Source organism: Cuculus canorus, chromosome 18 (assembly GCF_017976375.1).
Source record: "Cuculus canorus isolate bCucCan1 chromosome 18, bCucCan1.pri, whole genome shotgun sequence".
NCBI classification, from domain to species: domain Eukaryota; kingdom Metazoa; phylum Chordata; class Aves; order Cuculiformes; family Cuculidae; genus Cuculus; species Cuculus canorus.
The window spans coordinates 11,284,397-11,356,485 of NC_071418.1; positions in this window are offsets into that span (position 1 = coordinate 11,284,397).

Here is a 72,089-nt window from a genome sequence, read left to right on the forward strand (position 1 = left end):
GACAGGGAATTTGCAAGGATCAGGTCCGTACTACTAGAAAAGTGCTTAAAAACCATTCTATGAAAGCTTTATATAAACACAAAGTATTACTATTACATTACTTTTCCTAAGCTTTCACCCAGGCCAAAAGGCTCTCCGCTTCTCACATGTGCTTGTCAGAGGGAGAAACCTTTTCTCTCTTACTTTTCTTCCTTGCTTTAACTTTCTTGCCTGAACAACCGCTCGTGATCCACTTCCCCGTGGTTGTAGGAACCGCCCAACAAAATACCTGTTGCTGCAGGCACCCTGAAGATCCCAGCTGCCTGGGCCCCCCTCCGTGCTGGGAGAAGAGCAGGTAAGCAGATCCTGCAGCATTTCATCCCATGGCAGAAAACACAAGTGCTGAGCTCCTGCACCAAATTCTTCTCTTGACCCCCTTAAACGAGCAACACATTCCTAGCAAAGGATGGAGGAGCTACTGCAGGACAGGGATCAGCTGGCACTTTTGCCTGCCCCATGTAATGCATTCCCCTTTTATTCTTTCCCTCTCCTTTTACAGTGGTAGGTGGGAGAACTGAAGAGCAATCTCACACTGACATCAAAAGCCATCAATCATCCTCTAAAAACAGCTGAATAAGAGAAAGAGAAAGAGAGAAAGAGAGAAAGAGAGAAAGAGAGAAAGAGAGAAAGAGAGAAAGAGAGAAAGAGAGAAAGAGAGAAAGGGTCAGGGTGGGTCCGTGGGTCTGGAAATGCCTGTCCTGATGAAATATACTGTAAATTAGCCTGAGACAGGGGAATTTAGAGCCAGTAGGGTCCCCAAAGCTTGCCTAATATCAACTCCAGTAACACTATACTAATGTATTTTTAAATATGATTTACAGGACGCGTTATCTGAGAGTATTGAGTAGATGGAGGAAAATGAAGAGCCGGAGTGGCATGGTGCTCTGGGGAGGCAACCACTGCCCCCCTGCTGCAGGATGCAAAGCTGAGTGGGAAAGAAACAAAAGCACGGGTAGGGCAGCCACCCCCTGCACTTTGGAAATGCCCCTCTGAGTACCTAATTCCCATTGTAAACAAAAGCAGCGGGGACTTAGGCACATGTTTCCCACCACCAAAAGCAATTTGAACATTTAGAAACCTGCACATCATGCAATTTCTTGGAGCCCCCACACAGCCTAAACCTGATGGGCAAGGTTTTGGGGCAACCTCTATTGGGGTGCATGAACCACAGCCTGTGTAGGCAGGCAATTGCCCAGGTGCATCTGCACTCCTCTCTCCAAGACAAGTCCTCCTAAATATATGAAATGACTCTTGTATTAGGATGAATCTCAGGTGGTTCAAACGGGGATGACAAAGCTCGTCCACAGGTACCCTTCAGATTCTTTTGAAAATGCTTCCGTGATGGGCTGGACTCCACTCATTGAGATGGAAGGAAAATCCCCTCCTAGCAGCAAAAGGCGTTCCTTCCATCAGCATCAGCAGAGATTTTTGCATGGGCAGCAAACAAGCTGCTCCCTAAGCTAAGAGTGCAGCCAGCTGTGATGCAGGACTTGCCAGCGGAGCAGTGTGGAAAGAGGGCGCTCAGCCCGCTGTCGCCCCATGCTAAGGGCAAACAGATGGCTCTGACCGCGGAGGGACAGAGCACTTAAGCAGGAGCTTAAGTTTCAGCATGTTAGGAACTATCCCCTAGCCAGCCAAGCACTTATGCCTGGGAAGAAAAGGGGACTCGATAAGAGGCTGGAATTAAGCATGGTTTGGTGAACTTGGCCGTGGTACTGTCATTCCAGTCATTCTCACTTGCCTAAACTTCTTTTTTTTAATAGCTCATTTTTAATTAAAATGTCCTTCAAGGAAGAAAATAAATACTTGCTGAGCTTAATGCTTCGTTTCAAATCTTGGTCCATTAGAGGATAACTGCATAAACCAAACACAAATAACTCTACTCCTACAGCATCATCATGTGATTCTGACAATGTATTTCAAATTATTAACACTCATTGCAGCTCTGTTCATCATCATCTTCAGTGTCAAGATACTTCAAGAGGCAAGTGAGCCTTTAATGAGCACTCAGACCAAACCAGGAAAGGAAAATTATATCCAGTGTGCACTACTTTAATGATCACCTAATTCATTTTATAGTGTCTGCTACTATGATTTATGAATTAGGCAGAAAGATTAGAGATGTTAGAAAAACATTCATGTACACAATAGCAAAAATAAGGCAAATATGAATTTACATATATTGAATATATACACCTGGATTTTATGTAACATTGCATCTTCACACTGGCATTTGGTTTTGCTCATAAGCCCACGATGTTCTTACTGCACAAGTCACTGTGTAATTATGGATTTGTCATATTGATTTAAGCTCCTACAGCCCATGGGTCCACCTGCTCGCCTTCACGTTCTATACCAACACAAAGAAAACAGCTCAGGAAGGTGGTTCTTTAGCCCCAGGGTATTAATGAGCTGTTCCTTATGGGTTAAGCCTCTCTCTCTCACTGACCCTAGCTCACACCCCTGAGTTGAAATGATTTCCATCTGTCAGTGGCACAGGGGACAAGAGGTGCTGGATGCTTCACAAAGGCAGGCGACCCCTCTAACCTTCTCGGTGTAAGTACTTAAACTTGCTCTCACTTTTATTTATCCTGCAGTGATATCCCATGAATAAAGGGGAACCATTTCCTTACCATGGAAATGACTACCTTGAGGTAGGTGGATATTCCCCGCAGATGCCCATTGCAGGGTTTAAGAAGTGATTGGTGATTACTCCGTGTCCTTCTGGAGACCCTGCAAAGAGCCTGGAGCCACAGTGTGACACCACATCAGACTCTTTGTACTGCCATGGCTCAGGAATCCCCCATGAGGAGTGAAACGAGGAGCCAGAGTCTCAGCTGAACACACACTTGAAATAAAACCTTCCCTTTTTAATTAAAAAAAAAAAAAAAATAGACAGAAGCTTCATGGAGATGCTGGAATATAGAGAATGGGTGCGTTATGCCAGGCAGGAGCTGGGCGGAAGGGCAGGGGGCAGAGCAGCGGCGTGCATGCACTGGCAGCAGTGGCCCCATGGCGGATCCCCACACTGGGAAATCTGCCCCAATGTCCTCATGATGCACAGAGAGCAAACGAGGGAGGAATGCACACCCCCGAGATACTTTGCTCAACAAACATAGTGCATATGAGTCTTGGCCCAGGTAGCCAAGAAGGCCAATGGCATGCTGGCATGTACCAGAAACAGTGTTGGCCACCAGGAGCAGGGAAGTCATCCTTCTCCTGTACTTAACACTGGAGAGGCCGCACTGTGAATCCTGGGTTCGGTTTAGGCCCCTCACTACGAGGAGGACATTGAGGTCCTGGAGCACATCCAGAGAAGAGGAATGGAGCTGGGGAAGAACAAGCCTTATGAGGAGTGGCTGGGGCCGTTATCACTTATCACTGTCTCCAACTACAGGAAAGGAGGTAGCGAGGTGGGTGTTGGTCTCTTCTCCGAAGTAACAAGGGATAGGATGAGAGTAAACGGCCTCAAATTGCACCAGGGGAGGTTTAGATTGCCTGTCAGGAAAAATTCCTTCAATGAAAGGGTTCTCATGCACCGGCAGAGGCTGCCCAGGGAGGTGGTGGAGTCTTCATCTATGGAGGGGTTTAAAAGATGGGCAGATAAGGTGCTCAGGGATGGTTCAGTAGTGGACGGGCACGGTTGGACCAATGACCTCAAAGGTCTTTTCCAACCAAGCAATTCTATGATTCTATGAAATTACTTACTGTGACTCATGAAAACCTACAGTCAAATCTGTCACATCAAGCAACCACAAAGAATCCTCGCACCCTCAGCCACTCATCCCCAGTGTCACCCAGCCGTCACATGGGGACGGGGCTGTTATTTTTCTCCAGGCACCAGCAGAGGTAATGCAAAACATACGTGGAACATGTGGAAGTGCTGCCTCTCCTGGCTGGCTGCAGTGGTTAGTCCTCATAGGGTGATGGGTGATGAGGACAGGGTCCCCCAGCCCCCTGCCATCCTGTAATGTTTCAGATTTAGCTGAAGGAGAGCACTCCTCCAGAGGGAATCATGTCTGTTTGCACACACAGAGATTTACAGCTCTGTGCTGTCCTCCCCGACTTTGAGGGTTCACTTCTGAATCCTGTCCCCTCCCAGCACTCCTCATTCACTCTTTGCTACTTCAACAACTGTTCCAGTCATCTTGGCACAACCTAAAGCTGACAACATGAACAGGTGAATTTGAGCAACCCTTCCATTTTGGAGCACAATTCCTGCGCACATCCAGCTCTGCGCAGTACCCAGGCAGCCACTGATTCAAGCACAGGCTTTGGGCAGTGGCTCTTACCTTCTGAGCTGTTTGGTTTAGGGTTGGGATGATGACAAACACAACCTGCACTTCGAAAAGCCTTCAGCCATCAAAGAGTCTTCAAAGCACAGTCAGCTTGGTTGGCTCAGCCCTTTGTCATGACATCACATGCTAAAGAGTATTCAGCACAAGCAGGTGAGCACTGTGGACAAGAAAACCTGCAAAGCCTATTTCTATCACTTTATAAAACCGACTATTGTTAGCCATTACCTCTTCAACAGAGCTTATCCTTCCAGTTCTAAGATTAATTCCTGATAAAATAACTGCTGGACTATTTCATTAGCAAACACTTCTTCGTGTCAGTGAAGGACTCGTTGACTACCTGCCACCAGCTGCTACCAGAGAGGCACAAAACCTTTATGATCACCACAGGGACTGGAGTCCCACCTGTGGTGATTCTCCCACAGACCTGGTTCTCCCCAAGCGATCTCAGATGTCAGTTTGTGGATGATGAATTACATTTTCTCTCATCCCGAATACCCAACTCCTGTCACAACAAATTGAATCCAATTCTTCCATTATTGTCTAAGTCACGTACATCTGTCATATGCTTCTACAATGGCATGGACATAACAGCAACCATCCCTTCCTCCTTAGTTTCCAAATATAAGCTCCAATCATTTTCCGAGAAGGCTTCAGATGGGTTGTTCCTTTCACATTAAGCACTGTAGTTCTCCCAAAATTCAGTACAGCACCTTCATGAATGAAATTATACTCATCTTACCAAGAAGAACCTGCCCACCACTACATTTCATTGAACTTTCAGGCCTAAAAGTCCACTGCAAAGTGCTATATGTGGGTTATTTTTAACTGTGCCCCACGGTGGTACTTTGCAGTAGGAGATGGAGAGAGAGGTTTCCCACTGCTATCCACTTGTTCTGGTTTACTAGGCACCTTTTCACAGCTTTCAGATTCCTTGCTGAAAATATTCTGACCCAACTGAAAGCAGTGAAAGATCAATAAAAACAAGAACTTTGCTGAGGGTGCAGGAATCAACCACCACCTGAAATACCCCTGACATACATCCAGCAAACCCAACTCAAAAGGGAGATCTCAGAGACAGATACAACAATTGGATGGAAGAAATTGAGTGTGCCAGTTTGAACATGGTTCCTGAGAAGGCACCAAGGCAAAGCAGCGGAGTGGTTCAAAGTGGTCAGGGATCCTGATCTCACTGGTGGGTGAAAAACCTGTAAAGATGTATTGATGCCTGCAAATAGGTCATCCAATTGAATGAGTGGGATCTGTTCAAGAGAAGGGGCATGTGAAGTATTTTAACTATCAATAGCATCTCTCTGACAGAAAGCAGAATTAATGCCACCATCACCTCATTCTTGAGATGGAAAAAGCACCTATAGGGAAATTAAAAACGTCTTTCATGTCACTGAAAAAAATAGTTTCAGCAACTGTTGGTTGAGTATTTCACAGCCTTCTCAAACTATCCAATACATCTTTCTCTGCCATCAGATAATGGAACTCCAGAGCATATCGTCAAATTTTCCTATTGTAAACAAAAACCTTCACCATGAACAGCAGCAGTGAATGAGTGGGTTTACAGTGGGTAGAAGTGGCACATGTCCTGCCACCAAGCGTCTGCAGCGTGTGTGTCAGTGTAATACTACAGCAATCCTGGGTAACGTGGAATCATCAGGGAATTCACTGACAGACACCTATTAACCTACATCATGATCGACAGCAACAGACACAGTTAATTGCTACAGCCCCCAGAAATGCCAGAGTTAGTGTGAAAACCAAAAAGCTATCATGAGTATGGGCTACCCTCAAGCCTGGTGAAAACAAAGGGTGTGTGCGTGTGGCTGCAAGCCGTCAATATAAGAAAGGAACTTGATGACTTGGATTATATGGGACCACAGACACCAGACTAAAGAGGCAGTTCCCAAAGCACCCAGAGATCACTATGTGCAGCTTCCTTGGCCATCACTTCTGTCCTGAAAGCATGGAAGAACTGTGGAGTCTCAAAATGTTTAAGAGTTTGATGAAAAGCTTAAGTTTTCCCCTAGCAATTGAGGAATATGAGTGATGGGGAAAGAATGATGCTGACAGGGAGAAAACACTGAAGGCTTAGTGATGTGGTACTGACATATCTTTTAGACTGAAAGGAATATGAACGCTGGTGCTGGAAATATGAGCAGAGAACAAGCAGACTCTGCCATCAGAAATCAATAGATACAGACTGTGGTGCTTCAGTCACACGAGGCATCGAGATGAAAATAAACCTCAAGAAAGAAATTATGGAAGGGAAGGTAGAGGACTGTTGCAGAAGAAAATGAACAGTGAGGAGGCAGAGGAGGAGGCTGCTGTGAGGTGGGCTGCTGGCTGCTCAGGGCAGCAGAGACCTCACAGCAGCAGCTAAATGCCGGTGCCATAATGTCACCCACACATGGAGAAAAGGACAGGGCTGGGCTGAGGTACTAGAGTACAACCAGGAAAAAAGACAGTATGGGCTGGGTGAGGAGAAAGGGAAAGCAGGAAGAGCAAGCAAGCAAGGTGAAAAGAGGAAAAGTTGCAGCATGCTCTATATTGACTTAGAGCAAGATTTGGGGTGTATCTCATGCAAATTCGTTCTGTGACCTTTTTCAGAGGTCTGTCACAACCTGCTCCTTTCCATAGCTTTGCAAGAGGGAAGAGGCAAAAGTCAAAAGGTTACATTTGATAAGAGGCACCCTTCCCCATACCCTTTCTGTGTTCCCATCACCACCATGCACTGATGCCACATACACAGGGTGACCACTAGCACAAGCTCTGTGTGCAGGAAGGGCTGACCGGACTATGTAGGATATCTAAACCTGGGCTGGCCTTCAAAGAAGGTCTTCAAGAGTCTTTATCCCGTGCACAGGCAGGCCATCCTCCAGGACCAACAGCACACTCAGCCATCCTCCAAGAGCTTTGCACTCCATAAGCTGAACAGGAAAAACTAGGATAAGTCTTCATCTGAAATGGGATTGCTAGAGGGAGCATGTTTTGTATGGATGTGTGTGTTGTCTATATATGTATGCTTGTGCGTGTGCGTGTGTGTGTGTGTGTGTGTGTGTGTGTGTGTGTGCAATCCCCCCTGAGCTGTATGACTGGTGTGTGCGTGCCCTAGCGCACAAACAATGTGACACGCGGCACCACTGCAAACAAACTCTGTCTGCCTTTCTTCCCTGTCCCTTCCCGTGCCTGCTGGCCTTGCAGCACCACCACAGGTCTTTTCACCTAATTTGAAGAGACCTCATGTTGCTTTTAAGATTTTATGAAAACATGCTAGTCTTAAAACAATCTGTTTTAACTTGAAGTTTTTAAGCCTCTTTTAATTTGGCTTAAGGCCTCAACCTGCTTATGACTGACTACTCTAGTTTGTTGACTGGTCTAACAGCAATAGAAAGTAGGGAAGTGACTGTGTTGACAAATATTCCAAGATACTTGTAACAATTCCTGTAGGTCACTGAATAAAGTGACTAAATATAAGTGAAAATGTTGCTGCTGACTTCAGCTACCCTAAAGCCTGTGCTATGCACACACCTTTGGATACCTGCTCACTTCTTCCAGCGCTGCTCAGATGCCGGTAGTGAAAGAAGAGGCAGCTTAGCGCTTGGTTAATAAATTGCCTATTGACAGGTAAATTCAGATTGTGTTTCTTGTGTTTCTGAACACTGGAAACACACTTCAGGCAGAAGGGAGCTGCACACAATACACTCCAGAAGCTGCTGAGGTCCTGAAGTTTATAGGAAGAGTTTATGTTATGCCATTGTTACCAGACAAAAGGAACTGTTAAAGAAACTTCTTCACAATGTAACTAATGCAGCAATATTACATACCACACAGAGGCTTATTTTAATGTGTGTGTATAGGTATGTTTGCTTTCCAGTAGGTGTATTCCTCACAAGTTATGCACGTTGATACTTTTTGTGACAAATATAAATATTTGTAGAAGGACAATTATGGGTGAGCCAGAAAGCAGAGCAGGAATGCTGAAGAACTACCTGAGTGTAAATAAGCTAACATTGAAAACACAACCTGATAATATTTAAATGCATCTCTGTTAAATGGCAAAAGTAAATAATCTGATATAAATGTAAAAGCACCAGCTAATGTAGGTTGAAATAACAGCATGAGGTTTTGGTATTGTGCACATGTAAACTCATACACATGTGTAAATCACCAGCATTCCCACAAGAGTGACAAGCATTCCCAAGTGACAGCGGACAGGACAAGAGGGAATGGCCTGAAGCTCCGCCAGGGGAGGTTCAGGTTGGATATCAGAAAAAAATTCTTCACAGACAGAGTCATTGGGCACTGGAACAGCTGCCCAGGGAGGGGGTCGAGTCGCCTTCCCTGGAGGTGTTTAAGGAACGGGTGGATGAAGTGCTGAGGGACATGGTTTAAGGGAGTGTTAGGAATGGTTGGACTCGATGATCCAATGGGTCCTTTCCAACCTGGTGATTCTGTGATTCTGTGATTCTGTGTGAAGCTCTCTCCGTCTTTTCCCAATTCAGTGGCTGCTGCCCTCTTCCCGCATCATCTGCAGCCACGGGGACCCGGCAGACCCTGCTGCTGCCCATGGTCATTCTAGGAATGGTGCTGTGCAGTGGGGCTGTCCCAAAATCACTATGTAAAAGCAGTAACTCCTCATAGATTTCTAGAGATGAAGTCTCTGACACAAGCTTTTAAAGCTGTGATTTAAAAGCATGGTCACAAGCAGAAGCGGCAGAGATAGGAACCTAATCCATTTGAGCAACTGCCACTTTCAGGAGTTGCTGCTTGGAAAGGAAAAGGAGCCCATGAAAGCATTTCCAGGTCTCTGCCTGGCTAAGCCCAGGTTTCTGGGAAGCACTAAGTACCCACTTGCCTAAATTCCAACCTCTTTGGGAGCTCTCCAATACCAAAATATTTTGACAAGAAACCAAATCCATTTAATGGCAAAGGAAAACAGGCAATTTGCAAGAGTGACAGTGTCTAATTAGAAGATGAACACTCTGCAGATCGTCTGAGACGGTCTCAGGGATGATCTCACACTGGGAGTAATTTCTGGAACACTCGTGATCTGCCCGTGGGAAGCTGAAGATTCCTGATAATAGACAGTATCTGATATACATTTTTTTGCATCAGCTATTCATAGCAAACAAGTCTGAAGAAGTTGACTATAAAATTCATGTAGTCAAGCTTTATTTTGCCCTTTCCAAATATTTAAAGATTAGTTTTGCAAGCACCAAGAATGGCTCTGGCCACTGATAATTTAGCTCTGATAAATAGCTCTGAAAATTTCTCAAAGGTACACAGCTGAGTTTTGCCATTCCTCTTCTGCACCAAAACCCAAACAAAACTGTCTCTTTGGCTGTCGTTTGGTTCTGCACACTGCCTTACCCATGAAAACCACTCTAAACCTGATCAAACAGTGGACAATGCCTCAGATTTCACTGGGATTAATTCTGATTTCCTCTGCTTGGAGTGTGTGCAAATAATACCAGTTTCTTAAATTAAGAAAATAATTCAAGGTAAGGTTGCTCCCTCTCCCAATCCTGCAGGTCAGGGAGGTGATGTCTGCTTCCACTGGGCCTTTGATCTTTGCTGCTTGACCTTGCTTTTGGCAACCTTGGGAGGTCAGGGAAATTGTTTTTGAAGCCCCACTGCCTATTGATTTCTCTACAAGGAGAAGGCCATTGGCATTGTCATGGTAATGGCAGAGCCCTGAAGGCCTGCGAGGTGGACCACCCCTTCAAGACGTGCACCACGGAGGGCAAGCCTGGCTCCTTTGGAGGCCAGCAATCTGCCAATGAGTTCCACCCCATGGAAGCAAGGGTGAATGTCAGGAGACCTCACCACCTGTATTATAATCTACAGCTGTATTGAAATTTCCCTGGCAGAGCTGAAGTTTTAATGTTTAATTTACTTGAACTAATGCATCACAAAACTCCCGTCTACATGGAAAATTCTAATGAAACTTTGGGTGGACAAAGGGACCTCCTGGCTTTGATCCTTTTCATTGTCATTTTTTTTAAAACAAGCAGTTTCTTAAGAAGGTTAAGGAAGCAATAATAAAGAATTTTTAGTGTGTGTACATGATCATTCCATACTGATGCACTCCAGCTTTAATAATACTGTATTAAATTTTATTGTAACCTTGCTGACATTTACTGCACTGGAAACTGTGTGAGCTTAACAGCCTTATAAAATACAGCCCAGTAATGCATCTATAAACCGTAATATTTCTATACCAATGATGAGCTATTGCAATTGCATCCGATTTAGTGGCTCATTATTAATGAAAGCAATCGCCTTCTCAGTCACATGCTCTGAAATGCAGCATAGTATATTGATGCCATTTCACATTTTACAAGGCAGCTGCTCCAGTTTGACTCAGTGGTACAATGATCCGACAGTGGAAATTCTCTTCTCATTATGAATTAGCTGTAAAATGCACCTGATGATAAAGAAGTAACTCCTCATGCACATCACCATGATTCTACTCAGAGACAGAAAATTAGTTTACACTGGCTGCAATCAGGCTCATTAAGGTTGACTTGCCTCCTTCAGCTCCTGTAGAAAGCTTTTTGCTAAGAAGTGATACTCTTTAGTAAAATGTTGATAGAAGAGATGGTTACTGAAGTCCTTTTATGGTCAAAAATGGCTCACTAAAATTTGGTCTCTCTACAATCTGTGCAAGTGTCCATAGGCTGCTCCAAAAGCCCTTGGCCTCTTTTGAAGTCCAGCTCCCCAGGAAGCTTTTAGGAATCCCACCTGGCACCCAAATGTTCTGTTAAGTATCTAAATTTCTGGTTAAATCTGAGTTACGTGGTGCATGCTGGAAAAACCCACTTGGTACAAAACATTGGAATTTGGTGGATTTCAGCATGCCCTTTCACAAAAGCACATCTAAAATTCCCTGCATCCACAATACCTTATTTCTAGAAGCCCTTAACATTCTCAAGTGAACAGTGGCTTGTTCATTTCCTAACAGAAGCTCCCAGGCTTTCCCAGACTTACCCGTTCTGGAGGACCAAAGACCTGCTAGGATGCAGAGACCTGGCAAAGAAATAGGTGAACCGTCCTTATAATCTCAAAAGAGGTCTCCTAAGCAAGTTCTCTGGATCCTTCCCAAAAGCACAAAGGATAAGGTGATGTTGGAAGTAAGAACAGCCTTTCTTATTAAAAAAAGGACAAGGATACAAATCTCATCCCAAGTAACAAGCCCAGACACCAACTCCGATAAATATAACTTGTCTTTTCCTCAACTCTCACTTAACAACACTTTCAAAGCTCAGCTCAACATGATGCTTTCACCGTCACAGCTGCAGATTAGCATCGTTGAAAGACAAATCCTGGTGTTTCTTAAAAGGCACAACTTCAAAACAGGCAGAAAGGGAGCTGGCCCACCCTTGAAAACACATCTAATTTTTATGACCATGGACTCCACATCTCATCAGCTGCACTGAGATGAGCCACAATAAAAGATGACAGGGCAAGATCCTATAAGATGTGAGGGGTGTCCCTGGTATGAACCAAAGTTCAGGATGTCTGAGGACCTCTACCACATGACAAACACCCAGAACAATGAAGTCCTCAAGAGCAGCTGGGAATTTCCTGAGCTGTCAAGGTGACACAGCCTCAAAGCGATCAGTGCTGCTCAGCAGCATCAGACAAACACAGCCGGTACCTGGGGGGGATTAATTCAAACAGTCATCTTGGCTGGAAGATGGAAAGATTTTGAGACACTGTGTATGTGGGGTAAAGAAAATAAGTAGTTCATTTTCTTAGAGCATTAAGCTGTAATGGCTGTCAAAGGGGATTACTGATATTGTTATGCCAGTGTCAGCACATGTTGTAGAACAGCTATATTTTGAATTTCCATACTTGCTTAATTTAATGTTCAGTTAATCTGGCAAATGAAACTGGAGCCTCAAAGACTCTTTTTTCTCCTCTGACTTTAAAAAAAAAAATCATTCTATTAAGAATGTTAAATTCTTGGGAGTAAGAGCTGGTGTACATGGAGGGCACAGACTAATCTCATTTATGCTGAGATTTGCTTTCTGTTAAGCAACAGAAAAACAGCTAATCAAGCATAATTCAATAATACATCATCTGCAGATGCAAAGGCTCAGAAGATCGGTATGGAGCTTTGCCTATTTAGATGAACAGATGATCTAGGCCAGGTGCATGTAGTTGCACATGGGGTGTGGGTGCACACCTAAATAACTCTTCTGAAGGCTCCTCCCCAGCTTTCATCTAGCTGAAATCTGGGGTGGCTTCCAGCACGCAACTGAACAGCCTCCTCTACACATCATCAGTCTGTGGCAGTCAAGGTAGCCCACTTTCCTGGATAGGGAGCACTGTCCCAGCTGCGATCAGTCCTATTGCCCAGTGCTGCCAGAGGCACAGCTCATCGCTGGAGGACAATGTCAGGTGGAAGCTTAGATCAGCTGGAGACACTGCCATGCTCTGCACCACACCACAGAGCATTCCCAGATATGGTCAGAACAACTTTATACTGCCCACAGAAAACCATAAATTGAAAACCACCCCTGCTCAGACCTTGGATTGCCACAGCTGGATCAGTGTGGTCTTCCCTATTTCCATGCTCCTAGCACCACATAGCAGGAGCTGAGGAGAACTGACCTATTCATTCTTGACATGGGCCATGTCACAACAAAAAAGTCTCCCTGTGTCAACAGCCCAGCCTACCTGCCACAGCAGCCTGCAAACGGCTCTCAAATGTCCTGTGGCTGCTGATGGCACCAGACAAGGCAGCCCAGAGCCGCAGCTCTGCTGCCGCTGCCACAAGGGCAGCATTTCACACCAACAGCAAATCTTGCGTCACGTCACACTTTTCAGAGCCGTCTGGAGGAAAGCAACTCCATTTTGTGGAGGATTTAAATACTTTTTTTTCTTTGTCTCATTAAGATTCAAGTAAAAATTTAAGGCCTTGGGAGATGCTGGGGGCTGGAGCCATGGCCTCCTGGAACTTTGGGCTCCTCATCATAGGCGCTGTGCCAAGGACCAGCAAAGAAATTCCTTCAAACCTCTGAACCAAAACCATCCTCACTAGACAGACTATATGGCAAACTGGACAATTCCATCCCCTAAATATTTTTTCAAGGTTACTATTATGCAATTTCATAGAATGTGATGTCATTCAATAGGGTAAAAATCTCATGTTTCAGTGTTACTTAGAATCCAGGTACGATCTCTTATGGTGCTTCTTCTGATAGATAGATGATACATAAGAAAAAAGCCACTCAGGGAGGTTGGAGTGTTTGGGGTGCAAAAATTACCAATAATAATAATAGATGGGCCAGCAGAAAGGTAGTGCTAAGCATAAGGATGTGTAGACATGGACAGATACGTATATAAAGAGGAAAGAGGCCAAGAGACATTTCTCTTTTGTTATCCCTACACTGTTTTGCTGTTAAGGCTCTGTGCTAATTTCCTTGGAATTGCTACAACACGTTTGTAAACGCATATGAAATGCAGACAGCTCTATGCAATCACTGCTGTCTTGGGCTATTAAATACAATATTTAGCTCAGCCAGATGCCACCAGAAGTTTGCCAAGCCCGTAAAACAACCTCAATCACATATTTTAAAAAACGAGAACATGAAGCCACTGTGGAAGACTTTACGATATGTTTGTGTCATTCCTTCTGTCTGGTAAATTCCCTCCCAAGACAGAGAGCTGAAGCCCAAGTGAAGGAAGCTCTTGCGTTCGATCAGCTCTCAGCAGCACTGAGCTGAAACAGAGTTGCCATCCGTCCCCCTTAGCTGGAGCACATGTCACTTCTAATGATACAGAAGATTAAAGAAGGTGCTGTTGGTTTTGATAGCTGTGTTGTTGCTTTTTTTGTTGACCTGAACCTAAGAGTTTGCACAGTGAGTCATCCCACAGCAAAACAGGGTAGGAATGGGAAGGCAAAGGACACACAATTATTATTACTCTTAAACTACAGCCCTAGAGCATATTTAATTATGTCCTAAAAAGAAGAGTTGCAAACACCAGCATTCTGGAGAATCACAGGAGGCACCCAAGAGCAGCTCACCAGGAGCAGCCAGACTGGCTGATGGCCAGAGCACCGTCCAGCCCGTGTATCAGCTCCCGTAAGGGCCACTGTCAGCACAGACAGCAAGAAACCCACAGGAGAGGTGTGGAACAATCATAATTTCAAGGGAAAAGGTCTTTAGCCCCCCAGTGCCTGATCCTGCCACCCTCTGACATCACTCTCCCCCTCCAGCACCCCCATCCAGCACTACAGTACATAGAGTCATTGAATGGTTTGGGACCTTAAAGATCATCCAGTTCCAACCCCTCTGCCACAGGCAGGGACACCTCCCACTGGATCAGGCTGCTCAAGGCACCATCCAGCCTGGATTTGAACACCTCCAGGGATGGGGCAGCCACCACTTCTCTTGGCAACCTGGGCCAGGGCCTCCCCACCCTCATTGTGAAGAATTTCTTCCTAATGCCTAATCTATATCTTCCCCCTTCCAATTTAAAGCCATTCCCCTTCATCCTATCACTATAGGTCCTTGTAAAAATTCCCTCCCCAGCTTTCCTGCAGCCTCTTTCAGTACTGAAGCTGCTCTAAGGTCTCCCTGGAGCCTTCTCTTCTCCAGGCTGAACGACTCCAACTCTCTCAGCCTGTCCTTGTAGCAGAGGTCCTTGTTACCTGCACAACTCCAGACCAAGACTTCTTGTACCTCACCTGTAGGAAATGTTAGCTGGTTCCACAAATGTTTAATGAACATATTTTAGATTTCAACCTCTTCCAAGCGGCACAAACCTCCACTTCAGCCACATGTGCTCAGTGTGCACTCAGTGTCCCACACAAAGTCCTGAGGGGAGACGTTGTCTTTTCCCTGCACATTGGGCCCTGGCCAGTACTACAAAAGGTACAAATGATAAGGATATATGTCCAGATGCAGACAATCCAGACAGAAAGTGTCTTTAAAATTAATGCAGCCTCTAAAGGGAATGACAACTTTGTCCCACCAGGAGTTTCCTCTCTGCTACAATGGCCACGTAGCCAAACCAATGGCTCCAACATCAATGAACAAAACCAACTGAATGGGAGAAAAGCCAAAGCTCTTGGCCGGCAAGCTGGAGGCTGGCAGCACAAAGGTCACACCAAACACCTGCACTCCAGCCTGGCTGTTTCCCCTCAATCCACTGATTCCATCCTGCATGCAGGATGCAGCGAAGTGCATGGGAGCGCAGCCCTGCATTGAGCATCCGGGGCCGGTCATTGTGCAGAGGAGCATTAGGGGTGGACCTGGCCAGGGACCAGCGCCGTGTACATGTGTTCCTCTCCCTAACTAACTAGAGATTTGCTTGTTAGGTCTCAAGTTTATCCACAAGGCTGTAAGGCTGTGATGCCTGGCCCTGCCCGGAGCCAGAACACATGTTTGTGGGATACACAAACTGCTTGAAATAGAGGCCACAAAGGACCCATTAGAAATTCAATATTAGCTTTGTAAAATTGCTAATAATTAGCTACAGCTCTTTTCTCCATCACAGCAGCTGGTGACATGAAAGTGATTAAGTTTCAAATGAATAGATTAGGGTTACTGAATATATTAAATAACAAGGTTTTTAATCAACTGTTTATTGATTCCAGCAAGACAGTTCTGACAGCAAAAAAACCACTGGGTAGCAGTGGAATTTATTTATGGCCAGTGTTCTACATCAGAAATAATTAAAAATAGATTATTTTTCACCAAATCTAGAGCCTTTTTCTCTTTGAGGCAGCTCAATATGGATTAAATTAACCACAAATAATAAATTAAGGGAGAACTCAAAGCTAAATTCAGAGTGGAGAGGTGCTCACAGCTTGGCAGTCGGTCTTTGTTTTCAGGTTTTGTGGCCAAACTACCTACATATTTGTTGTGGTTTTAACCAGCTGAGAAAAAAAGTTTGGACACCTTGGGCAAGGGGTTTCTGAGATTCCATCTCTGTTGTCCAGGCTGATGGGAAGGATTTACAAGGACCCCCTCCCCAAAACTACTAGGATGGTGATAACTAACCAGAAGGCAAACCTGTGTTTGCACAAACTCCTTTTATACAGGAAGAATCAGAACTATTTTCCACCCAGGTGTAGGATGCAGCTATTGATACAGTATGTTCTCTGAGGGCAGCTGGGATCTGCACCCCATGGGCACAGCCCATGCCCAGGAGCATCTGGTTGGGTGTGTGTAGGGGAGGTCTCAGCTACTGCCGGTGCAGGACACAAACCTGAATCTTCTCTGAGCAGGGTCCATCCGAACACACAGTGTGGCATGTCCCGATGCCCATGATCCTCCATGCCAGACACAGCTGGAGAGCATGACTGGGGGTCCCACGAGGTGCAGGGCAAGGGCCGTGAGATGATAAGCACTTCCACTCCTGCCCCAGAGCTGCGAGGGAGAGCTCTCCCCTTCCCTGTTCCAGGGGTATCTCCCCATCACTCAATACATTAACTAATGTTTATGCTTATTTTGATGGTTGGACTTGATGGTCTTAGAGGTCCTTTCCAACGTAATGATTGTATGATTTTATTCCCTGCTGTCCCCCTACATTCTTAGTTCGCTGGGTGCCACAGGGAGCCGGGCAAGTGGGCTCACAAAGTACTGCTCCTTTCCCTAGGCAATTCCTGACAAGTGACAGCCTGGAGCCCTGAGGCCCCTTTTCAGATTAAGACTTCAGTCTCACCCTGTAGCTCCGTGCTCAAGTTCTAGCCAACAAATAGAAAAGCAGAGCTTTTCTGCTTGGCTGCATCCCTCAGCCTCACCGGTGTCAAGGGTTACACGTTGCAAAGCAAAGGATCAGCCTGGGGGACATTCTCACAGTTGGAAAGATCAATACCACCAGCAACAACAGCTCAGTGCTAAACAGCTGTGAACCTGCCAGCGACAACTCACACCCCAGCCCTGGTAAACGAAGCTAAGAAACAATCTCTCTCTACTCATCAGAAATCTTTCTAGTGATGCTCTTCAATCTCCAAGCCCAGCCGGGAGACAAGTAGCCCATTTCACATTCTCTTTAAGTAGCTTCCATCTCAGCCCCTGCCTGGTTCAGAGGACCACAACTGCATCCCTTTGTGCAATAGGATCCAGGATGTTCTGTGGTTTTAATTGCTCACAGTGGAAATCAGCCGGAGGGTAAAGAAATGTTTAGAAGCGCTTTTTCCATGGCTCCAAAGGGCTGAGCAACTTTCTGCCAGTATATATAGCTACCTAGGGGTCTATTATTTTATTAAGGGATATTTGAAGGTCTCCACGACATAAGTAGATCCATAAGATATACATATATACAGTGTGTATGCGTACAGAGCTATTTACAGAGCAAATCTTTCTAGCCCCGGTAGGTTTTAATGTACAATACCTTTACTCTGGCATTGAACCAAAGCCAAACACTTGTTTAAATCAATGTCATGCAGAGAAGACATCTTGTTTTGGAGCCTGACTGGAAGCAGAATTCCCTGGAAGGTTTTGCTCTGGCAATAGCAGCTGCTTACAGCCACTGTACAAGTTCGGATCAGCATAAGCAGTGCTTGTGAGGATGCTTTCAATGTGCATAGGGCTGCTGAGGTGACTGAAGGGCCATGGTAAATCAGCTCTGCAGACTCTTGTGTTTTCCCTTGGTGGTCTAATGGGTTTCAGCTGCTGCACACCCAGTGTGGGCTGGTATACAGAGACAGAGCATAGGGAAGCGGGTTGGATCCACCTGGCAACACAACCATGTCATGCAAGTGCTGCGATCTCCCTCTTCTCCTCTGCTTTCTGTGTCTGCCCACTACTAAGTTTTGTTTACCTCAAGAGAGTTCGCAGATGTGATTGGTAACGTTGCCACCTAGATAAGACACCAACACTGCAGTTACACATCTAAGCCGTGTGATGTGACAGGTAACCCTATTTAGGTATTTAGCCCTAGGCAGTTAGATGCAAAGATTACCTACATCTCAAAGCCCAAATGCAATTTGATCAAGTTTTTCCCTTCGTCAGGCTGCTGAGTCTCAGTATCTTAGCCCTTAGATATGGGAGGGACAGCCAAAGCAAACACCAGCCATGTCCCAACTCAGGGGAACATCCCCACGGTGCCTGCACACTTGGGACAGGCTCCGCGCTCAGCCCACCTTGCTGCAGCTCTTCTACTCTGGGGTCCTTCCAAGGCTGGGCTGTGCATGCATAAAAACTGTAATGCTTTGAAGAGTGGTTAATTTAGCTCCGGTCACTTAAGTCAGTACTCACCTGCCAAAGGCACACCTTCTGCTTGATGTTTGGTGATGCTGTTTAAAATCAAGGAAAGTTCCCACTGGAGGAGAGATTAACTGTATGGAGAGCTTTCCTTTTCTACGCTTGCAAGATCTTAACGTCATTTAGAGTTTTCCTAAGGTTTTTTTCCCTTCTGAGCGGGATTCCTGGGGAAGAAAGAGCTCAATGTTTTGCCCCAGCCAGCTGCCACTCAAGCACTTGTGACTCTTAAGCATCAAAGGCAGCTTTTAGTCTGATTTTCCAGACGGTTAACACGAAGACACCTCACCTCGGGATGACGTAGATACCCCATGGAGACAAGATGGGATCTGACATACAGGAGTTCACATCCACCTTTCACCCCAGAATCAGACTTTTAAAGTAGATCGCATTTATCACCACCCAACAGGGTCTGCTCCAGGCTGGCTTCTCATTTAAAGGCATAGTGACTAAGTTGTATGATTCCATGTTTTCTTACATGCTAACGGCAGTTAGGTTCAGTGCATAGACTCACTGTGTCTATATACAATTTTGCTCACCATCCAGGTACAAACCAGCAGTCCCCACACTTCATGAGAGAAATTGTGCAAGCAGGGAAACTGCTGAATATTTAATAGGAAAGGGGAACATGGTGGAGGGCTGCAAAAAAGGGGGCCTGGACCCTCCTGTGGTTGCAGCCCAAAGACAGCAGTCCCTTATCCTCCAAGCCTTACAAGACCAGATAACAAGACCCATAACATTCTCAAGAGACGCGTCAACCAAAAGCGCCCGCTTCATCTCCAGGCTTTCCACCTAAAGCACACTGCGTAGGGGCAAGCCTTTACCCGTGAGTCAAGCTGATCATTAAAGCAGAACTGCCCCCACCCTGCTCTCTCGGCACTGAGGTTTGAGAGCTAGGAGGCAGCATGGTGGGCTGAGGAACGCTGTGTGCCCCCAGGCATTCAGCTCACCAGCCACTCCTGCAGAAATCCTCTCTGCCCCTTCTCATCATCCACAAACTCACACTCTCAGCTTAGCTTATCGTCTGCTAGAGGGGTTGGTATCTAGAACATATGCCAGCTTCATGGATACAGCTTGTTGAGCTAAGGCAGCCTCCTGATAGAACCTTGCTTCCAAGAGGTGGCTGGAAAATCAGCAGCATGGAGCACATGGAGAGGTGTGTGGGTACCACACACACTCAAGCCTGGAGAGTCCCCAGCATGCTCCTGCAAGATCCAGCCACGCTAGCAGCTCACTACACCCTCCTGTTAAGTCTTGGCACTGCTAGGTGAATGGGGAGCATACCATAGGAGATGGTGTGCACCTGGACAGGAGGGCACGTGAGCTATGGATTCAGTCTCTGAAGCTGTAATGTCACTCCTGGCAGCCACTGAGCATCCAGTTGAGCTCAACAGGACATGGTTCATGTCAAAGATGCACTACAGGAATCATCATGTAAACCCTCTCCAAGTCATTATCCCCCCTTCTTTCACCACTCGCCTTTGATAAGTCCCTGCAAAGAGCGAGGTCAAAGATGATGAGAGTAGTAAATACTTCCAGGAAGACACCACAGAATGGTTGTGTGGCGGAAAGATCACCAAGACTGAATTCCTCCTGGGCATTTTCACCATTTGGAGCAGCATTCACTGAAATACACCCCTTGTATGGATTACCCCATCATCTTTAAGCTCAAGTTACAATTTATAATGCTGAAATTACAGGAAAATATAGTGTCAAAGCTCTTCAGAGAAGGCAAGCATCACTGGATTTCTCTAGGTTAACCCCCTGCTCTGCTTTTTCCTCCCCACTTTGCAGGAACTGCAAGGTACCAGACATGCATCCACAGGCACAACCCACCACCATTCAACCCAGGAGGAGTTCAACCCATTCAACCCATTCAACCCAGGAGTTCAACCCTGAGGAGTTGCAGTTGCATGGAGCCAGGCAGGGGTGCTCGAAGCTGCCCTTATCGCAGTTCATCTGCACGAATTCCAGAGAGCCTCTGGGAATTTGAGGTTTGTCAGCATTTCCCATCTCACATTTCCTACTGGAAGTCCCTCCAGCTGGTGAGATGCTGTAATACGTACCGTTTAGGGAGCTAATGAAATCCATATGTAATTGTCAAAAAGATAATTGACACTTTAGGTCTCAGAGATTTGCATTTGGCCTTTTGCAGTTTATATCGCACGGCCCGGCAGCTGCAGGGATGGCGAATGGGCAGAGGTTAACATCACTGCATGCACGTGACCTTTTCTCCACAGATTAAAAGTTCTACCCGCCTGAAAGGCTGATTTAATGTAGCACAAAGGACGTCACTCATCTCTCCTCCTTTGATGACATTACACCGGTTTTTTATGTCTTCCTTTCTGGAGGATTTCCACTGGGAATCTGCTCACAAGGAGCGCCCTGCCAGCATGCTGCACTGCTACACGGAGTCAAGTTAAACTGAAGTGGGGGCGGACAGTCAGACGGACACACAGACTCAACAGTTCCACCTGTCAGCAAAGGCAGCCGCCCCACCTGCTTTTTGGTCAGCCTCAGGCAAACAGTGCAGAGCTGGACCTCAGTCTTTAATATCTATAAGGTTGGGTGGAGGCAGAGCTATTCCTATCATTTCCACCTGCAACTTAAGTTTTGACTATCCTCTGTACTTCTATCACCTGCAAATTTTGCCATCTCACTCTTTGGCCATGGGGGATTCCATTAGTGACTTTTCTCCTGTGGGAAAACCAGCCATTTATTCGTGTCCTTTAATCAGCTACAAGCCCACAGAAATCGATGCCTTCACCTCCTGCCATAACTCAGCACAAGAGCCTTTGATGAGAAAACTCAGAGGAAGGTTTCTGGAAATCCAAGTACACTTAGCAGTCTGGATCAAGCTCGTGGTGGTAAATGGCCAAAAATGCAAATTCCACACAATCATCTAAAGTACATTTTCCATAGATTGAGCATGAATGTCCCTTGGTACAAGAGAAGACAAACCTACCACATAGATCTTTAAATCCAAGGCTCTTGGTTCAGTCCAAGGTACGACTGTAAAGAATCTCCTCTGATTTTCTGTAGAAGCTTCACAATGTGCGACTGCACATCCAGACAACCACAACACTTTTGGGCTAGGATGCCATCTGGAAAATGTTATCGAGCACAGACTTGCTTGTGGGATTTCATGCACTTCCCACCCGACATGGGAACAGCCTGTTCCTTATTGTTCAACTGCTTCTTTTCCTTGACATATTAACCACAGAGAGGAGAGACAGAGCAAACGCCTCCGTGCTGTGAGCTGCTTTTTTCTTCCTGCCCTTTTAAATTGTTTCTTTGTCCCCCATTTCCAGTACAATAATTCTCACCTTTGCCATTCTGTGAGGACCGTCCCTCCTGCCTGCCCCGCACTCGAGCGTGCGCAGCCCAGCCCTCTGGGACTACGGTACTTTGCAAAGCTGAGGTCTGAAGCGAACTGGAATAGGGAGATTTGGGTCTGTATGCCTGTTCATCTCTTTTTTTATTTTTTTTTTAACCATACCTTGCTAAGCACAGAGCAACACGGGAACAGCACACAACACAAACTTCTTCTAATTAATTTTACAAACTAAACAGGATCCATAGCTTTCCTGAGCTACCTTGGGGACCCTCTGGAGTGTCTCATCTGTTCATATTTCAGTCTCCTTGCTGTCTGCATTGTATGCGCTCTTCCTCCAAAAATTTTGAACTCCCTCTCTCTTCTGCCTTTAGGGAGATTTTTACAGGCATATAGAGAGTTCAGCTAAAAAACAAAGAGTCCAGTTCTCCATTGCTATGTAGTTTTTGCAGTCACTTCCACTACTGAAAAGCAAAATGAAACAACACTAAGAACATTTCTGATTTTTATTGACTTTCTGCTAACTAAAGGAGACTAAAAATGCTACTCTGCTGCACATTGTGACCAGTTCTCCTAATCTGATCATACATCTCGAGGGTGAAGAAAAAGCAGGTAAGCATGTTCAAACGGTTTCGATAACTATTAGAAGATATTCCCATTCTTATATTGCAGAAGGAAAGTCGGGCAAAGCAGGAACATCTGGATGTAGCCAAAACGGTTTATGCATATTCACTGAACAAGCTTATTTACCACCTAATCGTTTCCAAGCAGTTTCATCACGTTCTTAATGTTGTGTTAAGAGCAAAGGCAGAGCACTCAGTATGTTTAATGACCAACTTAAAGCCCTAGTACAAGGAGTCGTGGTGTGAGAAATAATGTTGCTCACTGTGATTCCAGCTAAGCAAAGAAGCCTCCAAAGAACTTTCTTCAAAGGGGTGGATGATAAGAAGCTTGGAAATGGAGACAGCAAATGCACAGAAAGCTGAAAGCCAGTGAAAGGGAACCAAAATATGTTTTTAAGAACTCATCATTACTCAACTAGAATAATGATTATATTTTCAGGAAAGAAGGCCCAACTTGTGCCATAAGCAATGGTGGAAGCAACTGCCCAGCCTCACATGCCAGCCAGCTTGAGGCCAGGACAGACTGATGGACTACTGGATGGATGGTGGAGGTGTTCAGCTGCTGGACCTGGAGTGAACGCCCCAAACTTGCTAAAATCAGCAACAGCTCAACATTTTTTCATTGACAGCCACTGCTGCAAAGGAAGGAAAAGTGAAAAAAAACCCACAACAACACTGTTTTTATTGCCTCTTGAATGTCAGCTGGCATAGTCTCCTTGGAATAATGTACCTAATTATACTGCTAGCCTTCCAAACACTCTTCAAGTCTGCCACATGTGGCATTTACAGTTGCTGTAATAACGCAACAGACAGCCAAGAAGCACAGCAGAAGCACACCTCTGACCTGCAAGTGACCCACTAATTAGCGGATGCACAAGGTTAACGAAAGGAGCGCTTCATACAGGGAGGCGTGTTAGCAGCGTGAACTCTAACCTCAGTAAACTGGAAAATCTATGCCAGGAGGTGTTTACACATTCATTAATGACGTTCATGAAACAAAACACAGCAGAAAAAAAACATTCCTGTAAATATTGTGCTCAGAATAAAATAAGAGGTCTCATTTTTCTGCACGCAGCAATTACTGCAGAGGTTGAATCGTAACTATGGAATTAGGCCCTGCACTTGGAAACTGCAGGCAATTAGCTCCCAGTTGGTCCTAGATGCCTTACCAGAGTTTGTCTACCATCCCTACCAAGTCACAAATCTCTTGTTTTATTCTTTGGTTAGTAGGAAAATGGCTCTGAATACTCCAGATTACAGTTGGATCAGCATTGGGTTCGAAGGGCACATCTGGCCCAGCACAAGGGCACAAGACTTGGACAGCCCCAAGCCCTCCTTGAGACAAGAAGGCCCAAAGGGGTGGCTGGAGCATCCCCTGGACCCAGGAGGCTGTGTTTCCACCCTTGCTTTTCTTCTGCTCCCACACGGAGAGTTACACCACAATCATCCAGAAAAGGAGCGCATCTGTCCTCTCCCCAGTGCTAATGAGTAGAAACATCTACCTCTTAGGGTCAGCTGCAGCCAAACAGCTGTAATCCAAGCCACAAGACCAGGAGCTTCAGTGTCAGTGGGGTCAGATTTCCTCATTCACCCGTCGGGTGTTGCATCAGGACAGGAAGGGGTGGTTGCTGTTGTTTCCAGTCAGATATATCAAAACTGGTCCCAGTTCTGCAGTTGCAGGTGCAAATCAATAGCAGGGTTATTACTACAAACTCTTCTCCCAGTCCCCATCATGCAATGACATGGGCATGTCCCAGAATGCTCTCAGTCCTCAGCCAAACCTCCTGTGATCTACACCTGACAAGAAATAGAACCAGCAAAAGTTGCAGACGAACTGATGTGAGCACAGGGATCCCAGGCAAATTCTAGAGCTGTGGAATCACAGCAGTGCACGCTGTGATGGACGCAACATAAGCAGAGTTTGTTGTTATAAAAAAATGGGAATAGCTATTTTTGCCAAAAGAGTAATTTTGGTGGGAAAGCCCTTTTTTGACAGAAAATCAAAAATTTGAAAGCTATTTTTATGTTTTCACAGAAGAATAATCTAGGCACTTCTAAGCTTCATCAGAACAACCCTGATGGGCTCTAAGGATCTCCCATTTGGGAAAGGGAGTGTCAGCGCTGTTGACAGAACCAATATCTCCAAGTTCTGCCGACATTTTTCCCAGGGAAATGAGACATTTCTTTGGCAGCCTGACACTCCCAGAGCTGTCTCAATGTTGCTGGGGTGACAGCACAGCTGGGGATCAGTGGCACATGTCCCCTCCTGGAAGTGTCAGCTCAAACCTACGCCCTCCATCACTAACGCAGCAAAGATGAAGAGGATCCAGAAAGGAGGATTTCACATCTCCCACCCAAGAATCCTCTCTTGTCTGGACAACATCAATTACCTAGGGGATGGCAAAAGAAAAATCCAATTTTCCTGGCAGCCTCATGAGTTCTGTCCGTTAATAGAATGGAATCACTGAATAGAATGGAATCACTGAATGGTTTGGACTGGAAGGGAACTTAAAACCCATCCAGTTCCAGTTCCCTTGTCATGGGCAGGGACACCTCCCACTGGATCGGGTTGCTCCAAGCCCCATCCAACCTGGCCTTGAACACCTCTGAGGATGGGGCAGTGACCTAGTCCTTCGTAGTGACTATCACTTCCCCCAGCAAACACCATATGGGAAGCAGCTCCCGAAAGGGCCCATTCCTGAAGGGAGCAGTCTACGAGGGAGTTTGTACACCTTCCCCAGCACAACTGAGCAATGTGAAAACCAAAAGGAAAGCAATGGTGGGAATTTGTTTAGCAGCAAAGAAGACAACAAGCAGCCAGAGGCTGAGAAAAGAGAAATCAGAGCAGTGGAGAAGGAGGGGTGACTGCCAGCACGGCGGGGGATTGGGGCAGAGGATATCCCAGTGCAGTTTGCTGCACTCCTGATTTTGAGCAAGGATAATGTAGCAGGGTGGCTTCCCCTGGAGAGCCTGGAGTTCAGCTGCCAACAACTGTGCCAGATTCACTCCGCTCCAGCTGAGCAGGCACAAAGCCTGCTAAAGAAAAAAAAAAAAGTACTTTTCCCCCTACTGGAAGATGAGAGGATTTTTCTGTAATCCCTAAACAAATACATTTAATGCCATTAAAGACTCGCTGGCATTACTGAAACGTATCGTTCTCATGCTGCTGCACGCAGAACAGAGCCTGTACTGCAGAGAGCTGAGCTCCTGTGATCGCACTGCGCTCACAACCTGCCCCCAGTAGGAAAAACAATGGCTTTGTTACTGATCATTGGGAATAGGAGGAAAGTGGTAAGGAAACTTCAGGGAAATTGATTGTTCGGAAGATTTTACAGCCCAGTATCTGTAATTAGTTCGGAAGAATCAGAGCAAATCGCAGCACAAACCAATTCTCTCTCCCTTCTCTTCATCTTCTACAATATTTCTTTCCTGTATCCCAGTTTGCCTCTACTCTCACTCACAATTAGTGTAGCTCAGAGAAAAACACCTCTTCTCTTGCAAAACAACAGGGTAAGGGAATCAAAAGGAAAGGAAGGACGACATCTGGGCAGGATATTTCGCAGCTCCTGACAGTCTAGTACAAAATACTTTCTCCCTTAAAATGCAAGAAGACTAAAAAACCTTGACAAAGTTTCATGAGCCAACATCAGCTGAATTAAGCAGATATCAATAGTTTTTCCAAACAGAAACAAATTTGTTTCTTCTCTTTCCTTTTTGTTTCAAATAAGGAGACAGATTCGTTTGGGTGTTGTTTTAATGGGAATCAGTGATAATTTCAAAGCAAGACAGCATTTTATGAAAAAGCTGTTGCTGGCTCTCAGAGTATTTAATTCTGTAACATTCTAAAAGTCAAATTATCCCTTAAAATGATCACTTTTCCATTAAGGACTATTTGAAAAACTGGATTTCTGGATTTCTGAAGACTTATATTTCCCAGACATTCCTGATGAGCTCTTTTCTGAGTTACGTGGATAGAGATCACTATGTGGTTAGGAATTCATGACACTGATATGATGAGTTGGGCAGGGGTGGCCCAGCTCCAGCGTGTACTCAGAGCCTGCTACCACCTGACTGCTGCTCTGTGGCCTTAGGGCAAGATGAGCTCTGCAGATGCTCATCCTTTGCACATCAATGTGGTAGGTCTTTTCCAGGCTGCAGGTGAACAAGGTAATATTTACAACAATAAATACTTGCAAAAGAAACAATTTTGGAAAGGTTTTAAAATCACATTTTTCTGGGCTTCATGCAATGCCTCTGCACAAAGGGCACCTCTCACCTCGACTCTTCCCTTTACACCTTTCTCTGAAGCATGTGACTGCACTAAGACATGGGTACAGATCCAGCTGGGCAATTCCTGTCTTCCCATGAAGCCTTATAGGACAAACAATGCTGTGCAATTGGCCTCCCCATGGAAGCAGCAAGGAAGACAGGATCAGCCTGGTTCATGAAGACTGCACCTACTTCACATTCTCCTGTCAGTCTTTCATCCTCCCAAGACACCATCACCACCTGCTCATCATGTCCCCACCCTGATTTCAACAGCAGAATCACAGAATAATTAAGGGTGGAAAAGACCTCTAAGCTCATCCAGTCCAACTATCAGCCCAACACCAACGTTCCAACTAAACTATGTGCTGAAGTACCATGGTTACACAGTTTTTGAACATCTCCAGAGATGGAGGCTCAACTACATCCCTGGGCAGCTGCTTCTGATGCTCCACCACTCTTTCAGTAAAGAAATTCTTTCCAATATCCAGCCTAAACCGCCCTTGGTGAAATTCGAGGCCATTTCCTCTTGTCTTATCACTTGTTATTTTGGAGAAGAGACCAGCATGTGCCTCACTACAATCTCCTTTTAGGTATTTGTAGAGAGCAATAAGGTCTTCCCTTCAGCCTCCTCTTCTCCAACCACTCTAAATAGCAGTTCTTTCCTGGTCACACTTGCTTGGACTGGGATGGGTTAGGGAGTAGTTAGTGGAGCAACTTTGCTTGTGGACTTGGGGGAAAGGATGAACAAGCAGCTGAAAAAAAACCAATAGCCACCACAGCTGCAGCCTGAGGACAAGCCCCCAGCCTTATAAATACCACTCTGGTTCAGGGCACTGACATTTTCTTAAGGAAAGCAGATTGATTCTGGCTCCATCTTCTCAACCAGCAACTGTTTGCTGTTCTGCTTCAGGCTCCCACACAGGGACTTCTCAAAGACTGAAGGAAATGCTATCACCTTGGTCTCCTCAGCTCCTCCAACTCATGTAGCTTCAAGCACAGTGCAATTGCTCCAGCAATCACCACAGTTCTTGAGCAAAACAAGGCTGCAAAACCGTCCCTTTAAAAGACGAAGAAACCAGCTTTATAGGACTACAATGATGACAAAGAAGGCATTACGAAGAAATTCTTCATAATGCACTTGATGAGACACTGGAAGAGATTGCCCAGAGAAGCTGTGGCTGCCCCATCCCTGGAGGTGTTCAAGGCCAGGCTGGATGGGACCTTGAGCAACTTGATCCTGTGGGAGGTGTCCCTGCCCATGAGGGGGGAATTAGAACTGAATGATCTTTTAAGTTCCCTTCTAACCCAAACCATTCCATGATTCGATGATTCTATGAGGAGCTTAAATGTAACTGCAAATATAAAACTTTAAAACTCTTGTACGCAAGTTTGAAAGGGAACCGGAGGAACGGATGCAAATCTAAGCTGCTCTAGTATACAGTAACAACAAAGACACAACTATAAACATGGGCAAGATGGAGAATTGGGAAAGAGTTTTCCCTTTTTTGCGTGTGCATGAATTAGCTTGAAAACAGGAGATTTTATAGGCAGGTTAAGATTTGGTTTAATTTTTTTTATTGTATTTTTGCACTCGTGGTTAATTGGTGAGCACAGCCAGAATGCAGACACATGCCAAATGCAGATGTGTCAGCCCGGAGAGGCTCTTCAGCTGGCCCTGAGCCAGGCAAACATTTGACCAAAAAGTCCACCTAATTTTAGTGGGCTGAAGTCTGGAAAAGTAATTAACTACAGACTGCCCAGTGTGTGGCTCTGTACCTGGGGAACACTGGAGCAAAGCGAAAGCTCTCAGGCCCTAATTAAGAAACTGCCTTTGCACTCGATGGAGTGCTGTGAAACAAAGGAAGCTGGTACTTTTCCAACAGCACTCATAAAGCTGTCAATAAGTTGAAAAAGTGGCCTTGACGGTGTGAAAAGCCACCTCCAAGAGAAAAGAACAAAAACTCTTTGCTCTTCAATAAGGCCCATCAAATCATCTAGGGCCGTATAGACGGCTAATTTAACAGCAAATTAGTAGTGTTTATGAAATCTAGACAGTCAGCCAGCTAGAAAAGACAATAATCAAGAGCAGGTAATTATGAAATCAGATTCCGTGGATTTTTTTTCCCCCCATCCTAGGCCTTTCTATTGCTGCTCAAGATAGCAGGGGCTTGCCTTTCTTTCGGAAGCAAGATGTGTCATTTAGGAATGTGATGCCAACAGCACACACAGCAGACGTGGCACACTGCAGGCGTGGGGGAATGCGGGCACATCACCATCCAAGAGGTTCCACTGCAGTGACCGTTCTCCAGCAGGATACGCTTCTGCCTGGCTTCCTGCAGATCCACGGTGCAGTGCGGAACTGGTTTCCAGATGTAGCTCTTGCAGCTGTGAGAAAAGTCCATCACCTTATCTTTACAGACTCCAGAGCTTCCAAAGGGCTGAAATGGCTACTTCTCTTCATAAAATTAATGGTGTGCTTTTTATGGGTTTCAGCTACAGCTGGGAGCCTGATTCTGCTTAAAACAGGCTGTTAATACAATTACTAGGCTGGTTTTACACTGTAATTCTCAGCTGTTTTCTTTGCACTGTTTAGGAGTTTCTCATTTAGCCGTGCCCTGGATATCGGGCAGGGTTGTTACCACAGCTCTACCAAAGGCTATGCTGGCACTCGCCTCATACAAAACATATTTTCAAGGTTTATAATGGCAATAAAACTTCTCCCTTCTTGCTGAAACTTGGCACTAATGCTTCAGCAGAGCTTGGGAGAACATTTTGGGGGGAAAATTTTGAAGAAAACATCCCTACCGCATGCAGTTTTCAGGTGCAGAGGCTTTGGAGGGCAGAGTGGACTGGGGAGTTGTAAATGAGGGGGAGGGCACTTCTGCAGCATGATATCAGATACCCTCCTAACCACATTTGAGCTCAAAAGGGACTTTCATCTCTTGTCCTCCATTAGGAAGTGCTGCCACATTAACTTAATTGCAGGCTGATGAACTTCTTGATGTGAATACAGCTATAAATGTTTGTTTAGAAATAAACTTTTTACTTTATTTATTTATTGCTAAAGAAAACTCTGATGAGACTTTATTGCAGTCTTTCTATACTTAAAGGGGGCTTGTAAGAAAGATACAGGGGAAACATCTGAGTAGGGCCTGCAGCAATAGAACCCGGCATGATGGTTTTAAACTAAAAGAGGAGAAATTTATACTAGCTCTTAGGAAGAAATGTTTTGCTGTGAGGGTGGGGAGGCCCTGGCCCAGGTTGCCCAGAGCAGTGGTGGCTGTCCCATCCCAGGAAACATTCAAGGCCAGATTGGATGAGTCTCTGAGCAACCCGATCTGGTTGAAGATGTCCCTGCCCATGACAGGAGGAGTGGAATCACACAGAATCACACAGAATCACAAGGTTGGAAAGGACCCATTGGATCATTGAGTCCAACCATTCCTAACACTCCCTAAACCATGTCCCTCAGCACTTCATCAACCCGTTCCTTAAACACCTCCAGGGAAGGCGACTCGACCACCTCCCTGGGCAGCTGTTCCAGTACCCAATGACTCTTACTGTGAAGAATTTTTTTCTGATATCCAACCTGAACCTCCCCTCACAGAGCTTCAGGCCATTGCCCCTTGTCCTGTCCCCTGTCACTTGGGACAAGAGCCCAGCTCCCTCCTCTCCACAACCTCCTTTCAGGTAGTTGTAGAGAGCAAGAAGGTCTCCCCTCAGCCTCCTCTTCTCCAGGCTAAACAACCCCAGCTCTCTCAGCCGCTCCTCGTAACCCTTGTTCTCCAGCCCCTCACCAGCTTCGTTGCTCTTCTCTGGACACACTCCAGAGCCTCAACATCCTTCTTGTGGTGAGGGGCCCAGAACTGAACACAGTATTCCAGGTGCGGTCTCACCAGTGCTGAGTACAGAGGGAGAATCACCTCCCTGGTCCTGCTGGTCACCCCATTTCTGATCCAAGCCAAGATGCCATTGGCCTTCTTGGTCCCCTGGGCACACTGCTGGCTCATGTTCAGTCACTGTCAACCAGCACCCCCAGGTCCTTCTCCTCCGTGCAGCTCTCCAGCCATTCTTCCCCCAGTCTGTAGCGCTGCATAGGGTTGTTGTGCCCCAAGTGCAGGACCCGGCATTTGGCCTTGTTGAACCTCATCCCATTGGTCTCAGCCCAGCGGTCCAGCCTGTTCAGATCCCTTTGCAGAGCCTCCCTACCCTCCAGCAGATCCACACTTCCTCCCAGCTTAGTGTCATCTGCAAACTTGCTGAGGATGGAGGGAATGATTCTATGAATTTAGGTATTTTATATCAGGGGAGTTACTCCCTTATGGGGAAAACGCACTGTACCAGTGTAAACCCTTACAGTACTGTAATTACACCAACACCATTCTGAACATGCAGTTCTGGAAAATCCCACTGTTTTATCTAGTGTGACCATATCAAATATTAGCCAGATTTAATCAAATTAACAATGAAGGGGGAGAGAGGAGGACAAATCTGTTTAAGCGTATTTACTGTTCAGAAGGTCGGTTGTCAGAGTCCCATGGGAGACAGTCCTTCAGGGCAAGGGAGCCCACAAGGGCTGGGTGCTCTTAAAAAATGAAATCTTAGCAGCTCAGGAGCAAGCCAGCCCCATGTTCCAGAAAAGGAGCCAGCGGGGGAAAAAGCCAGCTTGGTTGAGCAGAGAGATCTCAAGAGGTGTCAATAATAAGAAGAAGCTCTATGAGCTCTGGAGGAAAGGACAGGCGTCTTGGGTGGACTACAGGGAGGAAGTGAGATTGTGCAGGGAAAAAATCAGGAGGGCCAAGGCCCAACTAGAAATCAAATTGGCGAAGCCTGTGAAAGATAATAAAAAATCTTTCTACAAATACATCAACAAGAAAAGGAGGACGAGGGAGAATATCCAGTCCCTATTGGATGCAGAAGGAATGACAGTGACAGGGGATAAGGACAAGGCTGAGGTACTTAATGCCTTCTTCGCCTCAGTCTTTAATAGCAAGGGAAGTTGTTCCCTCTGTGTATAAACCCAGGAGTTAGAGGAGCAGAATGAGGCTCCCATGATCCAAGAGGAGGCGGTTAGAGACTTGCTTGCTCAGCGAGACACCCACAAGTCTATGGGGCCGGATGGGATCCACCCAAGAGTATTGAAGGAGCTGGCGGATGTCCTTTCCAAACCCCTTTCCATCACCTTCCAGCGGTCCTGGCTGACTGGGGAAGTTCCACTGGACTGGAGGCTGGCTGATGTTGTGCCCATATACAAGAAGGGCTGCAGGGAGGATCCGGGGAACTCCAGGCCTGTCAGTCTGACCTCAGTGCCGGGGAAAGTCATGGAACAGGTGATCTTGAGTGCTATCATGAAGCACATGCAGGAGAACCGGGTGATCAGGCCCAGTCAACATGGGTTTACAAAAGGCAGATCTTGCCAAACTGACCTGATCGCCTTCTATGACAAAATGACTCGACTACTGGATGGGGGAAAGGCTGTGGATGGAGTCTTCTTGGACTTCAGTACAGCCTTTGACACAGTTTCTCACAGCATTCTGCTGCAGAAACTGTCAGCCTCTGGCCTGGACAGGCGCACACTCTCCTGGGTCGAAAACTGGTTGGATGGCCCAGAGAGTGGTGGTCAATGGAGTTAACTCCAGCTGGAGGCCAGTCACAAGTGGAGTTCCTCAGGGCTCAGTACTGGGTCCAGCTCTGTTCAATGTCTTTATCAATGACCTGGATGAAGGAATTGAGTTCACCCTCCGCAAGTTTGCGGATGACACTAAGCTGGGAGGAAGTGTGGATCTGCTGGAGGGTAGGGAGGCTCTGCAAAGGGATCTGAACAGGCTGAACCGCTGGGCCGAGACCAATGGGATGAGGTTCAACAAGGCCAAATGCCGGGTCCTGCACTTGGGGCACAACAACCCTATGCAGTGCTACAGACTGGAGAGCTGTACAGAGGAGAAGGACCTGGGGGCAATGGTTGACAGTGACTGAACATGAGCCAGCAGTGTGCCCAGGGGGCCAAGAAGGCCAATGGCATCTTGGCTTCTATCAGAAACGGTGTGACCAGCAGGTCCAGGGAGGTGATTCTCCCTCTGTACTCAGCACTGGTGAGACCACACCTTGAGTACTGTGTTCAGTTCTGGACCCCTCACCACAAGAAGGATGTTGAGGCTCTGGAGTGTGTCCAGAGAAGAGCAACAAAGCTGGTGAGGGGCTGGAGAACAAGGGTTACGAGGAGCGGCTGAGAGAGCTGGGGTTGTTTAGCCTGGAGAAGAGGAGGCTGAGGGGAGACCTTCTTGCTCTCTACAACTACCTGAAAGGAGGTTGTGGAGAGGAGGGAGCTGGGCTCTTCTCCCAAGTGACAGGGGACAGGACAAGAGGGAATGGCCTGAAGCTCCGTCAGGGGAGGTTCAGGTTGGATATCAGGAAAAAATTCTTCACAGTAAGAGTCATTGGCTACTGGAACAGCTGCCCAGGGAGGTGATTGAGTCACCTTCCCTGGAGGTGTTTAAGGAACGGGTGGATGAAGTCCTGAGGGACATGGTTTAGGGAGTGATAGGAATGGTTGGACTCGATGATCCAATGGGTCCTTTCCAACCTTGTGATTCTGTGATTCTGTGATTCTATTTACCACTAGACAAGCAGTCAGGAAACGATTTTCCCTTCCCAGAGGAGTTTGAGATTCTCACCCAAAATCATATGAAACATTTCAAAATTCTTTAGGAGCTGAAAGACAGGAAGAAGGGGGGAAATTTCACTGACTGAATAAAACAAAGAGGAGAGTGTTTTGTTTTGTTTTGTCTTTCTGTTGTTTGTGTGCGTTTAGGAAAGATGCGACTTTCAGCCAGAACTGGATTTTTTAAATCTATTTCAGAAGGTGTTGACTCAGGTTGTTTAGGAAACTAAGCAAATACAGGAGAAGAAGAAAAGTACTTGCAATGATAAATCCTGATTAGAAGCTAGGAAACCGGGAATGGTCAGATTTTGCAAGGGAGAAAGGTCAGCATGGGAGTCCTGGAGAGATCTGTGCCATTAAAACTGCTTATTCCTCAGTGCTCCAGCCCTCTGATCATCTTTGTAGCTCTCCTCTGGACCCATTCCAACAGTTCCATGTCTTTCTTATGTTGAGGATTCCACAACAGGGCACAATACTCCAGATGAGGTCTCGCAAGAGAGGAATAGAGGGGCAGAATCACCTCCCTCGCCCTGCTGGCCACGCTTCTGATGCAGCCCAGGACACGGTTGGCCTTCTGGGCTGCGAGCACACATTTCTGGCTCACGTCAAGCTTCACGTCAATCTGCACCCCCAAGTCCTTCTCTGCAGGGCAGCTCACACTCACATCATCCTCATCCTGTATTGAAACCATGGATCGCCCCTACCCGGGTGTAGAACCTTGTACTTGGCAAACTAAGAAAATTGTGAAAAATTGCTCTCTCACACAGGCAGTTTCGTTTCAAAGAGGATTTTATTAATTTCAGTCAAAACCAAATCCAGTGCAGTGTGGCAGCCTGCCTGGAACCACCCAGCAAGGGGCCCAGTACCAGCAACACTGTGATGTCCCACTTCCTTCCCGCTAGCAGCATCATGGGATGGGGCATGCCTCCATCCAATTTAGAAGAGGCTTACTTCCAGGATGAACAGACTAGAAAAAATACCTTGCACCACTACCTTTTTTTTTCCTAACCCATTATGGAGTATATAAGAATTTCCCAAAGCAGAAAATTAGACAAGAGGGCTCTGTGTAGCAGCAACTTTCTTTCCTTCCAGCATTTTTTTCCTTAGTGTGATTTTCCTTCTCGTTTATCTCAATCAATCCCTTCTCATTTCCAGACCAAAGCCAATTCCATAAGGTTTCATTTACAGTTGTTGTTATTTTCCTAGGACATCAGCCACACTGAGTACTACGTTAATTAGCCATTACCTTCCATTTCCTCTGCTCAGAACACGCTGGAACAATCACACTGTTTTGAAGTCCATCTCCACCTCTGCCATAAGCCAATCTGCTCCAGAGAGACCCGGCCAGTCTAGCGGGGAGCACAAATGGACCCTGAAAAGCCCTTGCCATGATATTTTTAGGATCAAGACCCACACAACAAGGGTATGCTGCTACTATGTCTCTGCTGATGAATTAATAAACTTTGGAGTCTAAATTAGAGTATGGCAGCCTTTGACAGCACCAATACAGAGTGGGGAACAAGGTGGGCATGATCTCCAAGGCTTATGGAGGACAATATTCTGTAGATTGTGAACTAACAGTATAACTGGTAGAACAGGAGACTGGGACGTTTCCGTCTGTATTTCAGTTTACTTTATCCTTTAGGAAGGAGTAAGAGAAGGGTCTGCCTGGTCTGCACAGGCAGCTCCACAATGGAAAGGACGGTCTTCATAGGTCAGTCCTGAGGCTGGACAGCTGGCTCTATCGAAACAGCAGCAACTGGACCTCTGACCACTCACTGAATGAACTTTTTTCCTGTACTAAAACCTGGCATCACTGAGTATCGGTATGCCCTAAGGTCCTTCTCCAATGCATTCTCCATTTGTGTGTTCCAGCTTCCTGTACTGCACTAAGTTTAGCCCTGGGCCGAGTTCTGAAACCTTTCATATCTCATCAGCCCAGGGACACTAATCCAGTCATCCTGTTATCCACATCCGTCAGCTCTCTTGCAATAAGCATAGTTCTGATCATCACAGTTATCCTTCATCCACAGCTAAGAAAATGCTTCCAGCAACATCTCCAGCAAGAAGACCATGGGGGTTTTTGTGTACCGGCTGACAATAGGACAAGGGACAGTTTGGGGCTGGAAAAGGCCGGAGCGGCATTGCAATACCTGTCTGCAAAATATCAGTGACCACCTTGGCCATAGTTAGAAGTATTATAGCTCAGGTTTTGCCCCTCTATTCTGCTCTTGTGAGACCCCACCTGGAGTATTGTGTCCAGTTCTGGAATCCTCAATATAAGAAGGATATGGAGCTGTTGAAATGAGTCCAGAGGAGGCCACAAAGATGATCCGAGGGCTGAAGCACCTCTGCTATGAGGACAGGCTGAGAGAGTTGGGGTTGTTCAGCCTGGAGAACAGAAGGCTCCAGGGAGACCTTATAGTGACCTTCCAGTACCTGAAGGAGGCCTACAAGAAAGCTGGGGAGGGACTTTTTATGAAGGCTTGTAGTGATGGGACTAGGGGGAATGGCTGTAAATTGGAGAGGGGCAGATTTAGACCAGACATAAGGAGTAACTTCTTCACAATCAGGGTGGGGAGGCCCTGGCCCAGGTTGCCCAGGGAAGTTGTGGCTGCCCCATCCCTGGAGGTGTTCAAGGCCAGGTTGGATGGGGCCTTGAGCAACTTGATCCAGTGGGAGGGGTCCCTGCCCATGGCAGGGGGTTGGAACTGGATGGGCTTTAAGGTCCTTTCCAATTCAAAGGATTTCATGATTTTAGAGAAAACAGGAATCTTGCCTCTGAAGCTTTCCAACACTGACAAATATATGTGCTAGCTTCTCATCACTCCTGGCAATAGCTCCAAGTACCTGCAGGCTAGACAAACAGAGGACATTTAAGTTGCTTATGTGTATCCCTGGAGGCAGCAGCCACAAAATTCCTCTCTCCCTTTGTGGTGCAGGGTACGAAGCAGCCTTGTACACTGATATCGCTCCTTCTTGCTTCCTCATGGGGAAGATTCAGAGCACATCACAGCATTCCTCTACAGATCTGAAAGCAGATCTTCCAGGGCTGTTGTCTCTCTCCCAAGAATAGATTCCTGACCTGACCTTACCTTATAGAGGAGACCACCACTGTGAAATAAAATACGACTTTTGAAGTTGTGTTTTATGATCTATGAAATCACCCAGACCTCTTGGGTAAATAAATTTGGGATATGAAGCTGACCTCTTAGATTTTAGCATATCAGTAAAGCCGTAAGGATTTCCATTAAGATTAAATAGCATGTAAAAAGCTCTGTTTTCTAGTCTTTCTTCAAAATCCCAATGAAATAAAGCCTCACGGTAAATTTTGCTTCAAATATCAACCAGAGGTTCGAGTTCAATAAATATAATATCTTAACTGCAGAATGCCAGAGGCAAGCAGTGCTATGCATGCAGACTTCGGTAACATTTTGCTGTGCTACCTACATTGCCTCTTAAATACTCTTAGAGATTCACAGTTCAAACACATTTCAATCACCCAGTCAGGAGCTAACAGACCAGGCCCGGAGAAAACTACCAAATTTCATTCCTTAGAGCCCTCTTCTATCAGTCACCAAAGCCTACTGGTATGACCAAAGCCCAGCTTGACCCCACATGACTGTTACCAACTCGTGACCATGAGTGGACAAACAACGTGGAGAGGAAAGACAAGGGTAAAAATTAGGTGAAGCAGTCATCCAAAGAAGAATGCCTTCAGTCAAAAGGAAAAGCAATACAACAATCCATCACTTCTTACAGGCTACATTACGGGACATCAGAAGTTGTGAAACTGAAATCCAAAGAAATGTGCAATTAAACTGCAGAATTGACTAAGGCAATAAAGCCCAAGAAAGCTGGTTAATATTCAAGGATCACCTCCTTCAAGCTCAGGAGCAATGCATCCCAACAAGGAAGGAGTCAGGCAAAAATTCCTGGAGGCCTACATGGATGAACAAGGAACACCTGGACCAATTCAAACACAAAAAGGAAGCCTGCAGAGGGTGGAAGCAAGGGCAGGTAGCCTGGATGAAATACAGGGAAATTGTCTGAGCAGCCAGGGATCAGGTTAGGAAAGCTCAAGCCCAGATATAATTAAATCTGACCAGGGATGTTAAGGACAACGAGAAAAGACTCTATAGGTACATCAGAGATAAAAGGAAGACTAGGGAGAATGTGGGCCCTCTCTGTAAGGAAACGGGAGACCTGGTTGCCCAGGATATGGAGAAGGACGAGGTACTCTATGATTTTTTTCCCTCAGTCTTCACTGGCAAGGGCTCCGGCCACACCGCTCAAGGCACAGAAGGCAAAGGCAGGGTCTGGGAGATCAAAGAACCAGCCACTCCAGGAGAGGATCAAGTGCAACAGCATCTAAAGAATCTGAAGGTGTACAAGTCCATGGGACCTTATGATATGCATCCATGAGTCCTGAGAGAACTGGCAGATGAAGTTGCTAAGCCATTATCCATCCTGTTTGAGAAGTCATTGCAGTCTGGTGAAGTTCCCACTGGATGGAAAAGGGGAACTATGACCCCTATTTTTGGAAAGGAAAAAAGGAAGATCTAGGGAACTGGAGGCCAGCCAGTCTCACCTCTGTGCCAGGGAAGATCATGAAGATTCCTGGAAACTCTGTTGAGGTACATGGAAAATAAGAAGGTGATTTGTGACAGCCAATATGTCTTCACTATGGGCAAATCATGACTGAAAAATTTCGCGGCCGTCTATGATGCTACAGCATTGGTGGATAAGGAAAGAGTTACTGACACCACCTACCTGTACTTGTGCAAAGCATTCAACACCGTCCTGAAACATTCTTGTCTCTAATTTAAAGAGACATAGATTTGATGGATGGACCACTCAGTGGATAAGGAATTGGTGGGATGGTCACATTGAAAGATTTGTGGTCAAGGACTCAGTGTCCAAGTGGAGACCAGTGATGAGCAGCATTCCACAGGAGTCTGTATTGGGACCAGCACTGCTTTGTCATAGACAGGGACAGTGGGATTGAGGGCACCCTTAGCAAGTTTGCTGATGACATCAAGCTGCGTGGGGCAGCTGACATGCTGGAGGGAAGAGATACCATCCAGAGAGATCCAGACAAGCTCAAGAAGTGGGCCCATGCAAAACTCATGGAGTTTAACAAAGCCAAGTACAAGGTCTTGCATCTGGGTCAGAGCAATGGCCATTATCAATACAGTCTGAGGGACACAGCAACTGAGAGCAAGCCTGAACAGAAAGTCTTGGGGTGCTGATGGACGAGAAGCTCAATATGAGATTGCAAAAGGCACCCAGAAAGCCAACCGTATCCTGGGCTGCATACAGAGAAGTGCGACTGGCAGGGCAAGGGAGAGGATTCTGCCTCTCCGCTCTGCTCTTGTCTTCTCTCATGACACCTCACCGGGAGCCCTGCCTTCAGTTCTGTAGTCCTCAGCACAGGAACAACAGGGGTGTGTTGGAGTGAGTCCAGAGGAGGCCATGGAGTTGATCCAAGGGCTGGAGCACTTCCCACATGAAGACAGGCTGAGAGAGTTGGGGTTGGAAGAGAAGGCTCCAGGGAGATCTTAGAGCAGCTTCCAGTACTGAAAGGGGCTCCAGGAAAGCTGAGGAGGGGCTCTTGATGAGGGAGAGCAGGCATAGGAAAAGGGGGAATGGTTTTCAGTTGAAAGAGGGGAAATTGAGATGAGATCTTAGGGAGAAATATTTTGCTGTGAGGGTGGGGAGGCCCCGGCCCAGGCTGCCCAGAGAAGTGGTGGCTGCCCCATCCCTGGAGGGGTTCAAGGCCAGGTTGGATGGGGCTTGGAGCAACCTGATCCAGTGGGAGGTGTCCCTGCCCATGGCAAGGGGTTTGAACTGTATGGGCTTCAAGGTCCCTTCCAACCCATACTTGTCCCTGATTCCTCAGGCTACAGACTCAGCAAGAATCAAGCTAATGTTTGGGTTAGTTATAAATATTTAAAAAATTACATAAGAATACTAGAGGAGATATCAAACCCTGCTATCACCTAGCCTTAATTTCTCAGGAAGCGTGAGGCACAATCCAGTGCCAGAGACAAGACACCAACCGTACACATCCGACTGGTCTAATGTGACCAACTGATGGCATAAGGATTTGAAGAAAGATTTGAGTATAGTGAGAAGTTTAGTGTTAGGCAAGATCAGAAAGAGCATTCCACAGTCATGGGACAAAACCTCCAAACACCAATTTCTAGCACCTCTCCTCTATCTCCAGAAAATGGATAACGTTACTTGGAGAGAAAAAAACCAGCTACTGCCAATTATAACCCAGCATATCTGTCTGTTCAACAAAAAAACCTGTGGTTAAATACTTCACTGATACAAATCACAACTTCCATGAAGTCAATGCCAATTTGCCACTGCCCAGAAGTAAGTGACCTGAGCTGCATTCTGGTGCTGTCAGATTAGGGTAGGTGTTGTCTCTACATTCCTCAAGCACTTTGCAATTCAAGCCCGTTGACATGAATTGAATGCCTCCTATTGACTTCCCTTGCACCTGAATCAGCCTCTACATCTGCACCTCTGCCTGAAGAGGAAGGGGAAAGTGTTTGCCTCGTGTCCCACTTGGTTTGTATTAACTAAAAACCATAAGACTACAAAGGAGCATTTCATAGGGATAGACAGAGAAGGAGGAACAGCAGTTCTCAGGCAGCAAAGTCTTTATTAGGAGACTGAAGGCGAGGAGGTCTTAGGATCATCTGGAACTCACATGGACCTCGCAGGATCCATCTATCTTTCAGTATGATGTAACCAAACACACCTATATGCCAGATGGTTTGTATAAAGTCTCTCCTACTGCCCTCCAGCCATTCCTCCCGCCCTTAGTATGACACTTCCCCAGCTTGCTGAGCTCGCTTCCCCTTGTAAGAAGGATTTTTGATGAAGTGGAGCAATGGTAACCACATGGGCTTATTCAGTCTCGCCCAAGTCCTCTCCCTCAGCAGGCTTGTGCTCAGGGGATGCAGGATATCACACATCACCTCATAAGGACCCAGCAGTTCAGAAAAATACTATGCCCCGGGATGGAGTGCGCCTTGCTGCCCCCTGCTTCATTTTGGTTACTTTTTTTTTTTCTGAAAGATCTTCCTCGTCAAGTTTCCTTCTATTCTCACTTGTTGACTCGGCTGCACTCACAGACTGAGGTGATGGACCTGGCACGGTGGGGCCCTCATCCACGCAGTTTGGTTGCTGGTACAGACGGGATCACTGTAGCTCTGAGGGTCTCTGGTATGCGGGCTCTGGTTTAAGCAGGGATGAAAAAAATCTCCCCAAATGCAGGCAAACAACGTCTCAGCCACATAACATTGCCATGTTTGCATTCTCCACTTTTCCTCCACCCACCTGTCTTTAAGGCATCAAAGAAGGAGAGACAGGAGGTGGTTGGTAGCCTAACCAGAGCTGGTAATGTGGAGCTGGGCATTGGCTATTAGGGTTAAAGAACAGTTTGTTATTAGTTAAGAGGTAACTGCCTGATCAACGATGTATCCTGGACATTATTCTAATTGTTACCTTCTACTTTCAGATCCTCCCCAGTAAAACCTGACCTGTATTTGACTGAAGCTGTCATGTGAAGATATTCTCAACACAGTCCTTAGTTGCAAATTACTCCCATCCAGGTCCATTGAAGCGTCCATTGCATTTCTAAGATGCCTGCAACATCCTGCGCATTTTTATGGGATAGACACCTAGTCGAGGTTATATTAGCAAAGACATTGTCACTGCCTTAACTTAAGAAAGTCTGTGGATTCCAGACATATTTTCTGCACCAAGATGCTCCTGCACACAAAAAGAGCCGCTTGAAACATAGCTGTGCCTTGGTAACCAAAAATGGTAGGCAGAAAACAAAGACAGGCATTGTGGTAGACATCTGAAATCTCCTCTAATTTCATGTCTTCTCAGTGCCTGAGGAGATCCTTCACATTCAGAAGAAACTTTGGCAAACAATACACCATTAATATATGACTGGTGTAACCCTCACTTCTGTTCAGACACCTTCCACCGTGTGCAAAGAGCACCCCAGGTGGAAGACACAAAAATTATGGGTACAGAACAATTATTTATTGGTTAATATCTGCAGTAGATATCTCGGAGTTACGTGCTACTAGGTTAAGTATTAGCACACGCAGAGAGTTTCTGCTGGCCCAGCAGTTACCAGTCAGGTGAGGCTGCATTAGATGTCTCAAACAAGCGGGTTCTCAGTGTTCGTAATTGCTGTCTTCCATTTTTCTACATTTTTCCTTAGTTTTATAACTTCTCATGTCAGTGGTTTCCCTCCTGGATCCTGGAATCATCTTAACAATTACACTCCGGTTCCCCTTTTCCAACCGAGCATGCCTTCAGCTGACAAACTTTCTCACATCTCAGAAACGATTTTCTCAGCAAAATTGAGCCAAGGTCACACAGCTGTGCAGCACCAAACCAGGCCTTGCATCCAAGTGAGCTGAACTCCTGGGCTGGGGGTTACGTTGGGTCATCTTGGCAGCCCAGGGCTCATTTTTCTGGCTTACAAAGATCTCTGCTGACTCCCAAGGCAGAGATCTTACATTGTTATTTGAACACGCAGTTTGAAGCGTGAGCAGCCAGGACAAAGCCCAGAGGGGCAGGTCAAGGCTAGGCTAAATCACACAGCAGCATGGTGTGTCCTCCAGCATGCAAGAGAAAGCCTGCCAACGGCCCGACCACCAGACCTGCAAGCAGTGTGTGTATTGTGCTGCACAGGATGGGTTATACCAGCACACACCGTGTCCCCCCACTGCTCCCCAGCACTAATGAAACATTATCAAAAGGAAAAACAATCCTCATTTCCGCAAGGCTTTAATATGTTGTGTGGGGATGGATATGTTGTTGCCATCGATAAACAGCAACTACTGAACATCCATGGGGTCAGCAGCTGCTGCCCAAACGCATTCTTTCAAGGAAACAGACAAAAAGAAAAGAGAGGTTGAGCTCTCTTAGTGCTCTGTCCTTCAAAACAATAGCCGTGAGTTTGCCCCCAGGAGCACTATATTGAGCCTCACTACACCACCAACGCCAAAATTGCATCTGCATAGGAAATCACTTCTCTACCTGAGGGCCAGGAGATACCAACCTCAAAACAGAATGGGTCTGAGCCAGGAAGGAGTGCCAATCTCACAACGAGCTCATTGGAAGAAAAAGGGTGGGGCGAGTTGATTCCTGGGAAAACACTGATGGACATGACATGAGTCTGGAAAACTCTAGACATTCCTGTCAAGAGGAACTTTTGCTAAAAATGTGTTGAATTTTTCCACAAAGAAAATAAATGAGCTTTTGCAATAGCAAGCTAACACATCTCAGTAACATTTTAGTGAAACACAACAAGCCTTCTTCTGAGAGGTGGTTTTAATGGAGAGTTATCAGTCAGCCCTATCTGACCATTTAAAACATCTGACAGAACACATTACAAGAGCACCGGCTGGGTGAAACTACCATTCCTGCTTCTCTTCATTGGCACCAATGGAACCAGCACAAAATAAACTTCATTACCATTTCTCACTTTATCCCCCAGATTAGTTAAACAATTAACTGCAAGTACCAGTCCTTGTGGCTTTAATATTCATCTTCTGTGAGTTAGTCCATGAGTTTTTGTGAGCCAGTCCGTGACATCATTGCTCAAAGCTGCTCACCCCAGAGCTGGAGTGAATCATTTTCATCCTGTGGACCATTCACTCCGGCACGTTAGCTCTTCATTCCCCATGCGTGAGACCGCTTGTACAAGTCACACAATATCATTTCTACTGCCCCAGTGGATACCACACTTTTTAAAGACAGAAGGGAGGAAAATATCCTCTGTTCCTGCAGAAGTATTTTTGTCCTCTTGGAGCACAAGAAGAAAGAACAGCCAACCCCCAAACAAGCCATAGAAGTAGGAAAACATTCTTATGGTTGCTTTAATGGCCACAAAATAATTAGGAGCATCAGCCCTAGGCAAGACAACTGATGCCAGTTCTGAAAGAGAGAAGAGATGTAGTCAAAGACATTGCTGTGAGAGAAATTCATCTAAAGACAACTAAAACAATGTCTAAAGAGCCCATGGTATTCAATACAAATATGAAGGTGAGTGAGTCCACCTTTACCATGATAACATCCCACAAATGCAGTTTGTATTACTATTTCCCACAGCATTCTCCTGGACAAACTGGCTGTTCATGACTTGGAAGGGCACACTCTTCACCAGTTAAAAAACTGGCTGGGTGGCTGGGCCCAGAGAGTGGTGGTGAACAGGGTTAAATCCAGTTGGCAGCAAGTCACAAGGGGTTTTCCACAAGGCTCTGTGTGGGGGCTTGTTCTGTTTAATCTTTATCAATGACCTGGAGAAGGGAATCGAGGGCACACTAAGTCAGTTTCCAGATGACACCAAATTGGGCAGGAGTGTCGATTTGCTTGAAGGAAGTCTTTACAGATGGATCTGGACAAGCTGGATTGATGGGCCCAGGTAAATTTTATGAGGTTTAAAAAGGCTGAGTGCTGGGTCCTGCACTTCAGTAACAATCCCATTCAGCACTTCAGGCTTGAGAAAGAGTGGCTGGAAAGCTGTCCAGTGGAAAAGGACCTGGAGGTGCTGGTTGACAGCAACTGAACATGAGCCAGCAGCAGCCCAGGTGGCCAAGAGGGCCAACAGCATCTCAGCTTAGATCAGCCATGGCGTGGCCAGCAGGAGCAGGGAATGAATCATCTCCCTGGACTCGGTGCTGGTGAGGCCACACCTTGAACCCTGGGTTCAGTTTTGGGTCCTTCACTATGGGAAAGACAATGAGGGGCCGGAGCGCATCCAGAGAAGGGCAACAGAGCTGGGGCAGAGTCTGGAGGACAGGAGTTATGGGGAGTGGCTGAGGGACCTGGGGCTGTTCAGCCTGGAAAAGAGAAGGCTGAGGGGAGATGTCATCATTCTCTACAACTCCCTGAAAGGAGGTTGGGGTGAGGCAGGTCTTGTTCTCTTCTCCCAAGTAAGAAGTGACAGGATGAGAGGAAATAACCTAAAGTTGTGCCAGGAGAGGTTTAGATTGGATATCAGGAAATATTACTTCAAGGAAAGAGTTGTCAAGCCCTGGCAGAAGCTGCCCAGGGAAGTGGTTGAGTCACCATCCCTGGGGGTTTAAAAGACAGGTAAATGTGGCACTTCGGGATGTGATTTAGTGCTGAACTTGACTGTGTGAGTTTTATGGCTTGACTAGATGGTCTGAAGTCTTTTCCAACCTAAACGACTATGTGATTAACAACAGGTTATCATCCAAGATGCTTAACCATTAGACAGTATGTTTAACCAAACAAGTCTTTTTTTATTTCCCTGCTACACTGCAAGAACTTCTGTGGCTCCTAGCAACAGATTTGTTTGTCATCAATGGCTTTCTCCTACTGCATTTTCTATCCTTGTAAATGTTCACCTTTAGCAGCTTTCAGGCAGCAAAACCTGTATCCCCAGCCACCCAGAGGAATTCATGATTGGAAGCTTGCCATTAAAATGGCACTCCTAAGGTCCTACAGCAGAGCTGGAAGGAAGCCGGGCCAGAAACTGGACTGTCATTCATGAGAATGATGAGTCATTTCAGATGAAACCTGCAGTCAATATTTGACAAATTAACCTTCTCAGAGAAAAGTAAGTTTCTAATACACCTGCTCCAAATGAGAGTGTCAAGATTAAAATAGGCACCAGCTTTGCATAATACCCTTAAGATAAGCCCCACTACGCCAAAGCCCTGCAAGGCACGAAGGATTTATTTCATGTCTTATACATTCATGTATTCCAGAAGAGGCCATTCATCATTATGCCAGTATTTCAGATATTTCACTGAAAGCTCCAACAGCTCTAGATTATCAAGGAATTATATATTTTTCCCCACTGAACCATCATTCCCAGAAGCCAGCTACGAAAAAAAAAAAACCATTTTCATCATGTAGGCTAATGACAGCACAAGAGATGACATTTGCTTTTAATGACTACCCAGATAGACATTGAAACCTCTTTTTTTGACCAGTTGAATGGATCTCTTCATTACCACTTAATTTCTTGCTCTATTTAGATATGCACTCAAAGTGTTAGAGATAGATTCTCATCAATGTCATGGCTACACAGGACTTCTACAAAAAGAAAAATTCCAACAGTTATTCCACTACCAGTGTAAAGAGAGATTCCTCCTGATTCAGGGACCATAAGAATGGATGTCCCCATTCCTGTGATCCTGTACATTCAGCCTCCAGCTCAAAGGTCCTGCCCACACTGCCAGTGCTACACATACAACTTGTGAGAGCCCACAATCAACAGTCACTTCCTGGCAAACCCAGATTAATCCCCTCCTGAATGCAGGTCTCCAAAAACTCACCATTGCCTTCCTTGGCACTTGAATTGCCTGACAAGGACAGGAACATGTCCGGCAGTTGGCAGCTGGACGGTGGCAATGGATTTAACCCAAGAATGACTATTTTGTTGGTCAGTACGACATCAGAGGGATATGGGAATGACAAGACCAGCTCACAGGTAGTGGGCTGGTGGGATATTGGAGAGGTAGAAGTTAATATACCAGTGGTTTAAAGGCTTAACTCTTCTAGAGAATGCCAGGCTCTGATATGATGGTGATAAGGCCATAAGGCTTCCCTGTTGAGACAGACATATTGATTGATTCAGAAACTACGTTAAATTTGTGCCATATGGAAAGAACTCTGAATGCAGTATCTTACCTTCGGTATTCTGTGAATAACTTGCAAACCTCCAGCCTCTGCTTTGTTACATGTGGGGTTTAATTCAACCAGTTTTCCTTAAATAGGAGAGTGATTTTCAGGGCGTCAGGATCATGTCAGCCAGGAGGATCATGTCTCCCTTTTGATAAGGGGGAAAGAGGTTAATGTATATCAAAAGACCTTTACCATCACTGCTGGAATCAATGGAAGTTATTGTTATGGGGTTTATTTCCTCTGAATCTTCTGCTGCTTCTGCAAGGAGGCCCTTGGAAAGGACTATAGTAAAAAGCATGCTTTATACTTTAAAGAGATGCAATCAGGGATCATGAACAGAAAGTACACACAAATCTCAAATTCTATGAGTCTACTAACTTGCAATATCTGTTAACTCTTGAAAACATCTTTGAAAATGGGTAACGAAATCCACAGTCGCTAGGAGGAGGATGCCAGTGCAGGGAGTGGAATTACTTCAGGAGCTTCTTTGCTCTGCTCTTTCCAGCCAGAGTTCTAAAAACTAACCCTGCTAATGCAGATCTTACGCCCTTGCTACAAGATCCCCGGTCTACCTCTGCCACTCAACCCAACAACTTCTGAGCCCAGTGGTCTGTTTCACCCAGATGCAACAGCAAGGCAGAGCTTTCAAAAGCTTCACATATATGAAAATTCGTGCTGAAAGACCCTGTGGGACAGGTTGTAGCATAAGCCCAGTCTTTATTAGGCACCAAGGGATCTCGACAAAAGACAAACATTTTGAATGAGCTCTGGGAAATACTTCCTGTAGTAGGCACCAAAGAACCCAGCCTCCAGACCTGGCTCTGCAGGAAAGGAGCATTCTGCTGCTCACAAACTGAGGTTTTTTCCTTACTGCTTTTCTGTATACCGACACAGAGAGGACACGGCTAAACGGCTTTGCCAGCAATGGATCCAGAGGGGCAACAGGATCCTCCTGAATGCCCCCTGCTCTGGTCCATTATCCACCCCCAGTTGCCCTGGAGAGCTGCGTTACACCTTCTCTCCCACAGGGCTGTAACCAGCCCTGCACACCTTCATCACAGCACTGAGGATCAGAGAGGCAAAAACATCTGGTAAAAACTGTTTGCTGAAAAACACAGTCTCTGGATCATCAAAACTCTTCACACCTCTGAGGCAAGCTCAGAGAGCTGTTACTTCCATGTCCCAAAACAGCAATCAAGGAACAGCACAGTCACCTTCTATACAGAACCCGTCTGGTTTTGTCACAAGCTGAGATGTCTCTGAAAACATATGGAGGTGGAGCAAGTGGACCCAAATCAGAGCACCATACGGCCAAGCACGGGACAAACTCCAGCTCCACAATCCCCCAGCCCCATACCCCAGGCTGGATGGCTTCATCTCCTTTCACTGCACTTACAGCTGGGCTGGATAGCAAGACAGCTGTGCATTGATTTACAGTAGGAAGACTCTTCTGTAGAGCAACAATTAGAAGTGTAATCATTTTTTAAATGAAAACTGATCCAAACCTGACAGGGATGCCAGCACAAACCAAGAATCCCCGAGGACTTGCTTGCGAGATTTCTGGAATTTCCTGCTTCTGAACTAATTAGCAGTAGTACTAGATCATAATGATCTGTCCTGATGACAATGAGCCGTGCCACTCATCATTTGGCTTTTGGCTTGAAACTTGGAATTCTAGATGATATAATGGGAAGAAGAAATTTTTTTTTGCACTTGCAAAGTTTTCTCAAAGGCTCTTCAGGGAGATAGAAGTGTTGTTCTTCCATCTGTACTCTTTCACCCAGCCCATCTTTATAGACCCTCACCTTGCCAATTACATCTGTTTCTGGAACATGTTCTCAGGAATTTGAGTAAGGGATATTACAGTTATAAACAAGAACATCCGCACTGCCTGGCAGACAGTGTGTCCCATGTGTTCAAAGGTGAATAAATCACAGACACTTCAGAAAGCCTCAGAAAAAAAAGGAAAATTCAAGGGGGCGTCAATCCATATAGATTTGGTATTTTGCACAAGCTGGAAATGTCTGGGCACCTTGTAAGCTTTCATACACCAACACCATCAACAGCCCTGCAAGACAGGGATGAACTGTTATCCCCTCTGTTCTGGTGGGGGAACAAAGAGGTGCAGAACATGGGCTCAACACAACCCAAGATCTTGAACGCTGACTTTCTAAACTCTCAATGGATACCTTCACACCAGGCAAGGCTACCCCTCCTCGAGTAGTATTGAAACTTAATGAGTACTGCATCTGTCACTGTCTCAGGTTCTGAGCTGGAAGAGGTGCTTCATGCTGACTAAGCTGTCACTCCTCACCCATTCAATACTGAGCATCACACATAGTTTCCACTTCTGACGACACTGTGGTTCCCACTGCTGCACTATCCAAGCAAGGACTAGGTCCAAATGTTTGGTACCAGACATTGAATGTAACTAAACTAAGGCTGTTCTTACAATTAGGGAAGCAACGGAAAACTTAAGCTTTAAGGGACCCCTGAAGGTATCCAGTTGAAGCTCAAGCAGGGCTGTTCCCAAAGCCAGATGAGGTTGTCCAGAGCCCTGCCCAGTCAAGCTTTGAAAACCTTTGCAGACAGAGATTTCACAGCCCCCAAGACCCTGCTGTATTTCTGCAACCTCCTCCTTGAGCTGAACTCCCTTTTTAGCTTTACCATTACATTTCAAACCACTAGTGGCCAGCCCCTCTGCTCCAGCAGGCAGCACTGCCTTCCTCCCACCCCCAGCACAGCAGGGAAACGGGATGATGCCCATAGGAAAGGGAGATAAAAACTGGTTGAGGATAGACAATATCTTTTATGCAGCCCAATCTTTGCCTGCATCCAAGAGGCCCTCAGGGAAAGTAAGTGGCTGAGAATGGGCTCTGGGACAAAGGAATTATCCGGGCAGGCCAGATGCCAATCGCGAGCCAGATACCAGGCATTCAACAGCAAAATTTCATCATTGTTTCTGGCCCAATTCAGTCTCACATGCAAGCTCTGTATCCCAAGCTCCTGACCCAAACTGTAGGCAGCAGGTTTTCAAATTCTGGACCCAAGCCCAGAGCAGAATTTTCAATCTCTGGCCACTTTATTTCACTGGTGCTTTTGCATTTCTGATGTCAATATCATTTTAGGTAATAATATGTTTGGAGTCAATTCACTGTCTGGCCTTCAGGCACATACGACGTCTGACAGGCAAATAAAGAAAAGGAACGTATATTTGATAGATTTAAAAGCTGTTTCTATTTGGATTTCCTTTTAATGGAAACATTCTGCTGGTCTTTGGTTTTGTGGAAGTTGGGGGTGCTGGATGTTTCAAATAAAACATAATTTGGGGGCCAAATTTGACTTAATGGGGTCCTGTCAATCCCTTGAAATACTGCCTCGGAAAACTGCAATTTAAGAAGTGTTTAAAAAAAATAGGACAGACACTAAAGCAGAGAGAGCAGATTGTTGAAATGGCCTCCAGCTCATTGCCTGTCTTTCTGAAAATTCTGCCGGATCTTTGTATAAGCATGCTTTTACACGGCAAAGTAAAGTTAAAGAAAACATAGAAGCTTCACAAGCAGATGTCATATGTGTCATTATTTTAGAATCATCATGGAATGGTTTGGGTTGGAAGGGACATTAAAGCCCATCCATTTCCACACCCCTGCCATGGGCAGGGACACCTCTCACTGGATCAGGGGCTCCAAGCCCCATCCAACCTGGCCTGGAACATCTCCAGGGATGGGGCAGCCACCACTGCTCTGGGCAACCTGGGCCAGGGCCTCTCTATCCTCACAGGAAAATATTTCTTCTTTAGATCTCATCTCAGTCTCCCATCTTTCAGCTTAATTCCATACATAATAATTTCATTAATAACTAATAAGTAGTTGCCATCCAGGACTACAGGAAAGCATGACCTACCTAGACTAGGAAGTTTAAGCCCATGAGCACATGGTGACCAAAGCAATGCAGGACACAGAACCTAGCATTGATGGGCAAGCACAAGAATTTTTACATGTACATTTTTGCACACAAAATTTAACGTCAAATGAAGTCTATAGTAGCAGAGCACATCCATCACGTCAGCAGCAACGCAGCAAGCCACTCTGATGAAAAAAATAACCTACAAACTAGACTATTACTTCTGCTGCCTAAAAGCTTATGAAGTATCAGTGATGGTGGAGAAATAGAGATAGGGAAAAAAATTTTCCAGATAGAGAAAAATTCCGGATTAATTTCTTCACAAATATTTACCACGATTCTTACTGAAAAGCTTTATTTTGCTGTTACAAGTATTTAGCACAGAGTAAGATGCCAGTGAAGTCATTTGAATGACTGAGCGAAAGTTTTGCTGCTCCACAAGACAGAGTCAAAACCCCTCAGCACAATCTGCCACAGAAAAACCCTGAAGTTCTCCTGCCACCTCACTACGCATACACGAAGCCTTCGTTTCTGCTGCACATCAGACAAACACCTAAAGTAGCAGCAAGGAGCATCCCAGGGACCGGAGTCCAACAGATCAGTGCAAAGAAAGAGACCACCAAATTCTACCAGGAGGGAAGATTTCCAAACCTACCCCGAGTTCCGTTATTCTTTGATTATACTGACACCTAAAGGTCAGCGAATTTACTGTGTGAAACTTCCTGGCACGGTTCTTTCTGCTGCTTTGTCTTTTATCTGCTCTCATCTCCAATAAAAAAAAAAAATCAATGAACATTTGTTACATTGTTAAGAAAAATGGAAAACTGGTAATACACGATAGATCTTTACGGGTTCGGATTTTAAATGAAAGACTTATGGAAAAAAAAAAAAGAAGTCTAAGTCTGTTCGTACAATTATAGCTGAAGGATCAAGAAGGTGATGCAAGGTCTATATCAAAACTATGGACCTGATCCTGGATTTACCTCTATCACAGAATCACAAGGTTGGAAAGGACCCATTGGATCATCGAGTCCAACCATTCCTAACACTCCCTAAACCATGTCCCTCAGCACTTCATCCACCCGTTCCTTAAACACCTCCAGGGAAGGCGACTCGACCCCCTCCCTGGGCAGCTGTTCCAGTGCCCCATGACTCTTACTGTGAAGAATTTTTTTCTGATATCCAACCTGAACCTCCCCTGGTAGAGCTTCAGGCCATTCCCTCTAGTCCTGTCCCCTGTCACTTGGGAGAAGAGCCCAGCTCCCTCCTCTCCACAACCTCCTTTCAGGGAGTTGTAGAGAGTAATAAGGTCTCCCCTCAGCCTCCTCTTCTCCAGGCTGAACAACCCCAGCTCTCTCAGCCGCTCCTCGTCAGACTTGTTCTCCAGCCCCTCACCAGCTTTGTTGCTCTTCTCTGGACGCTCCAGAGCCTCAACATCCTTCTTGTGGTGAGGGGCCCAGAACTGAACACAGTATTCAAGGTGCAGTTAACATCATTTTCTTCTAAGAAGAAACTCCAGGAAGGAAGGAAACTCCATACAAGGAAGAGTGATTTTGGCCCACAAATCATCATTTTCCGCCATAAATCTTCCTATTATAACAATTCCTGAAGTCTGGTCTCACAGATAATATCTGCACATCGCACTCTTGGGAGCCAAACTGTGACAGAGATCTCTGCATGCCAGGCAGTTCACAACGCATTTCCACAAAGCTCCTGGAGCGCCAGGCAAGGACCTGAGCTGGAAACCCCATCCTGGTCCGAAAAGAGGTGTCTTCACAAGCGCGATGGCTAACACAGACACAGCCCAACGGAAAACGTCTAAGCAAACGGTACAAAGTTAAGCTGTAACAGCTCAGCCTCCCTCCATGTCACAGCGTAACACACACTGTCCCCACAGGGTTTTGCAGATGCATTCACTACCAGCCATGACAACTACGTGTCTTCGCAAGAGCCAAGCTCTGCACTGAGCCGATGATCAGACATAGCTCAAGAGGGGACAGAGATTTGTCTGCACAGGCTGAATTCCCATTTCACATCCAGGTGACAGGCCCTGGTCCGCTCTGCCGTCTCTCCTGATGCCCTACTCGGCATTAGCAGCTAAGGGAGGAAAAAAAATGAGAACTCAAAGAGCATTTGCCTAAAGCAGCCAACACGCAGGCAGGGACCAGCCAAGCTTTAGGCACACACATGACTTGGTATCACACACCCAACAGCTCAGAGCAGCAGCAGCAGCCCAAAGGTGGACAGCTGAGCTGGACCAACCAACCCAGTGCCTAGGATGGATACAAAACATCGGTGCAATCCATTGAAGCCACAAGAAGTTGTGGTGATGAGGCCAGGAACCAGCTTTCCAGAAAGGGAGGTAAGTGGATAAAGTCACAGCCCTGCCTTGGTCAGTCCAGTGTTCCCCCACAAGCAACAAAGCCGGAAAAATCAGGCAAATCCCTGAGAACACTTCAAAAAGGAAGGCAAGTCTCAAAAAGGGTTAAACAGAGGGCAACAGACTTATTCACATCTAATGTCTCCAGAGGGGTACATCCAAACGAACTCAGCCTTAATCTCCTGCCACTGCACCAAAGGAAAATGCACACACACATCCCCACCCCCCCCAGACGCCCCTTCTGTAGCCAAGACAGAGTTGGAAGCTCAAAGCTGTGCAGCCTGGGAGCCCCAGCCTCTGCCTGCAAGTGCTTTGAACCTGTAGTGTCATTATTTATAATCCTGCACACGTGGACACAAAGAAGCCATCAGCTTCTCGGAGTCAGCCCTCTTGAGAGGATGAGTACCCTGCACTTGAAGGGTAAACACCGGCTCTCGAGCCCCCACAAACCAGGCTGCTGTAAGCAGACCAGCACTGAATTAGCCACTAATCGGATTAGGATAAATTGCTTTAAACTGACTTGCAGGAGTGAAAGGCCCCCACCTCCTCTCCAGGGGCAAAGCCCTGGGCTCTCAGCAAACCAGAGCGCTACAGCTTCACGCCCAGAGAATGAAGTATTTGCCTTAGAATCATGGAATCATTAAGGTTGGAAACAACCTCTGATATCATCACGTCCAACTGTCAGCCCAGCACCACCGCGCTGACTAAGCCATATCCCCAAGTGCCACAGCCACACGCTTTTTTAACCCCTCCGGTGATGAAGATTCCACCACTGCCCTGGGCAGCCTCTGGCCAATCTCCAATCACCTCCCCTGGTGCAACTTGAGGCCATTTCTTCTTTCCCTATCATGTTACTTGGGACAAGAGACCAACACCCACCTTGCTACAACCTCCCTTGAGGGAGCTGTAGAGGAAGTTGTTGCCTTATTCCAGCAGTTTTATCTTATTTACGGATCAAACAACTGTGTTTGGGGGCTGAGGAAAGGGACAGCTGAGAGTTAACCAGGCAGACCAAGGGATGCTGCTCTCTCACGGACAAAACCACAGTGTGGCTGGGGAAAATGCCCACTGTACGAAGGTGGAGGGATCTGAGGACAGCCAGGCTGAGCAGCGGCAAGGATGCCCTCAGCCCTGAAGCTTGTGAGTTGGAGCGGGCAGAGTAAGACAGGGTTAGCAGCACACACGGTAGGACCTTGTACGTGTTCAGCAACATCTGGCAGGGAGAGCAGATGTCAGACCCTGCAAACCCACACAGAGATGCCCACAAAGAACTGCATGTCTTACCCCCTTGAACTTTGCTTCACATACACACACATTATTTGAGAGCAAAACAAGAAAAGCCTGGTTTCCTACAGATGTGGTTTCCTCTGTATATTCTCTGATGCTTATTAAAGCCTGAACACAAATCATATTTCCTCCCTGCAGCCACATCTACCCCATCACCTGCTTTGGTCAAATAGCTATGAGCCCGACAGCTCTGAGACCTCACTTCCTCCATCAAATCTTGTTGCACTCGGCCTGTGGTTCAAAGGCTGCTTCAGAGTGCTGCAAATAGCTAGCAGCAGCCTTGTAAGCACACAACTACATAACCTTTCTTTCCTTAGGGGATGAAACAAAAAGAACAGCAAAAGATGAAAGCAGAGAGCACAGCTGCTTTGTCCCCAGCCACACTCAAACTCAGCATCAGTCCAGCAACAATTCCAGAGAATTAAAGCCTCAAAGCTGCAAAATTGTTGTTGGGTATTGTAACTCCACAGGTACATCCACCCCAAACTCCAAGAGCAGAGCAGAGAGACTGCCACAGGACAGAGAGCTGTCGCTCCCCCAAACTATCAATCAGTTAAACAAAGCATGTCTTTTTTTATTTATAAATGCCAGCCCTGCAGAGACTGCAGTACAGAGACCCATCCTGAAGTGGCTCAGTCGTCAATAATCAGCAGTTCAGTCCCTGGTAACCAGGCCAAATGTTTCGTGAGGATCGCCAGGATTTTTGCCTGAGTAACTCCTCCAGGACTGGGCTCCAGCTGTTTTTACTTCCCTGGCACACAGGTGTCATTGGCACACACAAACAAGGGCTTGAGCTGCTTTCTTCACCAAGACCTCCTGTCACAGAATTGGGAGGTTTATTTGTTCTAAGATAAAGTATGGTGACACATTCAAGGTGCCCCCATTCTCCCTCTTAGATCAGCTTGACATCTGTTTCAAAAATGTTATGAAACACTCTTCGAACCTGCTGTGGAATCGGATATTCTGATATTTCACCAAGACATGGCTCAAGCGAACTTTCACCTCCAAGTGAAAGTTTGAGTGTTGAAAGTGGAAACAGACCATCCAGAGCCTTTCACTGGGACAGACCTTTCCATGACACTGGATGTAGGGAAATCGTTGCAGATGGTCTTGTTGTGGGGGAAATATCACTTGCCACGACGTCTCACCCCGAGCAAACACTCCGTTGTTATAGGATCGCATCATCGTGCTGCTTCGCAGTAACACATTCAGGACACAGACATTAGCAAGGTAATTCCACAGGAAACCCACACACACGTGGTATTGTTCATTGTTAGTGATATTAGAACGGGGCGTGGAAAAAACAGGAAGCTTATCAAAATATTTTGACACAGAAAAACAGCCTACAATGAATGGGATTGCTTTTTTCATAAGCTACATGACGAAATTTAATATTTCCAACAGAGAAATTGAAGCAGTAAACATGTGATGCTTAGTGAAAATGAGTTTTTAACAAACAAACTGAATAATTTGATATATAATTTATCAAAAAATGAGAACATTCATCATTTTTGTTGAATTTTCTCACACATAACCCAACAATCTTTGTATTCCTTGCAAACATAGCTTGCTCAAAGCTCCTAGTTGAGGCAAGTTTTCCACCTCTTCTTCTGATGAAAGGAATCCGGAAATTATGTTTTATTCACATAGATGTGTTGTAACAGAAGGGTGGTGCTTATGAAAACCACGCAGTGGTGAGCTCTGCAGCCTGCTGCCTTTTATAGCCTTTATAGCACTGAGAAGTCATCACATAACTGCAAGCCAAACCCTCAGGTAAGGAAGAAACTTGGCATGGGAAAATCAATATGGGGGAAAATTAGAACCAGGCCACCCTTTAAGCCTTGCTTCTACTACATGTGCTTTTACAAGTCCTGTTTTCATAACCCAGAAAGATTGAAGCCACCTGCTTTCCACGTGCTGGAGGGAGAAACCCTGGGACTCTGTGAAGGAGTCTGTGAGTGGTGTCCCCGAGGAGCTCACCACCTTCAGACGGGGCTTAAGCCTCCCCTCCCAAGACGTGTACACGCTTGGAAGAGCAGATAAGCCAGCGGTTATCTGAGCTGCATTGTCAGCAAGGACCCAGATGCGTGCATGGGGAACAAGATGTTGTTGAGGCTATTTTGGTGGCCTGGATAAAGAGCAGAGAAAACTTGTAGTTCCCAGTAGTGTGAGGTAGAGAGTAGCATAAGGCTCGTCCGTTGTCAAAATCACCCCATGCAAACTCCACTGTGGACTGAGATGAGCACCGAGGCTGTTCAAGTCCTTGCTTCCATAACCACTAAATCTTCCTTGAACTTTCCATTCTTGATTAAAAAAACGCAAACTTTTCTTCTTTTTCAACAGCCTTACAAATGTTTTACAACCTGTTAACAGCTAAAGAAACAGCCCAAAACAATGTCTCTGCAAATGCAGACATCTGTGCTTTTAATTAAGATTCACAGCTTCTGTTATTGAATGCCGTGAACTATAATAAGTTTATTCATTCACAGGAGTCAGTTCAACCTGTGCTGCCCCTGCCATCCAACCTCTCCAGGATAATAAGGACATCATTCATACCCCGCTGCTTTCTGTTGCACAGCACCACGCAGCCCCACACCGAGGAGAGGGGAATCCCAGAGTGGCCTCACACAAGCCAGTACTGGATCTAAGTGACATTGGGAAACATTTGGTGACTTCAGCATCTTGCCTGAGTTTGAGTCTCTGGGAAACTTTGCTCTGTGTGGAAGTGTGAGAAATCCCAAACTGCCCCCACAGGAGTAGTAACATAGGATAACAAATCCTCCAACAGTCCCTGTCTGCATCTTAGAACTGAGCAAGCATGCAGGGCACATCCCTCAGGGACAGCAACACACATGAAAATGATGGGAAAGCTGAAAAAGTGCCCCTCCCTCTCACTCAACCTCACTGAGGAGCCATTAGACGCCTCTTGTTATTGCTTTTTTAATTTGTGGGTGAGTTAACTGGCCACGGGAGGAAATGGCTGGACAAAAGCACCTTCCTGACATCGCATCATCCTCACTCATCCATGGCAGCACCCTGCCCCTCTGAAGCCTCCCGGGGTCTTCCCATGGCTCTGGGAGACAGAACACCTGCAGGAAAGCTCAGAAGCAGAGGCAAACAATTGCTGACATGGTACACATGCTAAACGAGAAGATGGAGAATGAAAATGATAACGTGGGGTTTGAATATGAATCACCTAAACTGAGGATCAAAGCATCACAGAATCATAGGTTGGAAAAGACCTTGGAGGTCATCAAGCCCAACCATGCCTGCCCACTACTAAATCATAACCCAAAGCACTTTCATCTTTTAAACACCTCCAGGGATGGTGACTCAACCACCTCCTTGGACAGCACTAACTGTTCCTGTGCTTGATAACCCTTTGCGTGAAGAAGTTTTTCTTAATGCTCAGTCTGAACCTCCCCTGGCACAGCTTGACATCATTTCCTCTTGTCCTACCACTTGTCACTTGGGAGAAGAGACCAACACCCATCTCTCTACAACCTCCTTTCAGGGAGTTGTAGACAGTGATCAGGTCTCAGCCTCCTCTTCTCCAGGCTAAACAACCCCGGGTCCCTCAGCTGCTCCTCTTAACCCTTGTTCTCCAGCCCCCTCACCAGCTTCGTTGCTCTTCTCTGGATGTGCTCTGGGACCTCAATGTCTTTCTTGCAGTGAAGGGGCCAAAACTTAACACAGTGTTCAAGGTGCGGCCTCACCAGTGCTGAGTACAGGGGTAGAAGAGGATGGGCTCATATCCTCTGCAAATTCAACCTATCAGCTGTTGAGACCAGAGGATCCTCAGGCCCGCTAAGTCCTTTCCAGGACTAAATCAACAGGACTAAGGTGATGCACATTGACCTCTGCAGTCACTTGTAGAGGGTGTAGAGGGACAGGTTTCTTCTTCCTAATGTGGTGTGGTTACAGCCACGTGGCCTAATGATACAAGGCAAGCAATAACTCTGCAGGAGAGTTTGCAGAAAGCTTTTCTGTCTTCCAACTGTGTCAGGTGGACAAAAAAAGCACTACCTGTGCCTCCAGCCTGAGTCTGGCCTGACCAATAAGTCAGGAGTCTTCTTCCTACCTAACATTTCTCTATCTTTTCCCTATAAGGGCTGGAAAGTAATTTTATACATGGTGGTGTCCATACAGGAGGAAAGAGTTTTAATTTAATGAAGATGATAGACTCTTCTACAGCCCAAAACCCAAAGTAAGGCTGTGTGTGAAGTGTATGAACCTAGGAAAACTAGCATTACAGGAGCACGCTTCGCAGACAGCATCCTGATTAAGACTTTCTAGAGTTTAAATACATGAGCAATAGAGCCTGAATTGGAACTTCCTAAGTAAGCTCGCAATGGACCCAAAAATTCCCTTGTGCTCAGGTGAGTGTGGGATTTGCAGCACCAAACGGGTTAGAGTTGCTTTTCAGTATCAGAGAAATGGTCAATGTGGTGGTAACCTACTGCTCCATCCACAGTGTGCAGGTTCCTGAGATGCCACCTATGTGCCTCTCCTACGCATCTCTCCATTTCTAACCAGAACAAAAGCAATTGCCAATCACAAGAGATACAAAAAACACAAGCAGATCCTGATGGAAAAAGCCTCTTGTATGACATGGGAGCCTGTGTCATCACAGCAAAGCTTCCTCAGAAAAGCCAGCACCGCAGCATAAGGATTATATCACACTGTATCAGAACTAAACCACTTGGACAGAGAGGAGGAGAAAGGAAAAAAGACTCAGTGCCTGAGCCTCCTGCAGGTGTGATTTGTGCCTTGGATGCCAAGCAAGAGGCACACAGGTTTGCTATGTTATGTAGCCAAGGCAAACAAGGCACAGCAAGATCCAATTCTGGCCCCCTCAGGATCCATAAACCACCCTCTGGGAGCTGTGGGGGGCACGTTAGTCCACATTGTGTCTTGTTTAACTTGGCTCTTCGAACAGCAAAGCTTTTGCTGTCTTGGCTGGAGTCACCAATCTCACACCTTGGTGGGACTTACCTCTTTTCTTGGATTGGCAATTAAAAAAAAATCCCTAATGTTGATACATGTTAAATGTTTTTTATCAAAGCACACTTATTTTTACAAGAAATAGTTAGGAGGATCTGCTGAGAACCTCTGCCCAGTGTGTCAGGGAGAAGCACACTCAGAGAGGGCAAGATCTTCCCTTTTATACTCCTTCAGTTTCACTGATTGCCATTACCTTGCTCTGGATTTTCGTCTCCTAACCAGCAGCAGAACAGAGACTTTAACCAAGCAAAGGTGATGTGCACCAATCTGCGAACACAGATACAAATCCCAGTAGCTCCATTCCTCAATGCAGCCAAAAGGGAGCAGAGGAAAGCTGTTCTGAGGAAGCAGCACCCAACACACACACTGAGGCTAGTCCAGGGATTTCCTTGACTGGCAAAAAATGAACAACAGGTATTTTTTCATGCAGGCATAACCTCGTACCAAACACACTCTGAAGCTGCAGGATCCATATTGAACCCAAGAGGATAAGCCCCTGTTCTGGTTTGAGCTAAAGCAGAATTTTTCTAACTTTTCAGCTAAGCCTCATCTAAGTAACACCATTTTCCAAAAGCTGAGTAGATGTTTTCTGGCCATATGTGTCTCTAGAAGTGATAACACTTAAAATGTATGATTGTCATCAAAGCAACGAGCCATTGTTATGCAGAAAGGCTGTTGCTTACATCTATCCCTATGGAGACGAAGGTCATAGTCAGGTAGGTGGAGCCATAAGTCAGAGGCAAAAAGGGTGGCACCTGCAGGGAGTAGTGGACAGGACAGGTGACGCCAAACTGACCAACAGAGTATTCCATCCCATACACATCATACTCAGTATAAAGCTGAGGGATGATGAGGGTCAAGGTTTCTTCTTCAATGGCCAGCCTTTAATACAGACCTTGTCTGTCCTTTTGCCCCTGATCTCAGACCCGTGTGTTCCTTAATCCAGTTCCTGAGTCCAGCTCCTACCTGCTGCTGAGTCCAGCCCAGGACCTTTCCTACTGTGCCTCCTCTGCAGCATCAGTCATGATGTATTCACTGGGGGCAGATTTCATATATTTGTATATAGGTTATTATTTTCTTATTAATAGTGTTTTCCTTATTATTGTTATTCCATTAAAGCTGTTTTAGTTTTAGTTTCCAGTGGGCAAGTCTCTCTCTCATTTCCCTTTCCCTTTTCCCTGGGGGTTGGAGCAGAGTGCTGGGTTCACTACTGCTCACATTTAACTGCCAACCAACCCAGGGCATGGTGACAATCCCACAGAAGAAGTCCTTTGCATTTACCTGCCCACCAACCATGCCAGCAAGCCCAGGGATGCTGAAGTCTCAGGACCAGACAGCCTCCATAGCAGCCTCCAAAGCGTGTGAAGCTCCAGGCACTGGATATCTTCCAGATCAGGCTTTCCCTCTGGTTTCTCTCCACATTTCTGATTTTGACTCAGTGGGGAAACACAACTGTGTTTGCTCATGCAGAACTGGTCCAAGCTTGAGAAATGGAGGATGAGGTGTGATACTGCCAAACTTCCAAAGTTTGAGGGATTTGTTAGTTTGATTCAGAGATAAAGAAAAGACAAACCAGGAGTTCAGTCCTTCCTCCTACGAACTTATTGTTAAAACCACAATGTTCAAAGAGAAGTTCACTTCACGGCAGCCTCTGCACTGGAGCAGAATGGTTCTCGTTGGCCCCTCTCCAGCTCTACTCCTTCTAGAAATGCTTCAAGGTGTCACGATGAGCAGGCTACAGTGCTCACAAGCAGGAAGGGGCTAGAGATCTCAGCACAGCACCACATCTACATTTTAGTCTGTTACTGACAAGGTTAAACCTGATTTGATGGCCTTGAGGTCTGCTGCTCCCTTCCTCGCAGCCCTCAAGTGGCTGTGCAACCGTCTTTTCCTCTCACCTGCAGGTTACCCAACCAAATCACATCCCTCCTGCCCAGAGCAGCTCCTTCACCCATCTCTCTCCTCTTTCTGCAGGAGCAAACTCTTCCCCAATTTACCTTTGCAGTTGCACCTAATTCCTGCCTGTTTCAGAAGAGACGAACAACGGACAAACTCTCCCTATCATTCCTGAAGTCAAAGAAACTGTCACCTGTTTGGTTTGTCGTGTGCTGCATTCAGAGGTAGTTCAAAGACATAGTGATTTTCCCTGAAATAAGAAAACACAAAAAACACACCACAAAACCCAGCAGCTGCTTAGTGCACTGCGGGTTCCTAAGTGATGTACTTACTCAACACTTTCTCAGCCCTGCCAACCCTCAGGCATCTTCCTCTGGCATGTGTGTCTTGAATTATCATTTCACAAGGGAGATCACTGCCTTTCTCTGGTTTCCACCTCCTTTTCTTATTTCTGTTTTGTATTCCAAGCACCTTTGGATCAGTTAATACACTGAAAACAAGAAGTGGCAACTGGATAAATCAGCAGCACCCCTTGTACGGTTACCCCCCATCATAACCGGGTCTGGATGCTTCACTGGAAGTTGCAAGAAAGTTATCAAATTTAAAACTCATCCATTCCACTCTTCCATTATCAGATTATAACATTTCCCCTTTTAGCATCAAGTACGTAATTTGCAATACGCATAGACTTTAGCAGGGAAGATGCAAAGCTGGATGTTTATGGTTATCTACAGAGCAGATCGGACATGACTCAAGGCTAGAGTCAACAAATAAGAAGACCTGTGGCATGAGAAAATGCAAGACCTTGTCCACATAGTATGACCCGTGTAAAGATGGACTTTGCTTCTTTCTTTGCCTGAAACATTTTGTCTGAAGGGTGGCCATTTGTGCCCTTGGTTTTCGTGGCCCAGTGATGCAGAGCAGAGGGGGTGCAGCAGCCTGGCTCCCCAGGAACGGAGCCTGGGACATTGCTGAGGGTCTGTGTCCCTCTGCTCATGTAGCGGAGGTGCAGGTGCCGCTGCTATATGGGAGGTGATGCCTCCGCAGGCGCTGCCCCCCTCCACCCACCAGACCCCCCGAGGGACCCACGGCGAGACCCCAGCACGTGCTGGTGGGCATGGACCGGCCTGATGGAAGAGGTCACAAGGAGCCACAGAGCTCTCACTCATTGCTTCCATAGGACCAGTCTGGACCACAGGGCCGGGAAGAAGCTGCTGCGGCAACCACACATTCCCAAGGAACTGCTGCTACCATCAATGCGGGGATTCTTTCCTTTTCCCTTCTTTCTCTCTGTCTCTCTCTCTCCCGTTACCTTACAGTGTGTGTGTCATATCAGACCCGAGTGACCTCGGCTGTGTTCAGGGATCAGATTGAGATCTGAATGGGTTGAAATTGCAGCTTTGGGAAGTCGCACCCCCATATTTCAGCTGTGCACCCAAGTACTTTGTTCTGTTTATTTTTGTCAGAGTCAGAATAAATATTGCTTTTGACTTGCACCCCAAGAGTGACCTTGTCAGCCTCCGGACTGCACAGATGAATGAACATCCCCCTGAGTCAGGCCCGGATGCGAGCTGATAGCTCATGGATCCGGGGCATGACAACCTTGTTCCGATCATTTTTCAGCAGCCAAATTTCTCTAAACCCACTCTTTGGGTATTTTTTCTTTTTAGAAAGTTTGCGAACAGAACTACACATGAGATTCCCAGATTGCACGGTCACTGTGTGCCCTGACATTAGTACCTCCTCGTGACTGCTGGAGATGGCTTGGACACTGCGCTTCTGACTAAGTGTATTGAAGGCATCTCTGATTGATTTACACAGACAGTTCCTTCACTGTCGTTGACAGCCAGTGAGCCTCTAGTTTACAGCACAAATTCCAGACCTCAATTAAATTCATCACCTTGCGCTTAAATACCAAAGCGCTTCTCTTGCTCTGCTTCTCCAATCATCCTCCTGCATTGGTGCCCCCCAGCATTGTATCATCAGCAAACACCTTCTCTCTGCTACAGCTTCACTAATGGAAATATTTACTAAAATCAGCCACAAAATCCACTTCACAAAATTCCACCTCAGACCATCTTTTGTCAGCTCTCCTATGAACAGAATCTGTCCTGTTTCCTTTCTCTTCAGACCAACTTTAAAATCTTGCCTTAATTCTTATTTTCTGTGGCTAAACTAAGAATTTCCCACGTGACACAGTAGCAGATGCTTGGATAACCATGGATAAGAGGCCTGCCTTTTTCTACATAGAGGAAAGATGGTGTAGCTTACAGAGGTGTCATATTTAAGCCATCCAATGCACCTAAAATGAAGGCGCATCCCATCCTGCTTTTCCTGCCTGTGTGTCTTTAACAATCTTTTCTCAAAGATTCATTGCAAAGCTTTTCCTGCTATTCAGGTCAAAGCCAAAGGTCTATAGTTACCCATTACCATTAACTCTTTTGTTACAGTCACTATAAAAACACAATTAAAGCTGGATTATGGTACGTTTATGCGGAACAATCTCCTAAGCCACAAAGGGTCCTGTGGAAGCCACATTTGGAGTCAGATCCTAGCTGGTGCAAATAAGAAACCTGGAATCCAGCCCAGAGGAGATTAATACAACAGCACCTCCCTAATTCAAGCTAAAGGCAAGGAAATCACATTAAATATTTCAGACTAGAAAGAGCAAGAGAAGCACAAATAAACGCATCACAAAATACTCTCCTTTTCAATTTCAAGTAGGTGTGTCGCAGCAAACATCACGGTGCACTGGAATGAGAGGAGCATGCTATATATATAGTTAATGAAATCTTGCTAACATTAGACATGGCTACAGCCTCTGTTACTAAGCCTTTGCTGAGGAGTGTAGATAAACTACTAGGTTTTTAGAGAGCTTATAAGAAAAGCAATTTACTGAAGTGAAGCTTTATCAGCTTCTATTGTACATAAATATAACATTAAATTGAGGCTTAATATTTACTGCTGTGTCATCTCAGCAGGCAATTCTCATCAGTACCTGAGGCCAGATCCTCAGGTGTAAAATCCTAGAGCATCAGTGTTTTCTCTAGCTGTCCTTATTACTGTTCAGAAAATTTTTAGTCGACAGAAAGGAAACTATGCCCAGGGCACAGCTGCACGGCTCAGACCTGCTCTCATGAACTCAATTTGCATCCACAGGATGACCTGTTTGAGGAGGTTTTCACCTGAAAAAGACTTCAGCATCTTCCACACGCTGAGCATCAATTGCAGAGATCCAGTTTGCAGGAGCATTTGCTGCACATGGTCCGTACCATCACTGCCCATGATCCAAAGCAAAGCTTAGGTACAGCAGAACGCGCTCTGCAGCAGAGCTAACGCCCTGCCACAGAAAAAAAGGTGACAGCTTCCTTTGAGCTGTGGGTCCTCCAGGGCCAGGACACAGAGGGAATAGAGAATTGAACTTGGAATACCAAGCATGTCCTTTGCACCAGGAACTTGCTTCCTTGGCTCTTCAAAGATGTCACCATGGAAGGAAGAGCCCAGGTTCAAGGGGGATGCAGCAGCTCTGAGCTGTGGAGGGAGAAGAGGAGGGTGGTTGGAGAAGTGTGACCTACGGGGACTTGTCCATAACCCCTGGAGTGCAGGGCTGTGGAGTGCACCTTGTTTTCCCCCTGGGATGCTGGCTGCCATGGAGTGAGCTTGGCTCTGCTCTCCCCGTTAACACCAGGTCGCACATCTCTGTGCAGATTTGTGAGGAAGAAAAATTGCTTTTGCTTACATTTTAATCTCTTGCAAGCTCTCAGCTCCTCATGACCAGCAGTAATCTGCCCATTCAGTGTTATTGTTACCTTGCTCTATACACCCCACTGAGAACCTCACTCAGATACGAACCTTGGCCTGCGTTCAAGACCAAACACCTGCCCACCCCAGGCAGGCTCAGCCATTCACCTTGTTTGCCTTCATTTCCCATGGGAGTTTACCTCTCTAGCAGGCAAGGAAAAGAGAAGATGTTTTGATGCAAGGAAGACCTTTGCCAGCTCTGCACCCTGCAGCAGGAGTCCCTGTGCCCCACTCCAACATCCAGGTACCTGGACAGCTTCGCTGCTTGCCTGCACGCCCTCCAAATCTGTAAAACCATCTCCTGACGCTAGGAGAGGAGGAAGTAAGGTGAATAAGGTGAGAAGAAAACAGAAGTCCCCAGGGATGGATGCTTTCTTTTCTCTCTAATGGGTAGCAAATGTCTTTGAACTATGAATGATCCCAAAAGGTATCGAATCACTGTACATCACCCTCTTTTCCTTTCTGCACGAGGCAGGGGGGAATAGCAGTGTGTCGGGGAATGGAGGTCACAGACGTGGCTCTCTGGAAGCATTAGTGTTTGACCTGCGAACCCCAGGGGTCACAAGGCCCGTGGGAGGGAGCTCACCTTGACATAAGGAAGTTGCTGGCTCCAGGCTGAGCATCTTCAAGTAGACTCTGTGCTGGGTGGGAACATTTGATGCCCTCCTGCTGCTTAAACGCACTACTGACAAAAATCAGCCATTACTGCTGTGAACTGGGAGGGGAGCAGCCCCCTGTTCATGTGACAGAAATGAGGGTGTTCACTTAAACACAGGAAGCCACAACAAAATATCTAGTCCTGACAATGCCTTCCTGGTACCTTACTGTCTTTCATCCTCATGGTGTTGAGCAATAACAGTCAATAACTTACTGGCATCTTGGAGAATATCTCTGTGTACTTTGCTTTCCAGCAACTTATAAAGTTTCTGCCTCTCAGGACCCCGTCCACTTCTTGTGTGGGTTCTCCCTTCAATTTCACACTTAATTAAGTCCCTGGATCAAGTTTCAGGATGGATTGCTCACTAGACCAGCAGCCAGAACTGATGTTGTAGCAAAATGATGCGGCCAGAGGAAAAAAAAACCAACAGGAGCAACAACAAGAGAGAGGAAGGGAGAAGTGGGAAAGCTGCTTTTCTTTCAGGGTTAAAAGCTTAATCTTCTACTATAACGGTATCACATGAGAGGGAGAGAGTGCCTTATCCATATGGTACTGCTGACCCAGGCTGGGTTTAGAAGCTGTAATATAATTCAAGAGAAAATGATGTTGGTAAGTAACTTTTCTTCAGAAGGAATAGAAAGAAAACAGGACTCAGAAAAGACAGCACAGGAAGGAAAACGGGACTGCACAGTGCTCATTTGTGAAGAAGACATGCTGAGCCTCTGGTGAGGGATACAACCAGACATTAGTAATGGGAGAGCCTGCAAGGGCTCAATGTGATGAAATGCTCAAAAGCTTGGGTGTTTCCTCTGAACTTTCTCCAAAGTGCTCGATTCAGGCTGCACAGGGCTGCAAAGCTCACAAGCTGAACCCTTCTTGGGAGATTTCTGGAAGTTCCTGTTCTGCTTGCAAGTATCACAAAGAGGGCTTCATTTTATAGCTGCTAGTTTGCATTTCAGTTTCCAGTATGATCAGAAGGAAGAAGGCCAAAGGCAGTGAACGAGCAGAGCTGACAACAGATTTTGAGCACTGTAAAAGGCTGAATTCAGGTTCACACTAATAGTGTTTCAGGTCAGTCTTATTCTGGGATCATACAAGGAGATCTTCATAGCAAGAAAAAGATTAAGTCCTTCCAAGAGCTACTGAGCCAGATACTAAGGCATCTCCAACATACCTCAAGACCATGGTAGCTTGTTGATGGATAAGGAAACAAGAGAGGACTCTATGGGTTTCCGAAGACCTTCATTGATTGTGTGTACAAACTTGTATGTATGCCCTGTCTGCCTGGGACTATTTGACATCAGGCAATCATTTACATTCAAGTTAACTAGAACAAACAACTAAAAATAACTGACTGAAGAAGTTCTTGCACTAACAACCCACAACACCTCACTGCATTTCAATTATTTAGACAGCTCCCCTCTAACATGTTAGATAACAGCGTAGGGATAACACGTGCTAGGTGCTGCAAACACATTCCCTATCCATTACACATCACTGCTTCCTCATCCTTTGTGACTTTGCTTTCTTCATCTACTGAAATGTTACAACAGTGAATTGAGACTCCCTTGACATAAAAGATTTGCTGGTTTGACACATGGCCAGAACACATTCCTGGTCTCAAAACAAGGCTGCAGACTCTGATACTCACCACCTGTCCAGAAAAGTGAAAAAGCCTTATTCATTAAAAGCAATGAGGTAGAGTGAAGCTAGAGCCCTAGAGCTATAAAGGGGCTTTCAGTTTGGTGTTTCTGAATTAACAAGCAGAGAGAGGGCAGATTGGAAAGACTTAGTGATAAACGTGGCTTTCAAACACGTTTTAGTATTGAGCCTCTGCAGTGGCATCTTTTGTACCTGATACCATAGTTATCTGTCCATCTTTAGCCACACAGAGAGGCTATCTCAGCATATACGAAGGGTTAAGCCATGACCTCCTCCATATGGGCACCATGATCTTCATCCCATGAGCTATCCCAGAAATCTAACACTGCCAGAGCACAGCAGACTTCCGTACAAGAACACTATAAAGTGTTGACAGCAAAGCACCTCTCCAAACCTGAAAATTCACAGGATCTAGAAGGGCTGGAAAAGGCAGCGAAAACTCAATCGTAAGTACTTTAGGAATTAAAGGTTCTTAATTTTCTTGGGTTTGAGGCAAACACAGTGACGAAGAACATTTAACACCTAAAGCACACTTATCAGAATCCACTGGTTTGATGTAAATTCTGTTGATTCCAAGGAATTTTATTCCACTCTTTGTTAAACAGAGGTGACCAGATATGATGGGCTGAGGTAGCCAAAATGCCAGAGTGACCCATGGACATATTCCTTGCCCCCTTCTTTGCCCAGCAGCCTCCATTCAAGCTGTTCCTACTTCCCATAGACAGTCATGATCAGTCAGAGGTGTGGAGGCCACATACAGATGATTATGAGGCAAAGCAGAGCATTGCTTGTTTTCACTTGTATTGAGACCAACTGCCCAAAGCAAATCTGGAGCCCAGTTGTCATCTGGTGCTATGGCCATGCTCCATCAGCCAGCTCCTCTGCTACAGCCTCGGCTCCTGCAGAAGACAGGCATTGGAGCCATTTTATCAAATGTCATAGAAGGCTTTAGCAGAATCCAGATATTTGTCTTTCTGGAAAACAGGGAACACTAGATATACACCAAAAAAAAAATCACTAATCTGTCCCCAAGCTGGGGAGGATGAATACTCCTTGCAGTTCCCATACGAAGGCAAATGGTAGGAGTCTCCAGCACAGATGACAGCCAGGGATGATTCTAGCACCATGGAGACCCCATTACAGCTATCATCCAAGAGAAATGCTCTGATCCCAGCAACACAAGGAATTTCCATGACAGTAGAACACAACACGAACAGCACACGGTCCCTACTCTAAAAGCACAGCATTTTGACTGGAACTGTAGCTAAACCCAGGTATTAACTTACCATAAAGTCACTACAACTCTGCAAGAGGCCCAAACATGTCCTCACATCACTGCTCTGTGAGCAACAAAGAGGCATCGATCAGTGTCATGAAGGCCAGATCCCCTGAAGCTACAGCAAGAACTCGATGCTGCATGAGATTACCCTATAATACACTGGACTCCAACTTCATTCACATATACAGGGAGATGTGTGCTTATAATTTGATTCGCTTGCCCATTTCTAGAGCAATGGGGAGGCTTCCCTGCAAGCCATTTCCTTCATCCTGACATTTGGCTTTTGTGAAACAGTTTTGGACTGACCCTCAAACAATGATTCTTGTTATGCTTGCTCTTTTGTCTCCTTGGACACATTGGCAAATTCGCTCCAAGCTAAGGCGTGAATTTAGCAAGGTATGAAGGGAGCCGTTAGTAAAGTGAGACAGCTGGAGATGGAAAGCATGCAGCGTGTCACAGCTTTTAATCGTTTCTGCTGTCAGAAAACAAACCAAGAACACTAACTCATAATATTTCCTGCACATAAAATCCTAATCATTGCCTGTGTGGGATCCATCCAGTGGCAAAGCAAAGACTTTGCCAAACTCTGTGTTAAACTGAAAGTAAGCATCCATGGGATTTTGTTCCGCCTGCCTGCACCGAAAGCTTTCACTTAGCCACTCGGTTCTTTGTTCCCATCAAGAATTCACACCTCACACACATCTGCCCTTAGAAAAGAAACATTTCTAATACCCCAAATAAGCTTTTTGGGGGATTCAGACTGTAACACATTGCACTGCTGTAGCAATTCTAAGCAGAAGATAAGAACATCTACTTAATCTACTTCACACTTAAAGTACACTTCAGGGAAGTAGCGGCTGCCCAGTTCCTGGAGGGGTTCCAGGCCAGGTTGGATGGGGCTTTGAGTCCCATGATCCAGCAGGAGGTGTCCCTGCCCATGGCAGGGGGTGGAACTGGATGGGCTTTAAGGTCCCTTCCAACCCAAACCATTCTATGATTCTATGATTCATGTTTTCAGTGTGAATTACTGTGAGAACACGCACTTGTCCCCTCGGGTACCTACCTCTCTGCGGTATGAACCTGAATTTAAGAACGTGCAAATAAGAATTTCCACATTTTCTGAAAAACTCAGACCCAATGCAGGCACCTATATTGTGTAGGAACAGCTTGCTCCAGCTGTGGAAGAGACGGGCCTCAACTGCCCTTGGTGGAAAAATGGATGGAACAGACCTCCCTGAACCCTGCTGACCCTGGCTATGAAGGCAACAAATCCTAGGAGAGCGACAGGATAGCAAGGGGCAACCCACGGGAAATCGTGAGCAAATCGCAAGCACCTGTTCTGCAAAAGCAGATGTGAGCTGGAAATCATACACAGGACCCACCTAACCACAGGGCTCCATCCCACCCAGGAGACCAGAGCACTGACTCCACGTACCTCATTTCCAGTTCTTCTGGATCCAGGAAGCACTCGTGAGTGAAAAGTCATTCTGTGCTGCCTTCTGGCTGCAAAGCCCACCTCCACGGCTCGGCAAGGCTTACCGTCTCACCCAGGCTCGCTCATTCAACCCCAGGCTCTGCAGGACGCTGTTGTGAAGCTCACGGCAGAATCAAACTCACCAATGCACCACAGTGCAAACCTGCCCCGACACAGGCAAAACTCAGGCTGGAAGTGAGAGCTGAGCCACAGGGCTCCATGGAGCTACTGCTGTTCAGCGTACTTGAACCGGAGCAGCTCCTCTGTAGGCAGGTATCTCTGCTGAACTTCAACAGCAGCAGAACAGGGGGCACGTTGGGTAGATTTTTCACAGACAGTATGGGTTCCAAAAAAGAAAAAAAAAGCAAATTTTATGACTAGCATTGAACTTCTAGAACATACGCTGGTGCAATAGATGAGAGTCATCTTTCAGTTTTCACGATTTTACCCAGCCAGCCTTTTCACTGAACTGGTATGGAGGCATAGAGGAGGTGGTGAGTGGGCCCAGAGGAACAGAAAACCATGGAAGTGTTTGAAGGAGGACTGTCCTTGGCCTAGACTGGGAAAAAAAACCCGTAACTTCCAGCTAAAGAATTTAAAAACAGTAGGATCTTACAGCAAGACTAATGGACAACTACATGGATGGTGTCCTCCCTCTCCAAACATTTGCTCCTGTTGCTAAATACACTCGAATGCAAGACACATGCTCATTATCTAAGGACTTGGACACCACTTCCCAGGAGAGAGGGGAGGGCCACCCTCAGCAAGAGTCACGAGAATGGACGACAGGTCCAGAAAGCACCAATGTCACAGGAAACTCCCTCACCAGGCAGTCGCTCATAAAGGGCTTCACAGCACTGCACAGGGAGATGCTCGTCCCTCACAATAACAATAGCTCTGCGGTGTCAAATCCTCTAATTCCTGGTGAGCTCCTCCTGTTCTCCACCAAGAATCCTCTTCCCTGCCAATGGGAATAAAGCTAAAAATGAAATCTCTTCCATATTTCAAAATCTACTCATTTTGGTCAAATTTTTACCTGGCAAGAAAACAAAACATCCTAGGGTTTGCTCCAACACCTTGAGAGAAATCATTCAATTCCCTGTATTTTCATGCTAATAGACTTTTTTTTTTTGCTTCAAAAATGTTTATCTATTTAAAAGTTCACTTTTATTTTAAAAATTCTTCATGAGAGGTTTCAGAGTGCCTTTGACACAGGACTACATCATGTTACCTCTGACATCTGAGTCACAAAATGCTCAGAGCAGGATTTCCAAGGTTTCCCTTTATTTTCTGCACCCATGAATTCCACTCCTACTGCTATCAATAGGATTATTGCTACAGGCTTCAACAGAAGAAGAGCTGGCAAATGCTGAACACATTTAAAGGCCCTAACCTCAAAGTCAATCTTTTCCAGACAAGAAAATAGCACTTTCATTATGAATGAATATGTCAAACAAGAGGCTCATTATGAACAAAGCAGGCTGGAAAATGATCCCAAAAGAAAAAAGAAAAGAAATAATACTATAAAGTAGCATGTTCCCTATGGCAGTTCACTGTGCTGAATTTGAGCTGGTTTAAGGTGCCTGTTAAGGGAATCAAGAATTAAAGCAGTATTTCTGAATATCTAAGAACAAGGATGAAAGGGATGCCATAAGGCAGTCTTGCTCTCCTGGTTGCACTATAAAGCAGGATCAATTCAGCCTGTGTTTTCATGCTATATGTTTCCCAAGCAACTATTAAACACCTTCATTTGTTCCATGCCTCTTCCAAACTCCTCCAGAGTTTGCTAACCTCCTGGCTGGACATTCCTCTCCTAACATCTATGGGTTGTGATGTAAACCTAGGGCAACAGGATTAAAAGTCAATATGATCCTCTTTACAATAGTTTTTGCACTCATGAGTTCTGTTCCTCCTGTCTCCTCCCAGTGATCTCATGTCTAAATTAATGCACCAGAATTTCTTCTCTTGTAGAAGGCACGTTTTCCCACGTCTTTCTAAGCACTTTCCTGCAGACTTTTCTGGAGGACCAGGCCTTTCCCAAATCCCTGACCATCAGCCCTTGCTTAGAAAAATGTTTCCATGTTCCTAGCCAACAAACTCCTTTCACCAGTATTTCTCTGGATTTCCAGCCCAATCTTTGAGCTAAAATTTCAGCATCATCCCTACCACAGTAATCTTGCTATCTTTTCCTTCAATTTTGGCTACAACTAAGACATCTGCTCTTCAAACTGTTTCAGAGAAGATGGGTTTGCCCAGAGCCATACCTGAAGCTTCATGACTTCATCTAAAATAGTGAGGACATCTCTTACGCAATTTGGATGTTTCACAAGATTGTATAAAACCTTTGGGTCAGCACTAAAACCAGCCAGGCCTGGAAGCATGAGGTGGCATCAGGAAGAGTGCTCCTGCAGCGCAAAGCTCAGTGCTGTGTGTGGTCACTTAAATGAAAGATTCTTTCAGAGCAGTATTAAGATTTAGGACTTATAACTGAAGAGCTCTGATCTTTTCCAGTAGAGGCCAACGGTGCGTGCAAGAGTATTAAGCATGGTGCACATTAAATCCTCAACGTTCCCAAGTTGCAAGCAGAA